This window comes from Lissotriton vulgaris, chromosome 1_1, assembly GCF_964263255.1.
Source record: "Lissotriton vulgaris chromosome 1_1, aLisVul1.2, whole genome shotgun sequence".
Lineage (NCBI taxonomy): Eukaryota > Metazoa > Chordata > Amphibia > Caudata > Salamandridae > Lissotriton > Lissotriton vulgaris.
In genome coordinates, this window is record NC_141685.1 from 2,007,466,716 (window position 1) to 2,007,538,804 (window position 72,089).

Consider the following 72,089-nt stretch of genomic DNA (forward strand, 5'->3'; position numbering starts at 1 on the left):
GCGACCGCCCCAGCGTCCACGGAGCTCCGGGACATGCTGGCTGCCATGGAAAAGGGCATCCAGGACAGCATTGCGTCAGTGGGCACTAAGATAGACGCTCTGTCTTACCGCATGGACCACATGGCGGAGCGAGTGGATAAACACGCGGAGCGCCTGGACATGGCGGAACGTCGACTCACCGAAGCCGAAGAAGCCCAGACGGAGTGGGACAAAGATAGAAAACAGTTTGATCGTCTTTTGCAAGTTATTCGTGATAAAACGGAGGACTTGGAGGCGCGCTCACGCAGATCCAACATCCGTATTACAGGTGTGGCGGAAACAGCGCAAACTGGGAAGATGGAACTCTTCATTGAAAAATTGCTGAAGCTGCTACTCGGGGAGGAGGCTTTTTCCCCCATGTTCATAGTGGAACGGGCCCATCCTACGTTGGGACCAAGACCGCAGCTGGGCGCTCCGCCTCGCCCCATTATCGCGAAGCTCCTCAATTACCGCGACAGGGACACTGCTTTGCGCTTGGCTAGGGAGAAGGGCAAGCTTCAACATGAGGGTATGGACATCTCCCTCTACCCAGACTTTACGGCCAAAGTGCAGGAGGAGAGACGGCAGTTTGCGCAGTATAAAAAACAACTGCGTACTCTGGGCCTTGACTACACGATGCTGTACCCTGCCAAGCTTCGCATTAACACAGGAGGGCATTCGTATTTCTTTACGGATCCGAAAGAACTCCAGAAATCCCTAAAGACATGGACACGGGAGCGAAAGGAAGCTAGGCATAGTCAGGAGGACGACGCTGGCTCAGCATCGAACCTGGATGAACAGGACTAGAGGGCTCTGCCGAGATATTTGTAACTTTCCAGCGTGTGTGGGACACTGCTACCTGGTGCCGCCGCACCACCCCAAGGGGGGCGGTAAGTCTGGTATACATGAGCGCTGCCGGTGCTATCTGGAGGGGCGGCGGCCACACTGTTTGGACTTAAGACTTATGGATTGCTGGTGAGGATGTCGTTTACCACTGTGGGGGGGGGGGGGGTGGGATCTGAACACTGCTGAATCGTTGGGGGAGCTGGTAGGGTTGTGGGGGGGCCGTTATACTTGCTATTAGACGGGCACTGGCACACAAGTGGGGCAGGATCAAGGTGCCGATTTGAACTTTTCATTGGGACAGTTTGCGCTGTTGTACTATTTTGGCGCGCTTCGCCCCGGTGCCTTTGGTTGTGCGACTCTCTAGGGAGTTGGTATCGAACTGACGAATACTCTGCCACTTGAGGGTTGATGGGGGGGATTTCTGGGGCCTGTCTGACCTGGTTGGGGGTGGTCGGCTGTGGGTGGGCGGGGGATTGGGGGGTGGAGACGGGGGACTGGACAGTTGGGGGGGGTTGTTGCCTTGGGTTGTTTGGGGGGTTTGTGTGTTTTGAGTGTAGTCTGCTTTGTGGGACAATAACTGTTTGGAAATGCCGTCTGGCGAATATGGGGTCAGGTGTACTGCTGTGTCCTGTTTTGCTCATCCCTGCTGCTAATACAACTCATGAGCTCATGCAATGTCTAATGCTACTCTGAATGTACCCACATGCATCCCGAATAAGCTGAAATTGACGACCTGGAATGTTCAGGGCCTGAACGACTTTCGTAAGCTGAGGAAGGTCCTCGGCTATCTCCATAGACATCATGTCGATCTGGCCTTGTTGCAGGAAACCCACTTGCCACTCACCAGCAGGATGTTGCAATCTAGGGGGTTGGCCGGGAATATAGTCGCTGCAGGCTTCACGACACATGCCCGGGGGGTGTTAATCTGGGCCAATCCTACATCGCAACTGAAATTGATCCCGTACACGCGGACACGGAGGGCAGGTATGTCCTGGCTAGGTGTGTGGGTAAGGGTCTTGATCTGCTGGTAGTAAATGTTCATGGCCCCAATTATGATTACCCTGAATTCTATGCAACTCTGTCTGCCCTTTGCAGGTCTCACGCTCAGCCTGGGATGTTGTGGGGGGGAGATTTCAACTTTGTGTTCGACCCATCCAGGGACCGCTCTGCGGGCCCTGCTCGGCGCCCGGTGGCTTCGGCCACACATATGAAAGCCGAGATGACTAAATTAGACCTAGTGGATGTCTGGAGAGACAAACACCCCACGAAGGGCGGCTTCACGCACTATTCGGCCTATCACAATGTGCACACTAGGATAGATAACTGGTTAGCATCTCCCTCGGTCCTGGGTGGTATCAGCGCATGTGAGGTTCTCCCACGCACACTCTCGGACCACTCCCCCATTCTATTACACCTTTCCAATGCCAGAAAGGGGATACCAGCCTTCACTTGGAGGTTCCCTCCTTTCGCTCTGCTTGATGATGCCTTCCGGGGGGAGTTAGCGGAAGATATAGAACAATACTTTGCTACTAACCAAGGCTCGGTCGAAGACTTTTTTACAGTTTGGGATGCTTTTAAGGCTTACATCAGGGGTATGGCCATGTCTAAGCACTCCAGTGTGCTACGTTCCATCAGGCGGGAACTCACTGCTCTGGAGACTAGGATTGCGGAGCTGGAGGCTCGACAATTGTCGACACCTGGTACTGCAGAGGACCCGGGGCTCACCCAACTCCTGTCCGAGTTTCAATCTCTGGCGGATAGAGAGATTCTTTATATGGGCAAGTACGCCACAGCCCGAGTGTATGGTGAGGGGGATAGGCCAGGTGCCTTGCTGGCACGCATGGTTAGGGGCTCTTGACGGCCTTTGGTTGTTGTGGAGCTGCGGACCCCGGAGGGTGACACAGTTTCAGATGAGGAGCAGATACTAGGGACCTTTAGACGATATTATGCTGAACTATATCAGTCCAAGACGCAGGGCGTGGAGAGCGAAATGGATGATTATTTGGACCACATTGCCATGCCGTTCCTCAAGAACTCGGACAGGGAATTTTTGATGGCCCCCTTTCACCAGGACGAAATACTCGAGGCTCTTGCAAGCATGAAATCGGGGAGTGCGCCGGGTTCCGACGGACTCATGTTGGCTTTTATAAAGCCTTCAAAGATATTCTGCTCCCACACTTGGTGGCCCTCTTTGATGCTATCTGCAAGGATGGCGAAATGCCGCCCACCATGCGTGAGGCGTTGCTGATCACTATACCTAAGCCAGGGAAACCACCGGACCTTTGCGGCTCGTACAGACCACTTAGCCTGCTGAACGTAGACGCAAAGATCTATGCTAAAGTCCTGGCCAATAGGCTGGCCTTGTTGGTCCCAGAGCTTGTCGCCCCGGAGCAGTCCGGATTTGTTCCATGCAGGAATTTAACTTACAACATGCGCACGGTGCTGGGCACAATGCAGCATGTCAAGCAGGAGAACAGCGCGCTGGCAATCTTCCTTGACATGGAAAAGGCGTTCGACTCTGTTGAGTGGCCTTTCATGGTTCGAGTACTGCGAAAGCTGGGCCTAGGCGAACCGTTCCTGCAGAGGATTGGGGCGCTGTACCATCGGCCTTCTGCCAGGCTACGATTGGGAGACAGAGTGTCGGAGCCGGTATATATCGGTAGGGGCACTCGGCAGGGCTGCCCCGTCGCCGTTGCTCTATGCACTGGTCGCTGAACCCCTCGCTTGCGCTATACGGGAGTACCACAGTCTGGAGGGTATAAGTTTTCCCACTTCCAAAATAGGGATTTCGACGTACGCTGATGACACTCTACTGTATGTCCGGAACCCGGAGTCTAACCTGTCCGCGGTTCTTCGGGAGGTGGTCCGCTTTGGAGCACTCTCGGGCTTGAGGGTGAACTGGGACAAGTCCATCGCTTTTCCTCTCACCCCGGTGACACACCCCTTTGCTATGGAGTACCCACTACAGTGGTCCACTGACTCAGTTCGTTATTTGGGTATCCGCCTGCATACTGACCCTGAGGTCCTGGTTAGGGACAACTACGGAGTTGCCTACAATAAATTGGTTGATGATGTCGATGCCTGGGTCAGACTTCCGCTCTCCCTTCTGGGCAGGATCGCTATTATGAAAATGATAGTGCTTCCCCGATTCCTATTCCTTTTCCTTAACATACCTGTGGTCCTGTCGAGAGCATTTTTTAAACAACTAACCCAAGTCATGATCCGGCTGGCCTGGGGCGACAAACAACCAAGAGTACCGTGGTCTATCCTCACTCTCCCCTGTGCGATGGGGGGCTTGGGAGCTCCGGATCTAGAGCGCTACTACCGGTTTGCGCAGGCTTCGCACCTCCACTCGTGGATTCATGGTGACGCGCGCACGCCGCACCTCATACTGGAGCGGTTGTTTGCGGACCCACTCCCCCTGCCTGCCACTATTTGCCTACCCACAGATCGATCGATCGGCCGGACGGACTCCCTTAAAGCGACCAATCACGCCTGGAACTCCCTGATGCTCTCCCGCGGCTGTGCCCTTTTGTACTCCCCATTGATGCCGGTGGAATGGGCCCTCTGGCTGGACCCGTTGGGCGAGCGAGGAGTGGTCGAGGCCTTGCGTGCCCTCGGCATAGCGAGGATGGAGGATTTGTTCTCCGAGGGCACTTTGAAAACCTGGGATCAACTTACTACCACGGAGTCGGGCCCTTCCTTGCTACAGAAATTTCAATTTCACAGACTTCGCTCAGAGTTCCGTGAGGTCCTGGGCTCTACCATGGAGGAACCTGAAGAGATCCCAGAACTGACCTATATTATCAAATCCACATAACCTGCAAAGCTAATTTCACAAGTCAACAGGTTGGGAGTGACACATCAGCGCCCACAACCCTCTAAAGCTAGAGCGGCCTGGTAGGTCGATTTGCAAACCCCCATAGACGACGTCATGTGGCGATACTGCTGCTCCAGCACGCGCAAGATTTCCCTGAATGGCAGACACAGGCTGGTGCACTTCAAATTCCTCCAGCGGGTGTACTATACCCCCAAACGACTGCACCGCTATGGCCTTCGCCCCACTGCGGAGTGTGAGCATTGCCATACATTGGTGGCAGACTTCTTCCATTTAGCGTGGCTTTGTCCCGGGGTACGAGCATTCTGGGGGGAGGTATTTGCGGAACTTGACCAGATTCTGGGGGAGACCCTGCTGCGCACTCCGGCGCTTGCGCTCCTTGGTTACTCTAAGCCGTTGGCCCCTTCTCTGCGCCAGCTGGTTGATATGGCCCTGCTGTTAGCCAGGAGGGTGGTTGCAACCTGTTGGATGCGTGGGCCCCTACCTGTCAAAACAAGATGGTTGCGGGACCTACAGTACTGCTGCACTCAAACAGAACTGTACAGCGACCTGTTACCGCCCAGGAGTAGGCCTAAGAATTTCTGGGATCTTTATAAAGAACACCTACATAAGGGGGACGATGGCGACTCTGACACTTCTGAAGTAGCTGACCTCCAAGACCGAGTGGTGGAATAGTGGTTTGAACGCATGCATTTCTTTCCCAGAGGGGAGTGGGTTGGGGTGAGGTTCGGGATGGGAGAGGGCTACACTGAGGTTCCTGATTCTGGGGCACGAGAGGGGTCGCTCTGGGGGGACATTCACTTACGGTGGGACGGCACGGGGCACATGACAGGTACACCTTGAGATACACATGACTGGATGGGGTTAGCAGTTCCACAGCCACACTCTGGGGGGAGGGGTGGGGGTTTAGTTGGGGTAGTTCTATTGACCTTAATTCAATACTAGACCTTATTGCCGCGATCGCATTTGGGGATTGCCAGTTGACATACTGCTCAAATAAGTTGCCTATGGAGAGACATTGCACTTGGTTATACTTGAATAACGACACTTCACCACGCCGCCGGGCCTCCGGGATGCCGGCATAAAGGCTGTGTACGGTTCTTCACGATCATCGCTCGCATGTCTGTTGTGGTGTACGATACAGTGCAATGTGGAAATGTAAAAGACTGGGTGATGTCAATGGCTTTGCTTTCAATAAAGGTCTTTCAAAAAAAAAAAAAAAGGCGTTGGAGGAAACTCTATTGCCCCATAGCCAAGCAAACCTATAAGGATGCCCTTACAATATATAAAAAGGGGATTACGGCTCGAAAAAGTGCCTTTTTCTCTGCCCAAATAGAGAATGCCAAGAACTCCGCGAGAGAATTGTTCTCAGTTGTCACCACGCTGTCCACTCCTTCCACTGGTCCCGGGGTTGAACCTTCTCAGACTTTCTGTAATGCTCTGTCCACCTTTTTTACTACCAAGGTGGCAGACATATACTCATCTTTTGAGGGGGACATAAGGACCAGACCTAGAGTCTGCACTGGGGAAGAATTAACCTCTGATCACGATCACGATTTCCTTCCCTCTTTTGCCCCCATCACGCAAGACCACATCAGTAGTCTCATTTCTGCTATTAAGTCTGGCTCCCCCTTGGACCCTTGCCCTCCCTCTGTGATGGCTAACCTAAGCGAAGTGATCTCGCAACCACTTATGGAAATTTGCAACACTGCATTTCAAACTGGTCATTATCCAACCTCATGGAAGAAGGCGGTGATTAAACCCCTTTCGAAAAAACCCTCCCTGGATCCCACAGCAGTGGCCAGCTATAGACCTATTGCGTGTCTCCCCTTTCCTGCCAAAATATGCGAATCTTTGATGAACAAACAACTCTCGGAGTTCGTCGACACTCACCAACTTCTCGACGAAACGCAGTTTGGTTTCAGGAAAGGGCATGGAACCGAGTCCGCCTTAATAAAGGCCTCAGATGAGATCAGAACCATCATGGATCAGGGAGGTGTGGCCGTCCTGATTCTCTTGGATCAGTCTGCGGCCTCTGACACGGTCGACCATGCTATTTTGGTCGACCGTGTCGCAGCCCTGGGGATAAACGGTATGGCCAGGGATCTCATTTCATCTTTCCTGGCCAACCGTACCCGGACAGTAAAGTTGGGTGATTTCTACTCTCCTGTCTCTGCACTCCCTTGTGGAGTGCCACAGGGCTCCTCGCTAAGGCCAACGCTATTTAATATCTATGTAGCGAACTTAGCGAGGGTAATAAAGGCCCATGGACTGCGACTTACATCTTACGCAGATGACACCCAATTGGTCCTGGCAATCCACAAGGACGGCCCAGTGGTGGCAGCTAACTTCCAAAAGGCCATGCTTGCTGTCAGCACTTGGATGGCCTCCAATTGTCTGAGACTTAACTCGGACAAAACCGAGATCATGACTTTTGGTAAGCTTTCCCCGGAATGGCCCTCTATCTGGTGGCCTGTCCAGCTGGGCTCTCCACCCGTCCCGGTAGAAAAGGTTAGAAACCTAGGGGTCATTTTTGATAGCAAGTTGTCTTTCAGCCTTCACGTCAACAAGGTTGTGTCACCTGCGTTCTTTATCTTAAAGAAAATCAAAAAATTACTTCCTTACCTCCCCACCTCAGCTGGGAAGACCCTGGTCTCCACCCTAGTCTTTTCAAAAATTGACTACGGGAACGCCCTCTTTCTAGACACTCAGAAACATGTCCTAGCGAAGCTGCAGTCCATACAGAATGCGGCTGCAAGGTTTCTTCTTGACATCCCCCGTCGCCAGTCCACTACTCCCGCCATTCGTCATCTGCATTGGCTAAAAGTAGAGAGCCGAATCAAATTTAAGGCCATCTGCATTGCCTATAAGGCAGTACATGGCGTCGGACCTAGGTTTCTGACAGAAGCGTTTCAGCTGTACACCCCCAAGAGGCAGCTTAGATCCGCCAACTCCTGCCTCCTTCCAGTACCTCGCACAAGAACTGCTACATGGGGAGATAGGCGCTTTCTGGTGGCTACACCCAAATTATGGAATCTATTGCCATTGGCGATTAAAACTGCCCCCAATCTGTTGAGCTTCCGTAGGCTCTTAAAAACATGGCTGTTTAACCAGTAAGTTGCTGTCTGATCGTTCTTAGCCCCCATATGCGCCGAGACACCTCCGGGTATTTGTATGCGCAATAAAAATCTTGAAAATAAATAAATAAATTAAATAAATGAGAGTCAGGAAGACAGAGGATGCACACAGAATGTGTGTCAGATCTGGCTGTCTTCTTGCCACAAGAGGGGCAATGGTCAAAAAGAGATGACATTGAGAGAGAAAGGGGGCGTGGCTAGCGAGCCGCGATGGCTGACGGAGAAGGCTAGAGCTCCGGAGCCGCCAGGGGAATAAAATCCTGCCGAGGGCTTCTGGCGAGCCTCAAACCAGCAGCAAAGACCAGATCCCGAGTCGGTGGGTCCCCCGGAGGCTCCTGACTGATTTAGAAATCGCGGCAAGCCGCGGCTGGCAGCGGACGGACCCGGAGCTGGCGCGGCCTTCCCCCTCGGTAGCAGCCGGGGACTAAAGTTGGAGGCGCATTCGAAATGCCCGGGGCACCTGGCACCGGAAGTGCCGGAGCCCGATCCCGGAAAGCCACTGAGGGACCCTGATACCGGATCGCCTTCTGGGGGCGACAAGAGCGTGGATGTGCCCTGCAGACCATCTGGCCCACGCACAGAGGGAACCGGGGAAACACGAGCCCAAAAGCCGGCGAGACACACGGCCGGCAGGCCCCGAGGAGTGACGTGATCTGGAGGCCCCATGCGCTGGAGCGCGACCCGGAGATGCGGACCGGAAGGTAGGGGGGCGAGGCTGGTGACACCTGGGGTGATATTTGGAGGTCTTATCCCTCGCCCTCCCCCCCTCCCTTCCCTCCTGCCTTGATGGTCATAACCAGCTGGGGAGCACCGAGACCAGCAGCCACTATTACAATCGAATTTGACCCCGACGGTGGCGGACCATACTACCTCTGTTCAACAATTACAGCAACAGGTGGCGTCTCTGATGGACCGCGTGGAATATGCGGAAGGCCGCAACCAGCGCAACAACATCTGCGTCATTGGCCTTCCGGAACGCAGTGAGGGGACACACGCAACAGACTTTATGGAGCAGTGGTTCCGAGATCACGTGACAGCGGAAGGCCTGTCGCGACTCTTCTGTGTGGAAAGAGCACACCGCATCCCCACTGGACGGCCTAGACCTGGCCAGCCACCGCACCCATTGATCGTACGGATACTTAACTACCGGGATAGAGATATCCTACTACAGAAGGCCCGGGAAAAATCCCTCATAGAATATGAAAACCGGCGAATCTCTCTGTACCCGGACTATACCAATGTGGTACAAAAACAACAATCCTCTTATTTTGAAGGCAAGGAGAGACTCCAGAAGGCCAAGCTCCGCTACGCTTTATTATTCCCAGCCCGCCTCAAGATAGTGTACGACAAAAAAACACACTTCTTTGAAAGCCCTACAGACGTGGAGGAGTGGCTGGAGGTGATGAGCATTGACGGAAGCCAAGAGACAACCCCGGGTCTGTCGACCAGCGGTTCCCCGAAAGGCAGGGAACATACCGATGGAGCACCTTTCGCCTCGGCGACTGGGCCGGGACGGCGAAGACCCTCCCGAGAACAACAGAAGGTCAGTCAACTAGGAGCCGTCGCCTTGGTGGGCAATTTTAGAGAGGATCGGGAAACGATTAATACGGACACAGGCGACAGCACGGTCCATTCGGACTCGGACCACAGGGTGGTCTTATTCCCGACTGTAATGCCCAGAGCAGCAGACGAAATGTTGGACGATGGACAAGAGTGACCTCCCAATGCGATGTGAACTACATATTCTAAAGGACTACTGATATCCTTTTCTATTACTTGATTGTTGCTAGTACCTACACAGCGTGGGAGGGCAATATGGTGGTTGGGAGGCTCTCATTATATTGTAATGCTGTGATAGACTCAAGAATAGAATAAACGTACTTCCATAAATAGTATCTTCAGAGGGTAGACCTAATAGGATTATAGGATCCCACTGGATTCTGACATCCCTTGATTGAGCTCCCTCAGAAGCTAACTAGAACTAACCTCCTGATAATGACACCCCTGGTGGCAACGTTGAGCCGGCAGTGCAGGATCGAACAGTTAAGATGATTAGAACAGTGCTAGGCCACCCCCCCAATAGCGCATGCACCGATGCATCAATATAGTTCTGTTTTTGGGTGGGAAGAAGTACGTCTCCTGGCTGTTGACACTGTATGCCGTGAAGGGCAGGGCACTATTTTGCGCTTCATCTTGGACCGATTATGGCTGACACCATAGAAAAGTATAGACTGGCTACCCGGAATGTGCGGGGGCTTGGGGCCATACAGAAAAGACATAGGATAGGATCCACGCATTCTTACTGCGCAATCATGCCCAAATAACATTCATACAGGAATCCCACTTAACAGTGTCCGAAACACACACTTTGCGGAAGAGATGGAGGGGTCCCATATTTTCTACTTCTTACTCCGCCTTCTCCAGAGGGGCTACCATTTGGGTGCAGCATGGAACTCCCTTCGTAGAACTGGAGAAGAGGGTAGACGACCATGGCAGATATGTCCTGGTGAAGGGCACACTTGATGGTACACTGCTTGTTCTGGGAAGCATTTATGCCCCGAATTTTGAGCAAGAGGCATTCCTGGCCAATGTGGGATGGGCCTTGGCTGACTGGGTAGATATCCCCTGGATCCAGGGTGGGGATTGGAACATGGTATTAGATGTAGACCTGGATAGATCGCACCCTCCCCTTCAAGTGACCGGAGTGCATAGACTGACAGAATCATTCCAGACTTGGCTTACGGGATGGGGGATGGTGGATGCGTTGCGTGCATTAAACCCGACCCATTAAGAATACTCTTACTACTCCCCGGTACACAACTTACACACACGACTTGACAGGTTTTTGTGCTCTAGTTCTCTATTGTCCAAGTGTACCTTATCAGAATACTTAGCTAAAACCTTCTCCCACCATAGGCCACTGACACTTGACCTGCACTGGGGTAGGGTGCCGTCCCCGGTGCCCACCTGGAGACTTGACCCACAGTTGCTAGAAGATGGTCCCTTTCGCACTTCACCGTCGGATACCCTAGACAACTACTTCCGGGAGAATTGGGGCACGGCAACGTCCAATTTAATGGTTTGGGACGCCATGAAGGCTGTGATACGGGGACCGCCATAGGACAGTTAGTAGGTGCATAGGGAATGGGAATGGGAGCCTGGGCATGTTCTCCACTCAGACTGTAAAGCAGCCTGGGTGGAGATAATGAAAAGTGAGCATAAGGGTTTGGCTGGCCCAAGACGACCGGCAAAAGCGTCATGTTCACTTGGAGTGGGCAAACCACCCCTACCGCTACCCAGCTGAGCAAGGAGAGAAAAATTCAATGATAATAACAATGAGTTATTATCATTTTATTTTTTCCGTTTTGACCTGCTGAGTGGGGCGACGCTCCTTCGCCATAGCGGAGGAGCCGCCCTGTTCATTGGATTTTTGAAGCGTATGAAAACGTCTATTTTTTAACATGGGTGCCTTTTGGGACATTTGATGAGTGGTACGAACATGATATACCTTTTAAACCTATAGTGTTCAATTGTGCAGTCCCTGAGCAAAAGGTCTCTTTCTGTTTTTTATCATGCAGAGCTGGTACAAAGCTTGTGAAAGCATACGCAGGTGTTAATATTCCAAGTGTTTTGTAATACATTTAAATTCTGTTTGACGTGATTTGATGAGAAACCACATCTCATACTGTGCCAACTAACAGAACAGCTGATTTGTGTCAGGGTCTGCCGCTCTAATCATTGAGCCACACTTCTCCACAGGTTAATAAAGATATTGTGAAAGTGCAGGTATTACAATAATAGATGGCATAACATAGGTAGCTGCTTATTCAGTATAACCACATAGCTTGATGCATTCTGTCCTATTATGCTCAGGTGCTGAATTCAGACTATAAGACTTTCATGGAAATCTCAGGTCTAAGAGTAGAAGAAGTTGCACAAGGGCTGTGACCACAGCGTTTTCCCAGGACTCGGCCGGCGTGCTTGCAGCTTTCTATCGGTGAGAACTGCAGACTCTTGGATTCGATAAGTGACGGAGGTCAACCGGGGGGTTGTTTTTGCGCTGGTCGGTTGTTTTCAGTGCTTATCGTTAAAATGGTGACAGAGAGGGATAGCATCATATCTGTGTTTCATGTGAATGCTTACTGGGCACACTGCTGCTTGCTGAGCTGTGTCAGGTCGCCGAAGATAGTGGATGGACGGGCCCGGGGAGAAGAGAGGGCCTGATCCACCACCACCATGCTGCACAGCAAAATACGATGCGGCCTGCGGCCACAGCCCGGTACTGTCTACAGGCCCGAGCTTCCGCCTCCCACCCCGGCGCGCGCCTCTTCCGCACAGAGGCAGCCACGCGCCTGGCTCTTTTCTGAATTAAAAGTGACGGAGTCATCTGTGGAGAAGCTGTGACCGTGTCAAGACTATTCAAGGAATGCTCCCTCTCTGGGTGCGCATGCCTCATACCACGATACTCTGCTTCACTCTGCCAATCTCAATCTATAGACAGAAAATGTAGTTTTGTTTTTGTAAACCATATTATTTTCTGTTGAAAGTTTTTATCCAGGGTCCTAACGTGCCATTCCAAAGTAACTCTTAGGCCTTTAGATCTCTGGCACATCTAAGTGATGAATAGGACATCTGTAGGAGAGAGGGCGCCCAGAGAAATAAACTGGCAGTGATTTCAGAGGAACAGCAACGTTGCCTCAGGGCTGAGGAAACAATCATAAAGGCACAGAAAAGACACACGACTAATATCCCTCAGTGTGCTGTAACAAGGGAATTTCCATAACCCTTTGCACTGCCAGAAGGTGCTTTACTAGAGACCTCCCCCAACAAGAATTTACATAATAAAAATCCCAACTCACTTTACTTTAGCTGCTGCATAAGAAACCGTGTGTAAAAAAAGTCTTTTTTTTCTCACTTTAAAGATCGGTTGTCATGGCAATTCCTATTTTTCGTCCAATAATGTTTTTTTCTCTGGCAGTTCAAGATCAAACAAGCGACTGACCGCAAAACACGCATAATATTTCTAACACTAGCATTTCACTAGTCCGCCCCTAATAATACTCCTCATACACAGTGCATCTCTACGCAGGATTAAAATACTGCAAATGTATTTTTTCTGTATAATCGAGTAATGCAAACACACTAGTCACTTCAGACGGCTCCACGTTAGCAGGACACAATTTTACCAAACAGGATGATCGCATTTTGTAAACCACTGCCATCAGGTATGCGAGTCCAACATATTTAATTGGCGTTCCCAGTTCATACAATACACTGCTTTGGTAAATGCAATCCCAGGTCTGGAAACATGTGGGCGGGTGTGTCATGAGGAGAGACAGGAGACACTGCCGCGGTTACTAATCTAGAACCCGGCCTGCCCCCAAGCGCGACCTGGCTGCACCGTCTGATCTACTTACTTTTTTTAAAAATATTCGAAGTCAGTCCTCAGTCGGCGACTCGATGGATTGATGTCTCTCTCTCTCTCTCTCTCTACGAACAGCTACGAATCTCACGTGGCGATGAGACAGAGAGCCCCCGCCCCCACTTGCAACTGAAGTACAGCAGCAAACGTCACGGCTCGCACCGCGCACGTCCCCGAATCGGAATGGCCAATCACTCAATGACTTCACATGCTGAAGTCACAGTGATTGGCCATGATAGTGCTGAGCGGCCTGAGCCAGTGTGCCCCTGCCCACGACGCGCGACATCCAATAGTGGATTGCCTGTCCTTTGGCGCGGTGGACCAGCCAATCCTGGCGCTGCATAAGCACCAGGATTTGCTAGGGGGGCACACAGACTACTCGCCCTGGCGCCTTTTCAATCAACGGGGCCCGGCTAAAGACGCACCCCCTGGCCTCTTCGGTAAGTGTCAGTGAAATTGACGCTAACGCACATGCGCGGGCAAGTTTCTGCCCGGGATTCCTCATGCGCAGCAGAGTCCAACTCGCAGACACTGACACTGTTTGTTATTGTATGTAACCCAGGTTACACAGCCCCACCCCCTGTGCACTCCCTATTACATCGGGTCTGTCCCGGAACCCCCGATTGAAGCGCTGTGCTGCGCTTCATTTTATGTGCTCTCAGTCTCTCAGTGATGACTCTGTGACCGCAGCCGCAGGTGCGTCCACCAAGCTTAGTGGGGCTACGCCCCAATGGACGCACCGCTGCTGGTCTCAGATATGTCTCTACTTGTACATGTAGTCTGACATGTGTGCTGCAACTGAGGACACTACCTTAAAATCTATACAGTCTATCTTACCCCTGAACAAATCTTGTCAAAGCTACTTTAGCACTGAGTCCCAGAAGCACAGATCTCTTAACTAGGCAGGAATCCAGGAAGCACTTGAACACACAGCTGCAGACACAGCTGCCTTGTATAATGACCATAAAGTGACCATGCAGCTTCTTCTACACATATTTAGAGATCATGTGCCGGGGAACCCTTTGTGGGTAGCTGCGCGCCTTACAAATGCTATAAAATAAATAAATAAAATAAATGTGGTGCAAAACAGAGGTAGTTAACCTTTTTGGGCTTCTTTATATGTGTCATCTTTCGTCTAAAAATACACTGACAAACTCATTGAAATCTCTAGAAAGATGCTGACACTCAGAAGGGTGGCATGACAGAAGTCGGCCTTTCATTTTAGCTTAGGCCTGACGTTGCAAGCTCTGCTTCTGTAATAAAACTAGTAGAGAAAAGCGAGGATTGAAACATGTTGCCAGATTTATTAACCTCTATTCAAGTCCATATAAGTCTCTGCAAAGGTACAATGCAGGAAGGCCGTAGATAATGAGGTGTGTGTTTTAAACTGAACATGTCAAGTTTGAATGTCTGACTGCTACAATGTCTCAGATATGTCTCTACCTTCTACATGTAGTCTGACACGTGTGCTGTAGCTGATGACACTAAAAACTATGCAGTCTATCATAGGCCTGCACAAACTTGTCATATCTACTTCAACATTCAGTCCCAGAAGCACAGATCTCTTAGCTAGGCAGACCTCAAGCAAGCACTTGAACACACAGCTTCATACCCGGCTGCCCTGTATAATGAGCAGAAAGTGACACATGCTGTTTCTTCTGCACACATTTAGAGAGCATGAGGTATGAAACAGAGTCAGTATAGTACCTATAGGATTCTATTGATGTGTCATCTTGCCCCTTAAAAGGCACTGACACATTCATTGAGGTTTCTAGGAAGATGCTGGCACTCAGAAGAGTGGCATGACAGGAGTGAGCCTTTCATTGTGATTAGACCTTGCATTGAGAGCTCTGCCTCTCTAATGAAACTGTGAGAGAAAAGTGAGGTTTCAAACACTTTGTCAGATGTATTAACCTCGATCTGAGTCCATATGAGTCTCTGCAAAGGTACAGTGCAAGAAGGCCATAGATAGAGAGGTGTCTGCTTTAAACTGAAAGTGTATTCTATCAACTTTGAATTTCTGACTGCTACCATGTCTCAGATATGTTTCTACTTATCAGGACTTGTAGTCTGACACATGTCCTGCAACTGATGACACTGACTTGAAAACTATATAGTCTATTAATCCCCGGAACAAATATTGTCAGAGCTATTTCAGCATTCAGTCCCAGTAGCACAGATCTGTTTGCTAGGTAGACCTCAAGGAAGCACTTGAACACACAGTTCCATACACAGCTGCCATGTATAATGAGCAGAAAGTAACCCATGCAGTTTCTTTTAGACACATTTAGAGAGCATGTGGTGTGAAACAGAGGTAGTCTAGTACCTTTAGGCTTAGGAAGAGTGGCATGACGGAAGTCACTTTCATTTTGGCTTAGGCCTGACATTGAGAGCTCTGCCTCTGTAATGAAACTGGTAGAAAATATGAGGTTTAAAACATGTTTACAAATGTATTCCCCTCTATCCTATTCCATATATCTCTACGCAAAGGTACACTGCAAGTAGGCCATAGTGATGTGTGTGCTTCAAACTAAAAACATATTATATCAAGTTAAAATATGTGACTACCACCATGTTTAACTATGTCTCTATTTCTCTATGAAGTGTGACGTGTGGTACAGCTGATAACCCTAACTTAAATATACTATGGTCTATCATACTCCTGGAAAAATATTGTCACAGCTACTTCACCTTTCAGTCCCACAAGCCCAGATCTGTTTATTAGGCAGGCCTCGTGGAAGCACTTGAACAGAGAGCTTCATACCCAGCTGCCCTGTTTAATAAGCAGAAACTGAAACATTCAGCTTCTTCTACACAGATTTACAGAGCATGTGGTGTGAAAAAAGATAGTCTAGTACCTGTACCCTAATGTTCATGTGTTATATTACCCATAAAAGAAAAGGCACAGACACTCTCATTGACATCTCCAGGAAGATGCTGATAGTAATATGAGTGACATGACAGGACTTGCCCTTTCATTTTACATTAGTCCTGGCACAGTAACAGCTCTCTTTAAAGAAAGTAGTAAAGCAATGTGAGATTCAAAATATGGTGCCAAGTGTATTAACCTCTATCCTAGTCCATATAACTCTCTGCAAAGGTACACTGCAAATAGGCTGTAGATAGTGATGTGTGTGCTTGAAAATGAAAGCGTATTTCAGGTACATCTGTAGATCTAGATGCAGTCTGACATGTGTGGTGCAGCTGATGACTAACTTTAAAACTATACATTCCATCATACCCATGGATAAATATTGTAAGAGGTATTTTACCTTTTAGCCTTAGAAACACAGGTCTGTTTGCTATGCAGGCCTCATGGAAGCGCTTGATGTAGCTTCTTTTACACATATTTACAGCGCATACGGTCTAAAACTGAGGTAGTCTACAACCTAGAGGCTACTTTACTTGTGCCATCTTATCTCTGCATTTCCCTAGCGCTGGTACTAAATGTAGTTGCCTAGCGAGAATACAGACTCGTTTGCAACATAGTACAAGGGTGCATGCGTTGCAGGGAATGACTGCTCATGTCCAGGAAAGAATGCCATTCTGCATATGAACAAACACTAATGGCAATTAGCTGTTTCTTTGTATACTGCAAATAGCAGCACACATAGAAACAGCAAAAACAAGAAGACATGAATCATTTCTCCTGCAACTATTTAACACCAAAGGTCTCATATATGAGATGTTTATATAGGGCCGTGCCGCAAAATAAAAAAGAGCAGGAATACACAATATCTATGAGACACAGTGCATTCCTGTTGTTTATTCCTGCACTGGCACACAATGGCTTGCCATGTGAGAATGCAGGCATCCTTGCACATAGAGCAAGAGTGTGTGCATGGCAGGGCTAATTGATTTTGTGCAAGAAAGGTCACCTTCCAGCACAAAATCAATAAAATCAGGCGATTTCCTTTTTCTATGTGTATTGCGCAAAGCAGTATACAAAGAAAAAGGAGAAAGCAAGGAGAAATTAAAACACTTCTCCTCATTGTGCCTCCCTAATGCCACCCCTGGGGTGGCATTAATGCATTCGCAGGTTTAAATTTCTCGAAAATCTGTGAATGCTTCAGATTCCATTGGTGTTATGTGACAACACCCAGAGCAACACTCATGGAACGTCCCTTTTACACACTGTCTGTGTGAAAGGGGCACCTTTTTACAAAGGCCATGAAAAGCCACATAAAGTGGCTTTTTGTGGCCTTGTAAATATGTAGTAGCACATTGAGCCACTTGAACGTAAAAAAAAAAATGACGTTATGGCGGTGCAGAAGTGCTCATAAATGAGGCCCAAGGTTTTTCCTGATTTTATTTTTGGCATTGCCCCATATTTACACCACCCTTGTAATAGGTGGGCAATATCAAAAAGCAATTGGTGTTGCAGTACAACAGCAACACCCACTGCCTGCCCCTTTGCCACAGCTGCAGTAAAATTCATATTTACAAGGTGGTATTAAACCACATTAAGTGGCTTAAAGCTACTTAAAATATGGATCAGGATATTGCACCATCAGAACATCATTAAAATTGATGTTTCTGTGGTGCAATGCCCTTGTAAATGTGCTTCTCACTCATATATGTACTTAGTCACATACACACATCTTTAACAAAAACATATCCACATTGTTACAAACATATATATAACATATTTTCTCTTTCTTTTACCAGATTAGGCGGTTTTTGCAAGAAGACTTTTTAGTTTATATTTCTTTTGTATTTTTTTTCCATTTTTAAGTTTTTGGATGTTTTTTCAATTTTTGCTCAAAATGAATAGAAAACAGGCACAATCAATCAATCAATCAATCAATCAATCAATCAATCAAGGGTTCCTAAAGCGCAACTACTCACCCGCAAGGGTCCCAGGCGTGGGGGGAGGCTCCATTCATGCGGGGGAAGGCTCCGTTCATTGCTGGCCTTGGCCTTGTAGATGCATGGGGCGGTGGCCAGAGAGACGTCGGCTGATCGGAGGTGTCTTTTGGGTGCATTGGAAAAGAGGCCGTTGTTCAGGTATATTGGTCTGGTGTTGTCACGGCCTTGTATGAGTTGGTGAGAAGTTTATAGGTTATTATTCTTTCTACTGGGAGCCAGTGGAGATCGCTGAGGTGTTGGGTGATGTGGCAGCCGCGGGAGATGTTGAGGATCAGTCTGGCTGAGACGGTCTGGAATCTGCAAAGGAGTTTCTTGTTGAATTTGGGGTAGAGAGTGTAGCCGAAGTCCAGTCTGCTACTGATGAGAGCATGTGTGACAGTTTTTCTGGACTCGGATGGGATCCTTCTGAATGTCGTTCGAAGCATGTAGAGGGTGTTGAAGCAGGTCGATTATATGGCGTTGTTCTGGCGGTTCATTTTTAGCAATGAGTCTAGTATGATTCTAAGGTTTCGTGCATGGTCCGTTGGGGTGGGGGGATTTCAGAGGGCTGGAGGGCCACTAGGAGTCGTCCCATGTGGAGGGGGTGGAGCCAAGGATGAGGACTTTTGTTTTGCTTCGTGTGTGCTACAACAGGAACAAAAAATTAACAATGATTTTTTTATTGTCTCAGCATCGTAGAAACTACTTGCTCTCCGACACTAAGCACAGTTGAGGACTTAGGGCAGAAAAGTCCAGTATTGGTGAATTCAGAAAAAGTTAATGGTAAAGTTAAAACTTGGCCTGGTGCAGATGATGGTCTAGCCAGAGCATTTCCGGCACGTTGCTCTGCATGCTGCTCTTTCAAATGCCGTAGTTCTGCTCCAGCTAGTCGATCACTGTGCATGGCCTTGAGATGCCTATATATGGAGGAAGTACCACAAGAGTACTTCCTCTCAGATCTACAAGACAGATATTGCAAGTTAGCTTGTGAACATTCACCTTTTTCTCCCCTTCAGGAAATGTAAAAACTTCCCACACTGCATTTTCTTTCCATTTCTTTGGTGGATCCTCTTCTTCTTCCTCCATGTTGTCTTCCTCCTCCTGCCGCAAATCAGAAGAGTCTGCCATCTTCTCTTAAACACAATAAAAAAAACACCAAAGAGCGTGGCCAAGATGGCGGCGGAGTAGGACGTGCTTTTGAGTCCCTCTGGCACCGGGCCTACTATAGCCTTGTACAGCACCCGGCCCCGGGCTCGTTTACGGCTCTCCGGACACCTCTGCATCTCCTGGGGCCGTGTCCAACTATTGGCCCCGTACTGGCTGCCGAGGTGCCCCGGGAACGGCGTCAGGACTGGAGCGGGCGTACCGCGCAGACGAGCGGTAGCGCTGTGCGGCCTCTGAGGGTTACGGCCTGATCGGAGGAGGTTGTGGACCGAGGCGGCCCTGGGGGTGTCGATCGAGGTTGCCAGGAGAGACAAGAAATCTCCAGGTCACATCTACGGATCCTGGGCGAAGTGCGGCGACGGGGCCCAAGCGAGAGGGGGACTGCGCCTTCCGGCATGTTGCTTACGCGACCCCGAGGCTTGCGGCCTGGACACAGCGGCGGCACGGAACGTGCCGTGGGGCGTGCAGGAGGTGATTTCAACTGCCCGGAGTAGCAGCGACTTGCCCGGGATATCTCGACGGCTCCTGGCGGGAGCGAAGGGGCACGGCCCAGAGTGGTGGGGACTGCGCCACCCGGCCTCACGAACTACGAGAGTCTGAGGACTGCGGCCTGGCTGCCGTGACGGAAAGGAGCGTGCGTTGCGGCCCACCCTGCTGCTGGATCCCTTGCACCAACGGAGAGTTTGGGTGTGGTGAATGAGCACGGTGCTCCACTGAGCGCAGTGCGGTGAGACGGCCCAGAGACGCGAGTGCTCACCGAAGAACCCCTGGGCCACGTGGCGGACTGCCGACGGGCCGGTCGGCCCTCTTGGAGTGACCCTCGTCCCCCCCGCTGTGGAAGGAGAGACGGCTCGGTGCCCTGGGGGTACTGCGCTTTGGACATTGCGGCCACTGCCGGGCTGAAGCTCGTTGCGGGAGAAGACTACTCAAGCTTCGGAACTGGGGCCTACGGACCTACGGCAGCAAGGGACCGAGTTGGTGGCGCCGCGTGGCGTGGAGGGCCCCTGGACATTGTGCTTTTCCCTGCACCGAAGTACTATTGGCATATGAGCAACTGAGCAACTGAGGCCTTGGGATTGCGACTGTAGGCCCGGGACCGCCTTTTCCAGGGTCCTGCTCGGCCGATCGCAGAGGGTGCGAGTTGGTGACGCCATATACCGCCTGGGTCTTCCGAACCTGCCGAAGGGCCATTGGGATAGACTGTGAGCGCTAGGACAGTGACCTAGACTGGGAAAGTTTGCGGTCGCCTCGACAGAGCTGCGTACTGTTGAAAGGCGATCTCCCGCCCTGAATACTCGACAGAACAGGGGTGCCGTGAGGTCTTCCACACTGTGCAAAGGGAAGCCCGGCAGGGATGGCCCACCCAAAGGATCCCAACAACCGGCATCCCCTGGTCCTAGCGCATCGCCCGGGCGGAAAGATGATGAAGCGCCTGCGACCAAGGCCTTTATGACGGAACTTTTCGCCTCTATTAAGGAGGACATTTCTGAGCTCCGCTCTCAACTGGCGTCAGATCTCCGCGAGGTGCGAAGGGACGTGGATGGCATCGGAGAGCGAGTGGCTACCCTGGAGGATCACGATTTAAGCATGGCGAACAATGTCCACCAATTGCAGCAGGATGTGATTTGGCTCAGGGGGCAGAACTTAGACCTCCAGGCCCACGCGGAGGATCTGGAGAACCGTTCCCGCCGGAACAACATCCGCATACGTGCGGTGCCGTGGGACGGCGAAGCAGGTGACCTACGAGGCTATGTACAGGCACTTTTCTTGCAGATACTGGGCAAGGAGGACATACATGATATCAAGATGGACAGAGTCCACAGGGTCGGTCTGCCTAAACGGGGAGGAGGGCCGCCCCCTGACATTTTAGTCTGTGTGCATGACTTCCAGTTAAAGGAGCGTATCCTGCGGAAAGCGCGGGACATTCCGTCCTTGCAGTTCCGAGAGCACCGTCCTCAACTTTACCAGGACTTAGCAGCATCAACGCTCCAAAAGAGACGCAAGTTCTGCCCGGTGACCACCTTTCTGCGAGAACGTAACATTTCCTACTCGTGGGGTCACCCCTTTCGCATCATCTTTAGGTGGCAAAATAGACTGGCGCAAATCTGTTCTCTCCAGGTGGCGAAAGAACTTCTGGGCCTTGATGACTCGACTCCTTCACCAGAGGCTGGCAGTTCACCATCGCGGAGGCGACGTCGGTCCTCCTCATGGCACAGAGTGGGTCCGGAGACGGATCGTAGAAGGCCTGACCGCACAACTAGCCTGCAGGAGAGGGGAGAGGCGGTGGCATCTGTGGCCTCAGCGACGTTGGCGTCTTCCCAGCAGAGCTCCGGAGCGGCCTGATCCTTGAGCTGATGGCCGTATGGTGCCGGAGGGGCACGTGAACTCAGGTACCGTGGGTATATTTGTACTTTTTGAGATACACCCCGGACCGTGGCCCTGGGGGACCCATCAGTGGTGTCCCGACCCCAGCCCAGGGAGAACTCTACGAACTACTATCCACTGGGACTGCTGAGTACATTGTTCTTGTTTGTTTGCTTGTTGGGGGGGGGGACTGGAGGGCTTTGGGGGAGGACTGGGTGGCGGGGATAGTTGGGGACTGGGTTGGGGTGGGCAGGGTGGTGGTGGCTACCGATGTGTGCTTGCTATGATTCTTATCCCCTCTGGAGGAGTGTCACATGGGCCTTTGGATACCGGGTTATTAAGCGCAAGCAACTACTGGTTTTGTGCTATGGCTGAAAATACTTTCTTGCTGCTGTGGGACCGGGATTTGAGGGTCTGTGGGGCTTGGTGCCGGGAGTGGGGGTGTGGAGGGGAGGGGCTGGATGGGGACGTGCGGAGAGGGAATGGGGATCGAGGGGATGCCTGGTTGCCTTTGGCGGGGAGGGGGCAAGGGCATGTTATGAGAACGAGTGCAAAGCAATGGGATCTAATGTTTCCTCATGCCTCTTAGTATCGGTACTTGGAATGTAAAGGGTCTCAACTCCCCACAGAAATGCCAAAAACTTTGGAAATACTTGTCTGACCATCACTTAGATGTAGTGGGTCTCCAGGAGACCCACCTGGCGCGAAGAGATGAGCTCCGGCTCCGACACAAACACTTCCCCCTCATCTACAGGTCTTCTGCCGCCACCAAACCCAGGGGGGTGGCTCTTCTCTTCTGGGCATCCCTTCACTTCCAGCCTATGGGGGTATGTTGTGATAAAGAAGGTTGCTGGTTGATGGTTAAGGGGTTGCTGTACGGCCGATTGTGCACTTTTGTGGTGGTGTATGTTCCCAATGCTAGGCAGAATAGCTTTCTCCAGGACTTGTTGGATAAAGTGGGGAATTTTGCGGAGGGGCATCTGTTCTTAATGGGTGATTTCAACATGGTCTGGGACAAGGACCTAGACAGCTCCCGAGCCCAGAGGGCAGACACCGGTGTCTTTTCCTCTGAAACGCAACGCCTGGTGGGTGATTTGGGGTTGATTGACGGGTGGCGCTCCTTGCACCCCCAGGCCCGAGATTATACCTTCTTTTCCCACGTCCACCATTCCTACTCTCGCCTAGATCATATCTTTTTAAGCCAGGCCCTCAGGGGAGATGTCCGTGATTCCAGCGTTTTTCCGCTCTCCGTGTCAGATCATAGCCTGCTGGTCCTTGGGCTGCATTGGTCGGTGAGGGGGGACGGTTTGCGAAAATGGTACTTCCCAGCTGCGCTGGTCCGGACGATACATCCTGTAAGGAGCTACGGAAAGCCATCAGGGAGTTCCTGGCTCTTAACCCGGCATCGGACACATTAGTGTTCAACACGTGGGAGGCATGCAAAGCATCGCTGAGGGGCACTTGCTTAGGTCTCAATGCAAACCTCAATAAATTGAGGACGAATGAGCGGGAGGGCTTAGAGGCCGAACTTGCTATCTTGGAGCAGGCTCACAAATCGACCCCATCTATGGCGACCCTCTGGCCTCTAACGGCTGTGAGGGGAAAACTAAAGGCCCACTACAATAATCGAGCTGAATTCACCCTCCTGAAGCTTGGGCGTGTTTCATACTCACATGGGAACAAGGTAGGAAGGCACTTGGCCCGTCAGCTCCGGGACAAGAGAGAGAAGGAATACATCTGAGGGATCCAGGACCCGGCGGGGTCCCTGCAGCATTGGGATGAGGACAAGGCGGACATCTTTGGCCGCTTCTATGCTGCACTCTACGAGGGCGACTCTTGGGATCAGGAAGTTCAAGGCAGGTTCCTGGCTGACCTCCCCATACTGCAGGTCTGTAAAGAGTGGAATGACCTTTTGGCTGCCCCCATCTCCAGAACGGAGGTGCTGGACGCTATTAAGGCCCTGAAGCTCCATAAGGCGCCGGGCCCGGACGGCTACACTGCCCTTTTATATAAATCATTTGCGACGGAACTGTGCGACTATCTGGTCTCCCTCTTCAATGAAATGGCTGTCACTGGGAGGACCTCTGGGACTATGGCCGAAGCCATGATAACCGTGCTCCCGAAGCCGGAGAAGGATCTCTCTATATGCTCATCGTATCCCCCGATAGCTCTTCTCAATATCGATGCTAAATTATACTCTTCTATCATCGCTCGCAGGCTCCAGGACTTGATGCCGGCCCTCATTCACCTGGACCAATCCGGGTTCATTAAGGGACGACAGACACATGACAACTTAAGGCGGGTGATACACCTGATAGAGAAGGCCACCAGGTTCCGCATCCCGGCGATACTGGTGGGGCTTGACGCGGAAAAAGCTTTTGATCACCTTGATTGGGAATTCCTGTTCCGCACCCTGGACGCCTTCGGCTTTTCGCACCAGTTCATAACAATGATCCGTGCAAATTACAGCAGCCCCAGCTCTAGGGTAGGGATTAACGGGCATCGTTCTGCCTGTTTCCCTCACTCACGGGGAACGAGGCAGGGATGTCCCCTTTCCCCTCTCCTCTTTGCCCTGAGTATCGAGCCTCTAGCTCTTGCGGTGTGGGAGAGGGAACAGATCAAGGGCCTTCCCTTTACGGGTGAGCAGCACAAAATCTCCCTCTTTGCGGATGATGTGCTGTTATCGGTGGGGGATCCAGCTCATTCATTGCCACATATTCAAGCGGTGCTATCCGAATTTGAAGCAGTGGCCGGGTTCAAGGTCAACTTTGACAAATCATACATACTGAACCTGACTCTCCCTCCAGCGGAAGTGGAGCGAGTGCGCTTGCTCACGCCTTTGTCATAGGCGTCTACCTCTCTGTTATACCTGGGAGTTCGGCTGACCCCTACCATAAGCTCATTGTTCTCAGCTAACTTCCCCCCAATGCTAGCAGCAGTACGAGCGGACCTAGATCGGTTTAAACCGAAGTATATATCATGGCTTGGCAGGATCCATGCTCTCAAGATGGTCCTCCTCCCTAAATTCCTGTATCTTTTCCAGGCCCTTCCCATCCCAATATAGGTGGATTTCTTCCGGCGCCCTAAAACTTTGATGCTGAGATTTGTTTGGCAGGGTGGGCGAGCGCGCTTCTCCTTCACGGCGCTGCGACGTCCGCAGAAGGAGGGAGGAGTGGGACTCCCTGACATGCACCTGTACTATAAAGCTGCGCAGCTACGAGTACTGGTGGAATGGTCCCAGCAGGTCTCAGAGAAACACTGGCTGCATATGGATAGGAGTGTGGCTGGGAGATCGATCTGGGATCTGGCCTCGAAACCCAAGGTGGACAGGCCCAAGAATGCCTACATCAGCACACCCACTAGCACAGTCTTGAAGGTGTGGGATACGGTCACCGGTGATGACCGCTGGACCACGTTTCCGTCCCCTTTTACCCACATACACTTCAACCCGGCCTTCCCGCTGGCGATGCAGGAGGGACCCTTCCGACTATGGAGAGGGAGGATGTAGAGCTCTCACGCATTTGTTCCACGGATCGGCACCTCTCACATTCCATAACTGCATGCGAGACTATGGGATCCCGGCCACCGAACGCTTCCGCCACATCCAGCTCCTACACTGGGCGACCTCAGCGGGAATAGGAGATGCCGCTACAAGACCACTTTCACCATTTGAGGCCTTTATTCTACGCACCTCCACTATGAAGGGGACGATTTCCTTCTTGTACGGGCTGCTGCTTGCCACAGCAGTATCTCCCCGTCCCTGCTACATGGAACACTGGGAGGTCCTTCTGGGCCGAGACGTTACAGACGAAGAATGGAAAGGTCTCTGGCGAGATATCGCGGCGCACAATCATTCGGTGGATCTCAGAGAGGCTCACCTAAAAACCATGCTAGATTGGTACCTCTACCCGTCCAAGCAACATCAAATATTTCCAACCTCCTCGGACAGGTGTTGGAGGGGCTGTGGTCTGCTGTGGGACTTCCGCCACATTTGGTGGGACTGCCCGATCATCCGTCCGTTCTGGGCTGAAATTCTGTCCCACATCAAGGACATCCTACGTTTTCCGATCCCGAAATCGATGGCTCATGTCCTATTGGGGCTCCGCGACCCGATGTTAGAACATCAAACAAAATCGGATAAACATATCCTATGGCTCTGCCTTGGAGCCGCCAAACTTACGCTAGCTGCAGCCTGGAAGAAACCGAATGCCCCAACTATATCACTATGGCACCCGAGACTATGGAGACTACGGAGCATGGAGAGAATGGCGGACATCTTCCTGGGCAACTTTAAGAATTTCCTGTTCCGATGGGGTCCCCTAGTCCGCTTCCTATCACACGGCCTGCCCTCTGCAGTCTGCCCATCCGCGTATCGCGCTCTTCACCTTTTCCAGATTTAATCAGATTGTATGACTGAGGGGTTTAAAATGAATGTGTGTGCTGTCGCCACCACCGGGGTTGGGGGGGAGGAGGGGGGAGTGGGGGGGGGCTCAGTTGGGTATGTTAGTTTGTTACCTGTTGCGGCACCGCATAGCCTGTGGAGGTTGACAGATTTTTGAGCCTTATGCAGCACTATTTACCCATGTGGGCTTCGCCACCCCTTTTTGCAAGACTGTTACCAGTCGGTTGACCGAGAAGGGGTTTGAGCTTGTTTTCCTTTCTGCTCTTCGGCATGCACTGACTCTGAGAACTGCACTTTATTGACATACTATGATGCCTCCCTTTGCCTCCTTTTTAAGCCTACTATAGCACCCCCTGTGTGGGGAATATTGCGGGACTGTCGCTTGTATAATTTCTTTGCTTTCCTTTTTTTTTCTCTGCAAAATACCAAATAAAAATTTTATTAAAAAAACAAAACACCAAAGAACCTTCAAAATGGTTGCTTTTTTTATGGACGATACTGTTCAGTACGACAACAAAATGAAAAAATGGGTAGGATTTCTCTCTCTTTATGACAGAAAGCTGTTTGACCAATGAAATCCTTTTACTTTCATGTCACATGGGAGGCAAGACCCCCACGAGACCCCTTCGCTCCCCGAACACGAATCTGTAAAACAGTATTACATTTTATTTTGTATGTACTTTTCTTTAAAAATCTACCATTTTAAATTCTTATAAGTATACTGCCTTGTTTAATGTAAACGAAAATCATTAAATACATATTTTAATACTTTTGAAAATTGCTCAAGTCACGCACCCAACGCGACACTGGACATACACGACGTGTCAGCGCGCCATGGTATCGCGGTTCCACAAAATAATTTCAAGAAAATAAAGCCTACTAAAATTTAAATCTTTTTTTGTGCGTAACTAAAACTATTATCTAAAAATTAAGAACATAAATACATATATATCTGTATCAATAGTGCCAACCCTGCATTGGAATCGTGAACCCAACTCAATTCCCGAAAATGGTTCGAGACACCATTGCGACTTTTCTAAATCAGTGATAAACATCCAATCTTTTATATTTGTTGCATCCTATGTTTTAATATTTACTATATTAATAATTGTCTCACTTCAGACCAATTAGAAAACGTTACTATACATATATAACTTTAATAGCTACACTGCGCCGGTGTTGAGTACAATACGTGGGGATTCGTGCCCGGTACGCTAACCGTATTTAAAAAAACTATGTTCCTTTAAAACATATAAACTTATCATTGAAACACTTAAACTAATCTCATTAACATATACAATCAAATACTTGCACATCTATACATACATTCTGTTATACAATAATGCATTCCACTGTAAGATCACTGTCACACTTTTACCGAAGTTTAAAAAGAAAAATCGTTTAGTTACTTTTTATAAAATTCCTAAAACATTTCTATTTAGTTTTAAATCTACGGTACCATTTTTTTCAGTTTCAAAATAATATGCAATATGATATACTTTCAGAATATATTTAAGAAAAAAAATACATTATAAATATTTACTAAGAAATAATTGGTTAGAAGAAGGTTCTAGTTAGAAAACATAATAAAAAAATTCTATTTGAAAACTAAAGCTTAGAGCTATCTTATAATTAGAACCTAGCATTTGAAAAACCTTAGAAATGTACAACAAAAAAAACCAAAGGTTGCAGGGACGGTTTCGTTTTTTAGAGATCAGGGGTAGGAGGTCGTGATCCCTTACTCGCTGTTCAATGAGCAAAAGATTTGCTTTTTTGATTCTTGCCCTTGACAAGTGCGTGATTAGAATTTTTTCCACAGAAAAACTCATGAAACTATTTTTGCCCTGACAGTCCGGTTGAACCATGCAGGGGCGGTTTATTTAGGAATAGAAATTTGCCTAGCCTACGAGAAGTTAAGTTTCAATTCTATGAACCCCTTCGCAGCTGGGGTAATTCCACCGCGTTGCGGGGAGGGGCCACGCGCGGCGGTGCTCATGACGAGTCCAGCTGGTCATGCTGCCCAGTGGAGCTGGGCTCATAACGAGCTGGACTCGCCATGACTCTGCTCACTCCAATAGAACGCCCACACAGGCGTGGAATTCGCCGCACGGGGGATTGCCGCAGCCGTTATGACGAGCCCAGCTCGTCATGAGCACAGCTCCACTGTGCCTCATGACGTGCTGGGCTCGTCATAAGCATGGATAGGATTAAGGACGTGGAGGCGAGGATTATGCTCATTCTTCCTTCGCTTTATTAACAATTGAAATTGAAAAGCAGCTTATCACCATCATGTATAATAAACTACATTTCCCACAGGACTAGGGAAAGAAAAACAGTCTCTGGGCAGTCCTTCCACAATGTCTATGGTCCTTATCCAATAAATCGTTGTGTCACTTCATGCACTTCCTCTTTTTTCGCTGGAGGAGCTCTCCCATGTTTACACATTCTGTTTCGCACCATCGTTCCCTGAAAGAAACAACACCAATCAATCACGGAATTATCACCATTCAAAGGCATAGTCAAGCAAAAGTTGCAACCTAAACCAGGCATGTAAAACACAAATGCTGCAAAAGCATAAGGCAACAGTTAGCCAATCATAAAGAGACCACCCAGTCCTATCCCATGACCCCTTTATAACAGGTAAAAGGATTACTTACATCCATACGGGCGGGACAGCAACCAATGAGCTTACATGGAGGGATAATCCTTGCCTCCGCGTCCTTATTAGAATTGAAACTTACCTTTTCGTAGGCTAGGCAAATTCCTATTCTATGTCAGGACCTGAGGCGAGGAATATGCTCCTGTAAAGCATGTCTATGACCACTTGACCCACATTCAGCAGCGCTTTAAAATAGAAACTTCAAAGGTAGAATTCAATAACCAATCCGCTGCCCTCATAAGGTCCTCTAAACGAACACCAAGGCTGAAAGCTTTCAAAGCCATCGCTCCTCCTGCTGAATGCGCACCAAAAGCTCTCGTATTAATGCCCGCCTTTTGCATGATCCACCGCACCCAATGGGCTATAGTGGGGGATAAAACCGCCTTAAACGGCTTCTTAAGGGCTATCAGGAGTTGTCGTTTGCCCGGAGGTCGGACTTCCTCCATAGCCTAGGCATTGAACCACACAGAGCTTTGGGCAGGATAAGAGATTGTACGGGTATTGGACTTAAGTGCGTCTACTCACTGTGAAGGTAACACCCTCAGGGGAGAAAACTCTTGCTGTAATATCCAAAGCTCGGATATCTGATACTCTTCTGCACGACACCAGACATAGCAACATTGCTAATTTAGCCGACAATTCTTTCCTGGAAAGGAAACGGTTCTGTTGCCAAGATAACAACCGTGTTCACTGACCTATACGCCAAGCCTTTCTTTGCCAAATCCGGCAGATAATTAAGAACATGCGTCAAATATGCGACCACAGGATCCACTTCCCGTTGCATACACCAACATACCCATCGCATCCAAGCCGATTTGTATCGTTTTGGACGTGCAGTCCGCCCAAGCTCTGGAAAGTAGGAGCTCAGTGTGCTCCGAAAGGCCCGGTAGTCTCCAGCGTTGCCTGTAATACGCCAGGCCATGAGCTGAAGTGAACCGTCTTCCACCAACCGGTGAGGAACTCCCTCCGAACTCCACAGAAGAGGGGGAGTTTGGAGGAGTCAGATTGGAAAATCCCAAGAAAGTTCCAGTAGAACCGGAAACCATACTTGCGACCTCCAAAACGGCGTTATCAGAACCACAGAGGCTCCCTGCCTGCGAGCCTGGGCCGCCGCACGAGTGATCATAGAGAATGGGGGAAACGCATACCTGCTATCCTGACTCCAATCCTGAGTGAACGCATCGATCGCCACCGCCAGCAGATTCGGCCTCCAACTGAAGAGCCGGGAAAGTTGCCGGTTGAGGCGACACGCAAATTGGTCGATGGAAAAAGGCCCCCAGCCTTCCTGCAGGTAACGAAAAATCTCCGGGTCCAGCTTCCAAACACTGGTGTCTTGGAGGTAACGGGAGTGCCAATCCACCACCAAGTTCTCCCACCCTGGGAGGTACTCCGCCGTGACCGAGATCTGATTGGAGTGGCAAAACTCCCAAAACTGTTTCGCCAAGGCTTTGGATCAGGTGCCGCCCAGATGATTGATATACCTGACCGCCGACACATTGTCCATTTTTAGGAGTACTGAAGCCTGGACACGGTCCTTGGTCCAGCAACGGACTAGAAAGGAACCCGCCAGAAGCTCCAGACAATTGATATGAAGTTGTTGTTCTTGAGGAGACCAACTTCCGCCGGTGGAGAACTCCCCACACCGCGCTCACCAGCCTGCCCGGCTGGCGTCCGACTCTATCACCAAATCCGGAAAAGAACCGAAGATGGCTCTTCCGTTCCAGGCCTCCATGTGGGATAGCCACCACTCTAACTCTTCGTGTACCTCGTACGTCAAAGGGACCACCTGAGAATACGTCAGTCCTCTCCGCAGATGGTGCGCCTTCAAGCGCTGAAGGGCCCGGTAGTGCAACGGGCCCAGAAAAATCACCTGAATAGAGGCCGAAAAGAGACCCACCAGACAGGCTATCTGATGCAGAGAAGTCCCCTGTTTGGCCAGGGTTTGACGGATCTCGTGACGAATCTTCGTCACCTTCCTGGAGGGTAGACTGAGCAAAATTGAGATGGAGTCTATCAAGAATCCCAGAAAGATCGCCTTCTGAGTCGGTACTAGAAAGGACGTCTATTCGTTGATCACGAACCCCAAATCCTGAAGCAAAGACACTGCCATCCGCAGGTGACCCCACAGCTGTAAAGGGCATTGGGATAAGAGAAGAATATTGTCCAAGTAGACAATGAAGCGGACCCCGTGTGCTCTCAATTATTCCACCGCCTGTTCGAGGACCTTGGTGGAACACCACGGGGCCGAGGAAAGTCCGAATGGGAGACACCGGAACTCGTAAGCTTGTCCTTGCCAAAGAAATTGAAGGAACCGTCTGTGTGGTGGAAAAATCGTGACCACTAGGTACGCATCCTTCAGGTCCAGGCGCACCATCCAATCGAGTGGCAGGAGGACGTCCCTGAGCAGATGAATGCCCTCCATTTAGAAATGCCTGTTCACCAACCACTCGTTGAATTCCCGAAGGTTGATAACCGGCCTCCACCAAAAATATGTTGCTGAGAAAACCTCCGGGGTAGACCTCTGTAAGGCACACTGCCCCCTTGTGGAGCAGGTCGACTACTTCCTCGTTTACCATAGCTGCTTCTGCCGCACAGAAAACTATTGGGCGTGGACGGACGACTTGGCGGGGGGAACCGTAAAACTCTATTTGGAACCCCCTCACCGTTTGAAGCACCCAAGCGTTCCCAGGAAGAGCTTCCCAAGCGGGGAAGAACTGCACCAGCCTGCCCCCAACTAGCAACTGCGCAGCGGGCAAAACACTCACCATTGGCGTTCCGTTGTTGCCCTTGTAACCTCCTCGGCCTCTGAAGCGTTGCTCTCTTGTCGGGTAGAAGTTGTTAAAATACTGATCCGTTTGGTACTGTCCACGTCCGGAGCCTTGCCCCCTGCCCTGGGGGTTTTGGTTCTGAGCACGGCCGGATGGGTGGCTCCTGCCCCGACCGGCCTGCAGAAAACCCGAGGACTAGGACTAGGACTAGGACTAGGTCTAGGCCTGGGCCTTGTCTAAGGAAGTAAACGTGGCGACGAACTTGCCCAGTGCTGTTGCCCCCGCCTCAGAACAGGCTAAGTCACCAAGTTTGGGATCAACTTGTATCAAAAGGGACCTACGCCTCTCCGTCGAGAGGGCAGAATTCATATTGCCCATAAAGCAGATAGCTCTCTGCGCCCAAGCTGACTGGACCTCTAGGTCAATCAAGGAACCCGAACTAGGGGCCTCCTCCGCCATGTCCAGGATTTTCGTCATCGGAACAATGGCGTCCAATAGCTTGTCCTGGCATGCACGAATGGAAAGGTCTATCCCTTTCTTGGGGTCCTAAATGAACTTAGCTAGGAAAGTAGCCTTTTTTCCTTCAATCTCGGGGGTAAGCGCCACCCTACCTGGCGATCTCTCCCCTGAGGGGGAAGCCGGGGCCTCAGTCCTGTTTTAAAGAGCGTGTTTCTGATTTATTTTGTGGCAATCGTTTTTATTTTATTTTTGCTAATTTTAAATTTAGAGCCTCTGCTACAGTCACTAACCCGCACTCACGCTGTTACCAGCGCAGCAGAATACTTGCTGACGCTGGAAAACAGAGGTGAGCAGCCGCCATATTGGGTGTAAGAAAGGGTGCCGTGCCAGTAGATGGCCGCCTACCGCCCTCCTCAAACACTAGATAAAAGACGAACGTCTCTCCGTCCGCGCAGCGGGCGCGCCGAAGGCGCGCCAAAGGCAAGCCCGTCTGCGCCCGTCCGCACCAGGACCGGGCCCAGGGCCACCCCCCTTGGCTCGATTGAACTGGACGATAGATTGGTATATTCTAGATCACATTTGTTAGAGCTGCGCCCACCCTCCATCTATTGTACCAAACATGACCCGAAGTTCGATGTAACTTCCGCAGTACCCAGCTGCCCCCATTGTCATTTTGCCGTTCCCCTTATTAACAGTAAGGTGAAATCGAATCTTAAAAATATTTGTAAATCCATTATGATTTGCATAGCACTTATTAATGCGCGATCTATGGGAAAGCACAGACAGGAGATAGCGGACCTAATCTCAGATAGGAAATTAGACATCCTTTTAATCACTGAAACCTGGATGGACGACACGTCTGACCCGGATCTTATGATTGCGGTTCCGCCTGGATACAAGGCATACCATCAAGATAGAAATCTCAAACGAGGAGGTGGGTTGGCGATAATTGCCAGGTACAGCTATATAGTAAGGACGTCTCCTATCCCCTCCTCGTGTTGTGAGGCTTTATATTTTAACATCAAGCTAACTGCCTCCTTTAATCTTAAAGGAGTGTTACTATATCGACCTCCAGGAGCACGGGCAGGTTTCCTCTCCAACCTAGGTTTGATATTAGAGTCTCTGGTGGCCGAAGACTCTTATATAGTCATGGGTAACTGGAACTTCCACCTAGATCAGATCGATCATAAAGACACACAATCCCTATTAACTGATATGGAAATGTTGGGGCTTGACCAACTGGTTACCTCCCCCACTCATGAGGCCAGCCATATATTGGATGGCGTTTTTTCTAATTTGAAGGGCCTTTGTATAACAGGCATTCTCCCTTTGCCATGGTCAGACCATCACGCCATCTTAAGTAGACTAGCTGTTACGGAGAGCATAACTCAAAGGGCCACTATTACCAAACCTGCATCATTTAAGGTCTGGAAATATTTAAATAAAGCAGACCTAAAAGAGTTATTGGACACCACCCGCCCTAATCTATCCACGGATACTAATATTGCCACTCTTCAATTGCATGAATGGTTAGGGCATGCCACCCATTCACTAGTACCCACAAAAATCTTGTCCAGAAACAGAGCCACCCCCTCAGCAACGTGGTTTACTGATGATTTCAGGAAACAAAAACAACTCTGCAGGAATAGGGAAAGGCTTTGGCGAAAATCCTATTCCCAAGAGAGCAAAATCAGTTATATGGAAATGCTCTCTCTATAAATCTATGATTACCGAGGCAAAGAAGAAGTTCTTCATTGAACAAATAGATAAGGCAAAAAACTCCAGCAGGCAACTTTATGAGATTACAAAACAGCTTGCGGGAAGCACTCCTGATCTAGTTCCAACACCCTCTCAATCAATTTGTGATGCGCTTGCACACTTCTTTTTTATGAAAGTAAATGACATATATTTGGCTTTCCGCTCTAAAATGGATATCCCCCTGAATCCTATCTGCAACACTGTTCCTCAATCTCCACAACTGCAATTTACTGAACCGACGGATGATCAGACAAAGGACATCATCTCATCCATTAAAACGGGATCAGCCCTTGACCCGTGTCCCTTCAAAGTCCTGCCTCCAGTAATGGATTCGCTGGTTATGGTGGTTACACAAGTATGTAATTCCATGTTTAGATCAGGGATCTATCCTGACATACCGAAAAAGACCTTTTAAAACCTTTGTTAAAAAAATCAAATTTGGATAGGGACGAGCTAAAAAACTACCGAACCATAGCCAGCCTCCCTTTTCTAGCAAAGGTAGCTGAAAAAGCTATGAACCAACAGCTTTCACACTTTATTGAGGAACATCATCAGCTGGATAGTACCCAATTTGGCTTCCGTAAATATCATGGGACGGAAACTGCCCTAATCAAAGCAGCGGATGACATTAGAGTCATCCGAGACCAGGGAGGTACAGCTGTCCTGGTGCTGCTCGATTTATCTGCAGCCTTCGACACGTTCGATCACAAGATCTTGATCGACCGTGTCGGAAAAATGGGCATCCAACTGATGGCTAAAGATTTGTTGGCCTCATTTCTGGACGGCAGGACCCAGATGGGTACTCTGGGATCTCTTCAATCAGCTCATCTGTCTCTGCCGTGTGGGGTTCCTCAAGGCTCATCCCTAAGTCCGACACTCTTTAACATCTATGTGTCGAACCTGGCTAAACTCATTAAAGCCCACAGGATGAGCCTAACCTCATACGCAGATGACACGCAGCTGGTTCTGGCTATAAACAGTGATGTAGATAAGGTGGCAAAACGTTTTCAAGGAGGTATGCTAGCAATTGCAGAGTGGATGGCCTCTAATTGTCTAAAGCTAAACTCTGAGAAAACGGAGGTGGTCATTTTTGGACCGCTCTCGCCGCTCTCGCCTGGTGGCCTGCATCTTTTGTAGTTCCGCCTAAGCCAGTTTCCAAGGTGAGGAACTTGGGAGTGACATTTGATGATGGCCTTAATTTTATGGCCCACGCCAAGAAAACAGCAGCTACAGCTTGTCATAAACTAAAATTGATAAGGAAAATTACTCCTTTTCTACCTGACACGGCGGGAAAAACTTTGGCTGTTGCCTTAGTTTTATCTTCCCTGGATTACTGTATCGGCCTATTTGCAAATGCACAGATTCGGGTGATTAATAAAATGCAGACCATTCAGAACGTGGTGGGCCAGACTTCTCTCTGGAACACCCAGATTCAAACCGGTCTCAGATACGATAAGGAACTACCACTGGCTGCCGATTCGTAACCGAATCAAGTTCAAGACTTTATGTCTAGTCTATAAAGCACTACATAACCAAGGCCCGCAGTTTCTCAGGGACCAGTTAATTCCATACATTCCCTCTAGACAACTTTGTTCCACCACCTTGAACCAACTAGTGGTGCCACCCACGGACAAAAACTGTTACTTGGGGTGATCGTCCATTTGTGGTTTCGGCCCCCAAGTTGTGGAATACTCTGCCACAACCTATCAGGACCAGCCCCACACTCTTGCTCTTCCGGAAGCGGTTAAAGACCTGGATTTTTAGCCAATAAATTTACAGTGACACTATTTGAAGATGGCAGTTAGTCTAGCGCCGAGACGCCTACGGGTATTTGTTCGCGCTTAATAAATAGCAATAATAAATAATAAATAAATAAATACTTTCTAGAGGGGGCATTCTGCTCGCAGTCTACTCCGGTACAAAAAGGGGTGGTGATGGACGGAGCATCTGAATCAATCAAACACTCACACCCAGTCAAAAGATCTGGGTCTAATCCATCACCGTTCTTTAGCCCACTATGCCACCCCAATTCAGACATGACTGTATGCAAATCAGTCTGACCCTGTGCCTCATGGGAACAGTCCAGCCCGAACTGCCAAGCCATGTCTTCCCTGGACCGGAAACAAGCTTCCGAGGACCGGTTTCTGGCATTCCAGCCGTCTTCAGCCCGGCTTGCTTGAATCCAGTGGCAAAGTGAGCAAGGGACTCACGTCTGAGCATACCCTGCCACACTTATGGCGGCAAAAAGCGGTACAAAAGGGTGTGGTGATGGATGGAGCATCAGAATCAATCAAACACTCACACCCAGTCAAAAGATCTGGGTCTAATCCATCACCGTTCTTTAGCCCACTATGCCACCCCAGTTCAGACATGGCTCTATGCAAATCAGTCTGACCCTGTGCCTCATGGGAACAGTCCAGCCCGAACTTCCAAGCCATGTCTTCCCTGGACCGGAAACAAGCTTCCGAGGACCGGTTTCTGGCATTCCAGCCAAGTTCAGCCCGGCTTGCTTGAATCCAGTGGCAAAGTGAGCAAGGGACTCACGTCTGAGCATACCCTGCCACACTTATGGCGGCCAAAAGCGGTACAAAAGGGTCTACTCCGAGCCTCATTCTCTAAGGGCTTCCTGAGGCTGGACACTACGTATAAGGCCACCTTTTCGTCAGGAACCCACTCCACCGACCTAGGTTGCACAATATCATCCGGGTCTAACATGTCAGCTATGCCCGTCTTTGGTGGTTCGGTAGAACCCGACGGACGCCAAGCCCTCGAGGAACCTGTCTCATCATAAGACTCTTCCGGAGTGTTCCCTTGCTGAGTCTGAGGCAAAACCGGTTGGGGGTCCGAACTCGGAGGAGTAGACTACTGGGGAAGCACTATGGGCGCAGTGTGCTCCAAGAAAGCCTGCTCAAGACTTTCAAAAGCATTCTTATCAACCCCCCGTTGCACTTTTTCTTGGGGGGAGGGGGACCCTCACCGCCTGGCTGAACCGGCTCTGGCTCCCCAGGTGGTACCACCGGGGTAGCAGGGGGAGGCTGCCCTACTTTTACACACAACTGCTCTATCTTATCGGCCAGCTGCTGGTCCATCAGCTTGTGACTCCTCTATAAATGGAGTTTTCCACCTTTTCATAAAAGTCATCATCCCACTGTATATAGGATAGGGAATCCTCCTCCTCATAGTACTCGTGCTCCATGTCAAAATGAGAATTAGAAAACACTGGGCCCAATACTAGTGAGCACACCCACGCAGAGCGCGAGAAATTAGGGGCGGAGGGTCTCTCAGGAAATTTAAAGGCAAAAGGCACAGATTTTACAGGGCAGTCAACCCCAAGACGCCACAACGCTCACAAGGTACAAAGGGGAAGCTGCCTGTAACGGGTGTCCGTGTTGTAGAAATGCCTGAGACCCAACACACCTTTACCGACCCCGCAGTAACAGGGCGTAGGGAGTAAACACTCGAGATGCACCGCACCACTCCCTACCGGCTTATAAAACGGCTGTACAATGAAATGGGCAATGATACTGTAACCAGCCTCGCTGGGCTCTTCAGGCAGCACACGGAACGCAGACAGAACGGCTGACCGGATCGCGTTTCAACTTATCCTGACTGAAACGTCCTCTGAGGTCACCGAGTCGTGACGTCCCCACAGCGCCCTCTAGCGGGTGGCGGACCGCACCGCGGTCCTCGCTAAGAGGGAATCATGCCGCGTTAGGAGCGAGGAGCGTTCCTGCATCGAATAGGGAATCTGGGGAAAAAACACAAAAGAAAACCGCAAGGCAATAGATACACCAGCAAATAAACACTGCCCAAAACGAGGGGAATGTAAAATCACTTATCTCCAGCTGCTGAGCAGCGAAGAAAGAGGAAGTGCAGTAAGTGACATGACCATTTATTGGATAAGGGCCATAGACATTGTGGAATCACTGCCCAGAGACTGTTTTTCTTTCCCTAGTCCTGTGGGAAATGTAGTTTGTTATACATGATGGTGATAAGCTGCTGTTTGAAATTTGTTAATAAAGCGAAGGAAGAATGAGCATAATCCTCGTCTCCGGTCCCGACATAGGATTAGCATATAAAAAAACCTTGGAAATTAACTGAAAAAAACAAAGGTTACACGGATATTATAGTTAGGAATTAGCATTTAAAAACTGTTCGAAATTCACTGAAAAAGACAAAGGTTACAGGGACGTTATAGTTTGGCTGACTTTTTACTCGTACAAAACCAGATAAATTCAGTCGTTATAGATAGTGAGCCAACAGGAACTCTGGCCCCCGCAATCCACTGCTTATTACCTCCCATATAACATCACTCATGACATGGTCAGTGGCATCACTAACATCATCATGACATCTCAAATGACATCACTGATGACATTATCCACGGAATCTCTGACACACCCTCTCACACTCCATGTAACCTTTCATACACCCACTCCTACTTCCACACTACCATTCTCAAACCCATTCACATATCCGTACCAGTACTTACACAGCCACTCATTGAGTCATAGATCAACACACATATCAACTCACTTACCCATACAGCCACTCACTCACTCACTCATACAGCCACTGACATATACAATCATAAACCCATACAGCCTCTCACACATTGACTCATTCACCGATAGAGCAAGGGCATGGCTACACCAAAAGAAAATACAGTGGCATAAATTAGACAAAAGTAAAGAAGAAAAAGGTGTGCACTTTGTCAATTTTACAGAGCATTGTTTGAAAATGTTCAGCCCGTTGGACAAGGAGCACCCATTGTAAATAACTTTGACAAAATTGGAGAAAAATACAAAACGTCACAAGAGGGACAATTGTTTAAACACATATTGATAAAATGTTCATAAGATTTGTATTGTATGCAATATATATGGAGGATGGCATATGTTTTAATGTCTAAAAACAAAATTCGAACAAAAAATGTTGGAGTTGCAGAAATAGTTTGATCTAGATATGATGCTTTGAAGATCGTAGCATGTGTATATTAAATTATCACCGTTAGATTTTAACATCTACGGGAGGGCGGGGCATTAATAGATGGGTATTGAGTTAGACGAGGAAGATTAAACATCGAGTGGGGTTACGGAAGGAAATATGGTGCCTCACACCGGAGAACCAGTTTCACACACGGATTGCATTGTGGGTTTTAGAGGCGGTGGTCAAGTGGGGGAGGGGTAATGAAGTGAGGAGATTGTTTGGAAACAGGTATATTTGAGGGGCGGAGAGAACTGTGGTATGAGAAGCCCGGTTTAGAGGGTGCAACACACTAGGCTGAGATCGGTTTGGTGAGAGAGCAGCGAATACGAACTTGAACATTTTGGAAGGTATGGATAAGTTATTACCATGAAGGAGTTGGGAAGAGTTTACAATGTTTAAAAATACACAGCTGAACGAAAGATAGGGCAGTGTAGTAAAGAAAAGAGGTAGGATCGATTGAGAGAGGACATGGGAGAGTCGAAAAGCATGAGAAAGGTGAGAGTTATGCAACGCTGCTGGGAGGTTGTAATATGAGGGGCACGAAGAGTGAAAGGGTGAAAGGCACTGAGGAGAGCAGGGATACTCATCAGAAAGAGTAGCACTATGCTACGTTTTTTAGAGGGAAAAACGTTGATTTGGGAGAGTGGGATGGGCTGTTATGTGCACCCAGGATTGTGTAAGATTGGGCAATAGCATAGTCTAATAGAATGTATTTTGCATTTTAGAATACCCCTGACGAAGGGCCGGACAGAAGGCCCGAAATGCATTGGGTAAACAAGTTTTATGGATGTGTATAAAACTTACAAACACTTTTCATGGTGCAGAATAAGGCTTGGATTAGCATGTCTGCTTCAGTAAGAATCGAGTGAAGATGTAAGCATTCTCTCTTGTGATTTGTGTAAAAGTAAGAAGAAATGAGGAAGTTTTGACTTAGAAGATGAATAAAAAGGATTTGGACAAAAGGATCAATGTGATGGTATTTTTTGGAATGCAATGGACACTTAAGCTGTGCACCCAACATGGGGTGGAATCCACTCCCGTTCCAGTGCGTTACACCAGGTGTCTCCCATGAGCTGCAGCATGTATTATGCCACCGATGAGAGACCACTCAAACTGTGACTACAGGCCTTCCATTGCAGCCTGTAGGCGTTGGTGCTAACCCCACTTACAGCAGATATAAGTTTCCTTACATCTGAGGTCACTTGCATTTAAAAACTATAAGTCACCCCTAAGGCAACCCTTTTAATACTGAAGGCAGGGTGCTAGTCTATAAGTGTGAGGGTGTCCTGCATGAGGAGGACACTCTCTTCAAACCCCGGAGTCGATTCTCCAGGCTCTGTAAGTGCAGTCAACCTTTTAATACATTTAGTGGACATCAAGTTAATTATTTATCATACAAGTTGGAATCCTACCCCAACATCAATTCCAGTGTTGGATGTAGGATCCCATCTACTGGGGGACTCCCAAGGGAGCCGCCCTGTATGCCCTGTACCAGCATTTCAGGGTCTAACAGCAATCTAGTGCTGCTGCCGACCACAGACGCGATTCTGCCCTCCTGTTGCTGAGCTGAGCTCGAGCAAAGGTAGAAAGAACAATAGGTTTCCTGTCACAGGAAGGTGTAACCACCTCCCAGACAGGACTTGGTGTATTGGGCTGGGGCGGGGGCGCTTACCATTGCCACCAGACAGCTTTGAAGGGCACATTTGGTGCCCTCCTTGCATACTCCAGTTGGAACGAGTTCAGGGAGCCATTAGCTCCTGCTCTGGCATAAAAATGGACAAGGGACATGGGAGTATCCTCCCCTCTGTCCAGCCCATCCTCTGGGAGGGACCCCTGAATCGTCCCAATACTTTCCATAGGGTAATTAAGAGCTTATCTGTAGGTGGCTCCTCAGATTCATCATGGGAAAAGATTCAGATCCGAAACTACTTCAACTTCTACCTCTGGGCACTTTGGACTTCATTGGACTTCGCCTAGGAACCAAGACTGCACCAAGGAAGACTCCTGCTGCTACTGGTCTCGTCGTCCTGCCAATCTTCTGTGTTGCCTGTGCTTGTTTTTCTTCCAGGTTCTTCTCAAGGCCTGTGGGCATCAAAGACATCTGAAGGAATCTCCCTTGAAGGGAAGGAGTCACTGGTGGGACGCTAGGTGGCACGCGACGAAGATGGCAGCGCACTTGGGAGGCTCTTGCCAGTCCGGGCGAAATAAACTTCATAAGTCCCATCCTGCCATGAAACAAAGTCCTGAAAACTAACAATCACAGGGGGGAACCTCCTAGACGACATTGTGGCGGTGTTTCGGAGGAGCTGGCAGTCCTTACGGCCTTCAGTGACTGCTCTCACGCCGAGGAGGGGTGACGGAGTCCGGTGCCCTCAGGCGGCAACAAAAACTGCGGCAGCCTGGGGCTGCACATGCAGGCTTAGGCCCTATCGCAAGCCGAGGAGTGAGCGGGGCAGTAGGGGTGCGAGACGGAGGCGTTTGCGGAGACCCGCAAGAGCCCCCTCCCCAGCTGTCCATGAGAGGTGAGCAGTAACAGCGGGAAGGCATGAGGTGCGAGATGCCTCCCCTGGCCAGTGAATAGCCCCAGTGCTGAGCAAATGTGAAGGGCCCTGAGCGGGAGCGCTCGAGAGGAGCTCAGTGAGGCCCGGTGTGGCTGCGCAAAGGGGGAGTACTGCCATCGGCCCCTCCAGGTGCGAGTGGGTGGAAGCAGAGGGACACGGGCATTGAGGCAGGGAGCATCATTGCAGTTCCTGTGCTGTCCCGGGTGGCCGCTGTATCTGCATAAATCGGGGAGATTCTCCGCCATCTTGTGCACCCGGCAGGCGGTCCTGTGATTTGTGATGGGCGCAACTGATCCTAGTTAAGGAGGCTTGGGGAACCCTGATGGCCACTGCCTCGCTGTTGCTCGCAGATTGCTTCTCAATGGTGCACCACAGCTGAATGCCTGATGTCTGGATGCCGGTGCTGTGCTCAAACTTCAGACAGACAGACGCCATTTTAAAACACCAGGCTTGGAGGAACTTGCTGGCTATGATCATCCCTTCTGTGGAAACGGTAGTACCCCTTGTAACCACAGGAGCTAGCGAATTTTAAGAGAGACATATAGAACACTGCAATCCTGTGCCACCATGGGAAGATCCGCTCTTGAATTCAATACTGCCTGTACTACTGCCATACTGCTCGCCCACAGTGAGTAATACACGTTTGGCCTTGGCCCCCTCTGTGAAGCTGCAAGACACGATGGGGCGGACGGACACAAAACAAACGAAAATCTGTTTCGAGGCACGGAGACCACCCAGGAATGGTGCAACCGAACAAATGGACATGGGGATGGCAGAACATCAAGAGGAAGACTGGAAGCCCTGCTCCTCAGCATGAAGCAGAGCCTGAAGTCCCTTGATGCCAAAATGGACACCATGAACTCCAGGCTAGACTCTGTGGTGCACAAATTGGAACAACATGACGGGAGACTGAAATAGGCAGAGACTAGAATTTCAGGCCTGGAGGACGGAGCTAACACTGCCAAGGACCTTGTCTCTCAAATGGACCAGTTGCTGAAATTAATAGCGGACAAAAAAGAAGATTTAGAGGCTTTCCCACGCAGGAACAATGTAAGAATCCTTGCCCTGGTGGGAGTCAACCAACACAGGGCGTATGGAGGATTTCATAGAAAAGCTCATCATTGACCTGTTTGACAAAGAAGCGTTCTCCGCACACCTGACGGTGAAGAGACCCCATTTATTTATTTATTTATTTATTGACATTTGTAGAGCGCGGCGAATACCCGTGGGCGTCTCGGCGCTAGTTAAGGGATGGATCAGCAACTGGGGTAAAGAAGATATACAAGGCTATTGGTCAAATAACCACGTCTTTAGCTGTTTGCGGAATGTGATATCATAGATCTCTTGCAGCACGCCCAACCCCGGGAGCATCTCTGAGGCCGGTGATTGTTAGGTTCCTTAACTATTGGGACCGGGACACTGTTCTGCGCCTGGCCAGAGAGAAACAGCGGGTTCCGTACGAAAACACCACCCTGGCATTTTTTCCAGACTTTACACAAAATGTGCAAGAGGCCAGACGTAAGTACATGGCAGTCAAAAAGAAACTACAGATGCTAAAAATGCTGTATGCAATGCTATACCCGGCAAAGTTGAGAATCACACACTTGGGGAAGCAACACGTCTTTCAGACCCCCCAGCAGGTGGAGAATTTCCTCAGACGTCACCGAAGAGCGACATCCAGGGAGGAAGAAGCCCGACAATGCTCCAGATCTCTATCTCCCCTCTCCAACCCGGAATGATGGCAGACATGAACTTTACGTATAGTCCAGCCCGAACACGCCATTCTGATGCTTTGGAACTTCTAATCTCTAGAAGATGACTGCACAGGACATCATGGTCATTATGGACTCGATCGGACCCTCCCCTCAATCCCACGGACTCTGTTTACCTGCCGTTGGCAGGGGACAGTTGAGTGGAAAAGACGGGGGTGAGAAGGCACGAAGCGTGCCCCTAGCGCATCTCCAAGAGGGTGAGCCCCTTATAGTATTTTCACTCAGGGTTACATGTTGTGGTTTTTGGTAATGTACCTACACCTTAAGAGTTCGGGGGGGGGGTGCAATGCTTGACATGTTGGGTTTGTCGGTGTGGGAGGGGGGGATCAAAGCCCGGCAAAATGGCACCAAATGTACTGTAGACTCACAAACAACCTAACTCTATCTTGTGAATTACACGAGGGGGGGACATGGCAAACTTGACCCAGCAGGCACAGGATCTGAATTTATTAACCTGGAATGTCCGCGGATTGAATAATCCTAGGGGAAAAAAGGCAGATACTGGGGTATTTAAATAGGCACCACATCAGTATTGCCCTGCTGCAAGAGACACAACTTCACCCAGGGTCCAATTCCCTATTTGTCACAAGATTGGCGTCACACCGATGCTTCGTGTCATGCTCGGGATATTCACGGGGGGTTGCCATTCTTGTTAGGAGAGGGGTGAGATTCGAACTGGGTGGGTCAGAAGCTGATTCAGAAGGCCGATACTGCCTCATATGGGGCAGGCTATCGAATAAAGATGTAACGATTGCAAACTATTATGGCCCCAACATTGATGATCCACACACTCTTTTCTAGCTCTGGGCAAAGATACAAACAATAGGTTCCACGTATGTAGTCTGGGGAGGGGATTTTAACACAGCAATATGCCCTCAGAAAGATAGGTCGCAGGCCTCTCCTCAGCACAATAACAACACACAGAGAATGCTAAACGATTTGTTAGACACAAACCATTGATTAGACTCTTGGAGATACAGACACCCTACACTGCGAGAGGGCACACACTTATCGGCGGTACTCTCCTCGTGGTCCCGTCTGGACTACTTGATCGTTTCTAAGGGTATGGCACACTGGCTGGCCAGCGTCGAACGCTTGGCACGCACACTCTCTGACCATTCCCCAGTGAAGGGTACTTTACCGATCCTGATAGACCAGAACCCCTACATTAGCTGGCACCTGAACCCCTTGCATTTGCTTGATTCAGTTTTTAATGAGGAGATTGGTCAGGAGATTCAGAGTTTTTTTGATAAGAACATCGCAGAGGTCAGTCTCACCACAGTATGGTAAGCCTTCAAGGTCACAGTGCGGGGGCGATGTATCTCCAAAGGGGGAGGCATTCTCAGGGACATCAGACGAGAGTTGGGGAAGCTTGAGCGAGACATCAAAACACCAGAGAGGGATCTTGCGAACGATACGGGGGCACATAGGACCAAAGCCATGCTCAGAGATAAAATGACGGAATATGAAAATGCCGCTGACCACGAGAGCAAATTCAGGGGGAAATATTCACAGGGCTAGAATATATGCGGAGGGGGACCGCCCAGGTAAGGTTCTGGCGAATGCCGTGCGCCAACCCAAGTTCTCCAATTATTTTGCAGAGATCCACGATTCACAGGGTAGGCCACACAGGAATTTGCCTGGCCAACTACAGACCTTTGTTGAGTACTATTAGTCCCTTGATACCTCCCAGAGACAGCTCCCCTTAGATCTCCCACAGTATTACGAAGACACAGCTTTGGCCTGGTCAGGGGACACGCAGAGGAAATTCCTGAACCTACAACTGGAAATAGATAAGATAAAAGAGGCAATAATTGGGATGAAATCGGGACATGCGCCGGGGTCAGATGGCCTGTCCATCGAATTCTACAAAACGTATATAACACTCCTGGCCCCAATATTGAAGGGTGTCTTTTATGAAGCACTGGAAGAAGGGTGCCTTCCCAGAACTATGAGAGAAGTACAAATAGTGTCTCTGCTCAAACTGAATAAATCTTCTGTACATTTTGAATCATACCGCCCTCTCTCGTTATTAAACTGCAACACTAAAATTCTCGCAAAGGTCCTTTCCAATAGACTGAGTCTACTGATGGAGCGCTTGGTGCTACCAGATCAAGCGGGCTTTATTCCAAACAGAGCCACTGCGCATAACCTGCGTACGCTCATGGCGGTTATGCAGGATATAGACCCAAATAGCTCCGCAGTGGAGGTATTCCTAGACGCTACCAAACCGTTTGATTCTGTGGAGTGGGACTTCCTTCTTGGCACGCTGAGCTACATGGGAATGCACTCTTATACACGAGCCCAATGGCCACGGTGCTGCTAAATGGTGCTCGGTCCCACAGTTTCAGCATCTCCGGGGCACCAGACAAGGCTGCCCTCTTTCCCCCATTCTATTTGCCTTAGCAGTTAAACCCCTGGCGGCAAAAATACGGCAACACCACCAGGAACGGACACTAGTATACCACTCCCTCCAGCTACTCATATCCTTCTATGGGAACAATCTGACTCTATATATTAAAAAAACCCAGGATAATTTAAACCTGGTTCTTTGTGAAATTACCAAATTTGGAGCCATCTAAGGTATCCAAATAAACTGGGCTAAGTCAGCGATTTTTCTGCTAACTAACTTAAAATGGAAATCTGAGGATATTAAATATTTAGGCATACATATTTTCCGAAGATAAGGAGGTGCTAATGCGCACTAATTATGTAATAGCTATAGAAACAATCACTGACAATATACATAAATGGATATGCCTTCCCCTATCGATGGTGGGATGAATCTCCCTAATAAAAATGGTCATCTTGCAAAAATTATTATACCTCTTTACGAATATACCCTACCACCATGGAAGGTTTTTTTTCAGCACACTAAACACACAACTTATACGCTTGATATTGGGAAGCAGACAAGCGAGGCTGTGACTGAGCACGCTAATGCTACCATATAACCGGGGAGGGTTCGAAGTGCCTAACTTCGAGTACTACTATTATTGTGCCCAAGCACATTTTGCCTCTTACTGGTTTCATCACCCCCCTTTATGCCGCACCTAGCTGTAGAGGACGGTTATATGGCCCCCGGTTCCATCCACTGGCTACATGTTTGTAGAGGTAAAAGAGTGAGGCAAAGACCCATCTATGGTGGACTGCACCAGTATCGCCTGGCGTAAAATCACCCACAAATTACAAGCTCCAATGATTTACTCCCCCAGACTTTCACTACTCTGCGGCCCACTGCTGCAAGTCACTAGTGAAGGGATATGCAAACGGATGTTGGGAACACTGCAATATACCACATGGCGTGACCTATATGTGGGAGGGAACTTCCGATCTAGGGAACTATTCTTCAGGGTAAACCCCCCTTCCACCATGGACTTTTTTCTGTACATAAGAATTCGGCAAAATGTCAAAGCCCCCACTCCGGATTTCCCTGCAGAACCTCCTATTCTAGGCCCTTTACATTCTCTGCTACAATTAGAAGCCACCAAACATGTTACTTCCCTATTTTACAGACACACACAGGAGGTGACCCTTACACATCCGCTGCCAGCCCGTGCTGACTGGGACAAGGACTTGGAGACCCCTCTGACAGATGATCAGTGGGAACTTAGCTGCAATCATACAGAGGTGGCATTGTCTAACAGTCGACTATCACTTATACCTTACAAATTTCTACTTCGTCTATACCGCACCCCTGTCAAACTCCATAGGTTCCACCTGAGGGAAGATGATAGATGTACTAGATGTGGTGGGGAGGGAGCAGACTTCTTACATCTAGCGTGGCCGTGCCCGCAGGTAAGGGAATATTGGGAACAAGTGTTTACGGGCCTGTCTGAAATGTTGACGATACTAATACAACCATCTCCACAGGTAGGTCTGCTGGGCTGTATTCAAGGAATGTATTCATGACTCAAAAAAATTCCTAGCCATAAGCCTTCTCTTGGCGAAGCAACAGGTGGCCTGTCGATGGGGCAGGGGTCAGGCCCCTAAATTTAAAGATTGGCTACAGGACTTATCTACCTGGCAAGGACAATTGCAGTGCTGTGCTGAACTTCTGGCACTGAAATCGAGACCAAAAGATATTTGGAGCCCACTGACTGCATATCTTGGAGCGGGCTACAGAGGGGGACCAGGATGAAACGACAGGGGAAGCTGAGGTGCCCACGGAGGCGGTAACAGTTGGCACTTCTGCTCAATCCCGGGGGTGAATTCATACTCTTCATTTATATGAGGGGGGGCAATGATGTGAAGTGATGAACTATTCATAAAATGATAGCATGGTGGGCTACCCTTGCATGTGCATAGAGCATATATCCTGGTTGTTGAGGTGGCAATTGTACGGACTATCTCGAAGACTTTTTTCCGGGACTCCTTCTATTGGGACGAAAGATGCCAATGTCAGCTCCACATGATGCAAGTGTGAGTTTCTGCATACGATGACAGTTACTAATCGGGCTTTGAGGGGGGTTGTTGTTCTTGTTTTTGCTTTGAACTCTGATACTTCTGATAAACTTAATAGAGATTTACGTAATAACCCAAAATGCTCAAGTATTACATGTAAGGCTAGCTATGACTTGTAATGTACCAAGTTGAATGCAATAAAAGTTTTTTAAATCAAAAAAAAAAAAAGAAGAGGAGTCACTCCCCTGCATCTGCAGACACCGCAACTAAGCTTACCAGTCTACTGCTCCTGACTTCCCACCGACTTCGAAAGTTCAGCAACAAAGGTTGTGGTTCTGCAACACCCTTGAAGTCTTTAGTGTCTTCTCAGCAAGCTTGAGTCCAGTATCCCTTGTCTGAACCATTAGAATAGAACCGCTGTGCACCGTTTAGACTTGCTGTTGCCAAGGCGTGATGACTCTGTGAGCCAGAGATCTTCGGGCAACAAGAAGCTCCAGCCTCCAACCATCTCTTCCTACCAAGGTTCTTGTGAGCCTGCATCTTTGTTGAGCTGCTTGAGGTGCTCTGGCGACTCCTGTGTCTTCGGCTTGTGGGTCTTCTTGAAGGTCTTCTTTGGTTTCAGTGGGCTCCCCTGCTTGCTCAGGCCTGCTCTGACTCTCCTGCACTTGGCGAGTCCTTGGAACTTGCTGGTCCCAAGGTCACACCCTTTTCATTTGCCACACCTGTTGCTCCTGCTAAGGTTTGTTGGTGCTACGCCGGACACTGACCCCCTGGTTCTCAACTTCTGACGTTAGACAGCTAATAAGCTGCTCCTAGTCTTCCACAGCATTGCCTGGTCCCCACAGCTGCAGCAACAAGGTCACCGTCAACTCTCCCGCAGCTTCCATCATCCGTGGTCATTGGTCTTCTGTGCCTCCTGGTCACTCCTGAGTGGTATAGACATTGTCCCCTCTGCTTTCAAGTACTTCTCTTCAAGAATCCATCCTTTGATTCCACCAGACTCTTTTGCCTTCTTTACCAGCTACATCTTATCTGAAGTCCTCGTTTGTGATCGACGACGGTTTCTAACGTCAGTTCACACCTATGCACCGGGCTTCCCTGATTTATGCCTTCTGGTTCAGGATGTATCCACGGGTGGGGTGACTCTCCAACCTTCTGTCTTCCACAGGGTTTCTTCAGGGTCCACTGGCAAGGGTCCTTCTTCCTAAAAACTGAAATCACAACTTTCCCATCGGCTTGCACTGAATACCGGCTGGGTTACCACTCTGAACACAGCCTCCGTGGGGTTCCTGAGTACTTACTTTGGGTGGTTCCTCGTTTCCCCAGCTCTTCTGAGTCTTCTGGTCCAAGTGCCGATTTTGGTCGCAGTTCGCATTTCACTTCTTTAGTATATGGTTTGGTCTCCCCTTGATGACCTCTGTGTATTTGTGCTTTCTTGCCTGTTACAACTGAAATATTGGGTGCATTGTGTTGATATACTAATGTGTTAGTGAGTGTGTATAAGACATATGTTTATTTTCATAACTACACTGTGTGGTTCTTTTTCATTTAACCTACACTACATGATTTGTTCCGGTAAAACATGTTGCTTAATAATCCTTCTGGACTAAACCAGGACTACCACTTAGCGAGCTTTCTAGGGTTGTCTAACACCACTAAAATCACCATAAGGGTTGTCCGGATTAGTACAAGGTGCTTCACTTGAATAATTGTGCACCATATACTAAGACAGCCTCTTACATTGCTGTGCAGAGTTTGAGATTTAAGCCTGCACTCTTTTACCAGCTAATCTATGTTTGGATTAAATTAAAAACCATCACTAGCATTAGGCACATATAAAAATATTTTAGTAAACAAGTTCTGCTGCATTTTTAGACTGTTTGTTAAGGGCCTAGAACAACCCTTTCTGTAATCTTTGGAAGTTTAGTTTTCACTAGGGTAGGTAGGTGTAACACTGCACTACCCCTAGTCACCATGTTTTCAGTTATGGAGCCCAGTGCGTCCCAACCCTCTAGATCACAGCTTTCCAAACTATGTCGCGACCCATATGTAGGTGTGTCGCATCGGCAGAGTCGAGCTGCAGGGGCTCTTAGTAGGGGCGAAGCAACAACAAAGCCCTATTAACATGCACAAGGTCTTTAAAGACCTGTGAAGTGCTCAGGTGCGGCTGTGACCGGTCGCGGGCTGCCACACACGACAGTCGGGGGGGTCTGAAGTAGAGAAATGTCTGAGTTTTACAACAGCGTCCGGGTAAAACATCCAAATGTCCCGGTTTTAGTATGCTGTTTAGATCACCCCTGTGGGCCTTCCAGCAACAGGCAGAGTGGCGCTGCAGGGGCTCTAACAACAAAGCCGTATTAGCACGTTAAATGGTCTTTTAAAGACCTGTGCAGTGCTCGGATGCGGCTGTGTGTGTGCCCCCGGTAGCTGTCTCAACCCGGTCCGACACACACGACGGAGGGGGGCAGGGGGGCGGGGGATTCATTTGTGGATAATCCATTTGGCAAAGGGCCTTCAATGGGCCCTTTGCCCATTTGTTGGTCGGGGGAGAGGGAGGGAGTGAGACAGAGAGGGAGGGAGTGATTGAGACAGAGAGGGAGGGAGTGAGACAGAGAGGGAGGAAGACAGAGAGAGAGAGTGAGACAGACAGGGAGGGAGACAGAGTGAAACAGAGAGAGTGAGAGAGGGAGATGGAGGGAGAGAGAGAGTGAGACGGAGGGAGACAGAGGGAGACAGTCAGAGGGAAAGGGAGTGAGACCGAGAGGGAGGGAGACAGAGGGAGGGAGACAGAGGGAGGGAGACAGTCGGAGGGAGAGGGAGTGAGACAGAGATGGAGTAAGACAGAGAGGGAGGGAGACAGAGGGAGGGAGACAGTCGGGGGAAGAGGGAGTGAGACAGAGGGAGGGAGACAGAGAGGGAGTGAGACAGAGAGGGAGTGATACAGAGAATGAGGGAGGGAGGGAGACAGATGGAGGGAGACAGTCGGAGGGAGAGGGAGTGAAACAGAGGGAGGAAGACAGAGAGGGAGGGAGACAGAGGGAGTGAGACAGAGAGGGATTGAGACAGAGGGAGGGAGGGAGACAGTCGGACGGAGACAGATGGAAGGAGTCAGATGGAGGGAAAGGCCACCTCCACCACTGATTCCCTCACTAGTACTCTTTAACAGTGCCCCTCAAGTCTCTGTGTGTGGGGTGTGTGTGTGGGATGTGTGTGGGGGGGGGTGTGTGGGGGGGGGTGTGAGGGGTGTGCGTGGGGGTGTGTGTGTTGGGTGTGTGGGGTTGTGTGTGTGGGGGGTTGTGTGTGTGTGGGGGGTTGTGTGTGTGCGGGGGTGTGTGGGGTGGTGTGTCTGTGGGGCGGTGTGTGTGGGGTTGTGTGTGGGGTGGGGTGTGTGTGTGTGTGGGGTGTGGGGTCCGAACCCACCATAGGTGGTTCGGGCTCGCTCGCTGCGCTTCCTCTCGTTACCATGTCCCTGAAATTGTTTTCACAAATGGGTATGTCACCAACATGAAGTTTGGAAAGCTGTGCTCTAGATACACTCTTAAGTTCCAGGAACTGAGAACCCTGTGTACCTTTACAAAGTTAACGACAGGTAGTAACCCCAACATTAAGCAACTCTCAGAGCTGCATATGCTTGCTGACCTCCAGAATTCTGATAGGTCAGAAGGGCAGGACAAAGTGGGTAGGGACGCTCAAAAAGATAGGTCAAAAGGGGTTGTACCTAGTGACCTTAATTCTGATCATGACTAGGTGGAGTCTGATGACTCCAGCCTGGTGAACACTGATCCCCTAAGGTATAGATCACTTTAGTACAGAGGGTGTCCCTAGAGGTAGATCCACCTTTGTTCCTCCTGGGAGGGTGCAGAGAATGCAGGGAATGTGTGGACCCGTCTCCTTTAATTCCAATGCTTCTGTCAATTCCATAGGGAACTCCATCTCTAGAAAGAGGATGAAGTCCTTAGAAATAGAATACAACCAGTACAATCTTAAGAGAGTTAGACTCTAGCTCAAGCAAGAGCAGTTGGCCCTTTATAAGGAGACCCTGGAACTCCATAGGCCTAGGAAGAATTTGGGAAAAGAGGCCCATGGTGGCAGCACTAGTGCACCTACAGTGAGGGAAACTTCATTTGATACGAGGAACCTGAGCAGTATAGTCCTTAGTAGGAGGAGGCATGACATCCATAAATTGATCACTGCGATAGGGCCTGTAAAGTACAGAAGGTCCCTTAAGGGCAGTGAGCAGCTTTCCTGTGGCTCTCCTTTGCTAACAAAGGTAGAGAAAAACTCCTCACTGTTAGAGAAGAGCATGCTGATAAGAACTCAGGTTTGAAGAATGCACTCAGAGATGGGTTTGGTTTAACTACTGAACAGTACAGAGTTCAGTTCAGGGAAACACCTAAGGCACACACCCAAGACTGGGTTGATATCATAGGCAATGCTATTAAGGCTCTGGAAGGCTGGCTTCATGGGAGCAAGGTACAGGACTATGAGGGATTGTACAATTTGTTGATGAGTTAATACATCCTTAATAATTGTCAGAATCAGCAACAAATGGGTCCGGTCAAGGGTTAAGCAGAAACATAATGGTGGTGGAGGTGACCAGAAGAAGTCCCAAGAGAAAGGTGGGGAGAAGGGTGAAGATAAAATGAAGGGGGTGCTAGAGAGCCCACAGCAAGATGGCTGCACTCTAGTGTAGCTCTGTCAGTCCTGAGCCCAGAATCTGACTACATCCTGACAGCAGCCGTATGAACAGGCTGAAAACGATGTGTGAAGCAAGAGGAGGATGCGGTGACTTGAAATAGCGGCAAATCTGCTGAACATACGATGGCCTGATGCCTGGACCTAGAAGCTTTTAGCTACCGCGGGCCGTGTCAGACAACATGTAGGTGTCAGCCTGCTAGAGCCTGGAGGAAGTAACATGCAGGGGCCATAGGAAGCCCACCACTGGAACCATAGGTGAGCATGGGAGACTGGGGCCCTGGGTGGGCAGTTGCGGCTTTAGAGACCTTGGATGGCCGCCAGTGAAGCGAGCACCTTCTCCCAAGCAGGACGCAACCGGATTGTGAGTCTGGCGGACTCCCTGAGACGGCCTGAGACACCAGCCCAAAAGCGGGCGTTCGCAGCATCTGAGGTGCTTCGTGGACCCCGGTGATACGGGTGTAGACAGGGGCTGACCTGGCATTGGCCGATACTGCCAATTCGCCACCTGCAAAGCGAAGCAACCCAAAAGCAGCACATGCGGTGAAGAGACAAAGCGAGGAAGGGAACCCACTGCTGTGCATGCAGCTGAGCCTCATCTAGGTTCATTGACAAGATTCAGGCTCAGATGAAGAGGGCTCCAGTACTAAAAGTGGAGAGACTACAATAACAAACAAACCCCGGAAAAGAAACCTGGGTAAATACATTGCATGCTCCACAACAGAGAGGGGCAGATAGGAGAACGAGGTACCACAGGAACTTAAGCCGCCTGTGCCAAAAATGCAGATCAAGTAAATTAAGCTTTCTATAGCTCACTAGGCAAGAGAGAGGGTGAGCGTGGCATAAATAAGGCACTGCAGTGGGAATACAAGACCCAGAAACGATATAGACTAGTACCAGAAATTTTAGAGGGCGAGCCTGCTATAGATTCCTGGTCCAAATGGGCAAAGCTGACAAAACACACCCCAAGCTCACATTTGGACCAAACTAGAGCAACGGGTGAAGCCGCAGCAGATCAAGACATGGAAGGACACAGCAAACTCACAAGAGCCCTGGAAGCCATACTGGCGGCTATGCAGAAGAGTCTACAATCTAAAGATGGCAAAATTGATCGATTGAATCTGAGAATGGATAATCTGACAGCCAAGATGGACCAGCAAACGATCAGACTGAACAAAGTGGAACAAAGGGTCCCGCTGCTGAAGATACTACAAAGATATTAAACACAAAAAGCCTGAATATGGAAAAAGTGATCACCCTTATCCAAAAACAAAGAATTAGAGGCAAGGCCAAGGTGAAATAATATATGCATAACAGGGCTCCTCTAATCGAGGAACACTGGGAAGATAGAGACATATGTGGAAAATATTCTTAAAAAGATCTTTAGAGCAGAATCCTTATTGCAAATGTTAATAGTAGATTGAACACATCACTTCCTCTCTCCAAGACCCCCACCTGGAGCACCGCTGTGCCCAATTATAGCGAGACTCTTAAACTATAGTGACAGAGACACAGTGCTGCAGCTGGCTTGGTGAAACAAGGATTGGCATAGCCAATAGGTCTCGCCTTTGGAACCTTATAAGTTTTTAGTTATGCAGTACAATATCCTTGGTGCAACAACATCAACTGTTGCATGTCTTATAAGGTCCCAAAGGCAAGACGTGGTTCCCTTGCTCACGGTGTCACTGGATTAAAGCTAGCATAGCGACCTCTGACACTGCTCGCAGGCAGGTTGCTCCCCACGCTGCTGCACGGATCTGCCTGCATTGTTTTTGCCTAATCTTGTTTTTTTTCCCCTGTGCCTAACTTGCTTTCTTGCCCAGACTAGTTTTTCCCCTGTGCCTGTACTTGCTTTCTTACCAAGACTTATTTTTATTCCCCTGTGCCTGTGTTTGCTTTCTTGCCCAGACTTGTTTTTATTCCCCTGTGCCTGTACTTGCTTTCTTGCCCAGACTTGTTTTTAATCCCCTGAGCCGGTACTTGCTTTCTTGCCCAGACTTGTTTTTATTCCCCTGTGCCTGTACTTGCTTTCTTGCCCAGACTTATTTTTATTTCCCTGTGCCTGTACTTGCTTTCTTGCCCAGATTTGTTTTTATTCCTCTGTGCCTGTACCTGTTTTCTTGCCTAAACTTGTTTTTCCTTCCTGTGCCCAGTTCTCCCACGGCCCCTGCCTGTTTTTCCTGCCGCTGCGCCCCTGCGGCCCCGCCCCCCTGCAATCCCATTCGCCGCCCAACTGCCGCCTCCCAGCTGCTCCTCCCTCCCAAATCCCCTCATACGGAGGCTGTGTAGCGTGAGCGCACAGTGGGTGTGCTGCTGGCGCGCCAAAGGGGCGCCCAAGGCAAGCCCTTCTGTGCCAGACCGCGCCAGGACCCCGCGAACGCCATGACGCCCGACACCGCTACGATGCAAGAACCCTCCGCGCACTCAACACCGGCGATCACACACCTGCTTCTTGGCCGCCCTGAAGCGCACCCACGGAGCTTTCACCTGCCTGAACTGTAGCTTCACAAGCATCCGTCCCACCATGCTGCCAACCAAGAAAGAACCCAACCACCTCAGATGCATCCTTCTCAACACCTGCTCCGCCCGCTAACACGCCGCTGAACTCTGGGACCTACTTGACTCAACCTCCCCAGACGTCGCCTTCCTGATTGAGACCTGGCTGAACCCCGCCTTGGCACCCGACATAGCCATAGCCATCCCGGAAGGCTACAAGATCACCCGCAGGAACTGCACCAAAAGAGCAGGAGGAGGAATCGCCATCATCCACAGGAACACTCTCAGAGTCTCAACCAGCACCGACGACACCCTCAGCACCGCTGAACACCTGAACTTCCAGATCCACACTAACCCCAACACCACCCTCAAAGGAACCCTCATCTACAGATCCCCGGACCCTGACGACAGTTCAGCAACTCCATAGCCGACTTCGTCAGTACACACGCCCTCGCCTCCATGGACTAAATCCTTATTGGTGACCTGAACTTCCACCTCGAGAACAACAACGACACCAACTCCATCACACTGATAGACAACCTAGCCTACCTGGGACTCAGACAACTCGTCACAACACCCACCCACTCCGCCGGTCCCACGCTTGACCCCATCTTCTCCACAAGCCCCCAAGGCTCCTTCAACCACACCACAAACTCCACTGGACCGACAACCCATGCATCCACTTCACCTTCAAGAAACCCACCACGCACCACCGCACCCAACAGATGCCTCGTCGCTGCTGGAGCAGAGTCACCAAAGACCAGCCAACCACCACCCCCGCTCAGAGCCCACCCGCCGACCCCACTGACCCAGACACCGCCGCCTGCAACCTCAGGCAGTGGATCAACGACTGCATCAACACCCTCGCCCGGATCAAGGAACTCTCCAACAGTCACACCTACAAGAAAGCCAGCTGGTTCACTGAAGACCTTCAGGCCGCTAATCAAACCTGCCGAAAGCTGGAGAAGATCTGGCTCCGTGAACGAACACCAGACAGCCAGGCAGCCCACAAGAATGCCACCCGCAGACACCATCACCTCATCAGATCCGCCAAATGGGCCTCCTTCAAAAATCGCCTAGACAACAACGCGCACAACAGCAAAGAGCTCTTCCACATGAGCTCCAACACCAATGACGTCCCACCCTCGCCAGACCTGTGCGACTCGCTGGCCACCTAATTCCACTGCAAGATCACAGACATCCATGACAGAGAAGACTGTCAATGAACAACCGACCCGCTACCTCGAGGAAACCAACATCCTGGACCCTTCCCAGTCTGGGTTCCGCAGCAACCACAGCACCGAGACTGCCCTCATCCCTACCAAAGATGACATCAAGTCCCTGCTGGACAACGGAGAAACCGGGTCCCTCATCCTCCTGGACCTGTCAGCCGCATTCAACGCGGTCTGCCACCACATACTACGTACACGCCTCCACAACGCCGGGATCCAACAGAAGGCCCTGGACTGGATCACCTCCTTCCTCTCTGGCAGAATACAGAGCGTCCGCCTTCCCTCCTTCCGCTCCGGCGCCACCAAGATCATCTGCGGCGTACCCCAGGACTCATCCCTCAGCCCAACTCTGTTTAACATCTACATGGCACCGCTCGCCCACGTCGCCCGTCGGCACGACCTCAACATCATCTTCTACGCCGATGACACCCAGCGGATCCTCTCCCTCACCTAGGACCCCCACACTGCCAAAACCAACCTTCACGAAGGAATGAAGGCCGTCGCTGAATGGATGAGGAATGCCGTCTGAAGCTGAACTCGGACAAGAATGAGATCCTCATCCTCGGGTCCACCCTTTCGGCCTGGGACGACTCATGGTGGCCGACCGCACTGGGAACCGCTCCAACATTCACCGACCACACACGCAACCTAGGGGTCATCCTCGACTCCACCCTCTCCATGACTAAACAGGTCAACGCCGTCTCCTCCTCCTGCTTCAACACCCTCTGCATGCTCCGCAGGATCTACAAGTGGATTCCCAGTGAAACGAGAGGAACAGTCACCCAGGCCCTCGGCAGCAGCAGGTTGGACTAGGAAAACGCCCTCTATGCAGGAACCTTTACCAAACTCCTGAGACGGCTCCAACTCATCCAGAACGCCACTGCATTCCTGATCCTCGACATCCCTCGCTGCAGCCACATCACACCCCACCTGAGAGACCTGCACTTGCTCCCGGTCAACAAGAGGATAACCTTCAAGCTCCTCACCCACGCACACAAGGCACTCCACAACACCAGACAAACGTACCTCAACAGACGACTCAGCTTTTACACCTCCACCCGCCAGCTCCGCTCTGCCGACCTCGCCCTCACCACAGTCCCCCACTTCCGAAGAGCGACCTCTGGGAGCAGATCGTTCTCCCACCTCGCCGCAAAGACCTGGAACATCCGCCCCATCCACCTACGGCAGACCCAAGACCTGCTGACCTTCAGAAAACTCCTCAAGATCTAGCTTTTCGAGCAGTAGCAGCATTCTCCACCCCAGTGCATTGAGACCTTCACTGGTGAGTAGTGCGCTTTACAAATGATATGATTGATTGATTGATTGATTGATTGATTGATTGATAGATAAGAGGCGAAACACCAACCGGTCCCAAGATGCTTGTTTATCGTCCAATAAGGACCTGGATTGGCAGTCTGGGCTGGACTGTTCCCATGAGGATGTGGCCGGGTGAGGACAACAGACGAGGAAGGCAACAATAATTTGGACTGAGGAACTACAAATTCTCCTTTTTCCCCTCTTCTTTTTTCCCAACAGGACGAGTGGAGTTCACTGTTCCCACCACTACAGAATACCTACGGGAGTATCCAAGAAGGTCCCTTTAACTTGGGGGCATCAGAACACAGGACTTCACCCCCTGATGACATCAAGGAGTTCTCAGAGTTCATGAGCAGGGAAACCCGGAAGCCGGTGTGTTCAAACACCGGAGAAAAGAAAACCGGGTTGAACTCGGCTGCGGCGTTCTGCAGAGTGGCGTCCCTTGGAGAAAAGAAGATACCAGGGGAAGGGCTGGCCTGAACAGCAGGAGTCCCTGGAAACCCGAAGGCGGCCGAAGGAGTAGTCCACCACGATACAACCCGCCACGCTCCAGGAGGAGCGTGGCTAAACAAGGTATGGAGGCAGTTTGCAGATTGGATGGGAGGGAGGGATAGACAAATCATGTAACAGCCGGGTCTCTCTCTTTTTCTCCCACCTTCACCCTTTCCCTTGAGCACTTTTTTCTGTGCTCCTTCACTCCCGTCCCTTAAATCGCGCTTATATTCCCGCCCTCATACTGGCTGTCCTGTTCTCTTTCTCACACACCACCACAGAGTTCCCCGGGAACAGACATGAACAGAGAAAGAAAGAAGATCGATCTGGATACGGAAGAGGACTAACTCGGGAAGAGAAGACAGCTCAAGACCCGGTTAACAAAAGTTCACTTGAGTAGAGAAGGAAACCGTTACTAAGAAAAATAAAACCTTCACTAAGTCACCAAAGTCTACGTCCCGTTCTTCCCACCCTGCATTATTTGGTGTCAGAAGTGGGATTGGAAGGACAATCCATCAGTAATCCCATGGTGGACGCGCTTATCCAGCATTTAGTGAAGGGTCAAGAACGTTTGAAATGGGCGGTAGAAAGGCAGATGTTGTCTGCCCAGGCCCACCACGACACCAGTAAAGACTCCATATCTGCCCAAATCGAAGGGTTACAAAAGGCCATTACAGATCCCTCTGCCCCTTCTCAAAGAGGGAGCATACCTACGTTGCATGGTCCCGCATGAATCTCTTTACAAAAGTATGTAGCGGGTGAAGATCCTGACGCGTTCTTATCAAATTTTGAATGTGCCGCCAGAACCTGTGGTTGGGCTTAAGAACAATGGCCTTTCTTTTTGGCCCCCTTGCTGACTGGGTAAGCCCAGTCAGCTTATCAAGTCGCAAATCCAAACGGGAACACTCCCTATCAGGACATTAAGGATGTTATCCTAGTCTACCTCGGTCTAGATGTGGAAGCATACAGGTTACGCTTCAGAAAAGAAAGGAGTCGGCCGGGAGAAAACCCGAAGATTTTGTTCTTCCATCTTAAGACAGCTGCTGATAAATGGCTAAGACTGGTCACAAGTACAAAAGAAGAAATTATGAATCGGTGTACTTGGAGCAGTTCATCAAGACTCTTCCTTACAGTACACAGAGGTGGTTGAAACAACAACCCCACCTCACCCTGGAACTGGCCATTGAAATGGCAGCAACTTATGCCAGAGCTCAACCACGCGTACTGGAGGGATTCGTGGAGAAAAACCCCAGGCCCAACCCAACAAAAACAGAGAAAAAGCCACGGGCCCTGGACCTTCCGCGCCCCAGACCCAATCGATCAGATAACCAACATCTCCAAGGGCCACAGTGTTTCGAGTGTGGTGAATGGGGCCACAAAGCCAGACTATGTCCCAAACATAAACCCACTGAAGAACACATGGAAATCGGCTATCTGCCAAAATCCATCCTTTATACGGCTGAGATGGGGACATTTTCAAAAGGGTGGACAGATGTATGGGAGAAAGATAAAAGCGCTTTTAGTTTCAGGGTGTAGACAGAAACACCTCATTACTCCTTCTCAAATTGTTCCTGACGCCATGGTGCACATTAGGTGCGTGCATGGCGACGTAAACCCTTACTCTCTAGCCTCAGTGGTACTGTTAACACCCACTCTGTAGAGTCTGTTGGGAACAGACAACCCTGAATTCTTGCGGTTATTCCAACATAGCTTGATGACGAGGGGTGCCTCACAAATAAGTCAGGAAATATCCCAACAATCATGCCCTGCACTCACTTCCCCGAACCTTGGGTAATGGACAGATGTTTCCGGTTCACCCAGGCGAATGATGCCACTTTATTTACCGCCTGGGAATCCGCACACTACAACGAAGAAAACCCATCCTCCTCCTATCCTTATTTCCCGATCAAGGATGGTCTACTGTACTGCAAAGGTAGCAGAGAGGACCCCTAGCAACTACAAGTCCCAATGACTTTCAGGGAACAAATACTATTTTTCTCCCACTCTCACCTCACAGCAGGACATACAGGAGCAGAGAAAACGACACAAAACGTGTTAAGATATTTCTTGGCCAGGAGTGTATAAACATCAATACAATAGGAGCTACAGGGGGAGAAAAAGGACAGACCGCCCCACACTCAATAGACTATAAACCACAACAAGGACTGATCAAACGGGCCTACAACTAATTCTATAATTCCAACACCGGAGGGGTCTCATAGACTTTTATAACTCCCTCTCATACATTTTTGTGGTGTGTCTCAATTAGAACAACCTACCATCATAGACCCACCCATAAACTAAAAAAATTATGGGAAAAAGGAGAAAGCACCTCACGGTCGTAACACCAAGGGGGCCGCTGGCTGGTACTCACCAGCAAGCCCACTTATCATCATCGGTTACTTTCTCTTCAAAGGAACCAAATATGTGTGTTGTCAAGGAAATCTCAAACTCATGAAATTAAGAAGGGAAGACAGAAAAGCCTAAATGTGAATGAACTATCTGTGCATACTATTATAGTAAGTACCCATTGGACCCCCGTGAGAATATAAACAAATAATTCTCACTATTAAAAATTGGTAAAGCTTACTAGCTCAGAGTAACTTTATTAAGTGCTGTAAGTTTTCCCAAATTAAAATTGGTTCTAATAAAACCATAGTCAATCTTCGTAAGCCCACATGTTTCGTTGCCAAAGACAATTCAAGCAACTTCCAAATTAAACTTCATGGGAGGTTCCACATCAAACCTATGATGGTATGGTATTAAAAAAGAAAGGAAGAGCCACCTGTAAAAACCACTTTAAACCAATGAACTAATCAAACTTCACTCAAAGGAATATACTTCCCGTACCAGTTGGTTGCGTCTACACTGCATATCGGCAACCATCTCTAAAAGAAACAAGCATCAGATGATCGCGTGCCCACTCAGTGACCGCCCAAAAGTCCTGTCACCTGCAAGAGTTAATAAAACAATAGTGCCTCAATTTCTTGCACCTTCTAACTTTACCAACATCATGCAGTAACCTCTATTCTCTCTCCGCATCACGTTTCATCATTAGTAGGCATAAAATGATCTAGATACATTTTCTCTTGTCTTTCAAAGTGGGGGCTCGTTCTTAAGTAAGTATAAGTTAATCAATACATTCTGCAAGTTCATATCGTTCCTGTAATCAGTCTAACCCGAGCACCCCCGCTCGGCATTCTGGAATGGTGGCATGCTCATACCACAACGAGAGTCAGTCCCAATCTCCCCACACGCACACGACCCGCTTACCGCTACCGAGTCCCTCCGGCGTCTGGAATTATCCAGCTCGGAGTCCTCCTGCGGGAGTCTGATGTAAGTAGAACGTCATAACCCTGATCACGAGAGCGACGTGATTCTCACACGTCAAAGCTCACAACGGCGGTCATCTTAAAACGGGTCCAAAACTCAGAGTTGTCACTGAAACACACCATACAACTTATCATATACAGAAGAAGTCACTGTAGATCACAGTCTAATTGTAATGCCCTCCATAAAGACCAAATTGGGGTGCAATCAGGTAATTTTCACCGAAAACTGCATCATGTATATGGGGTCAAGATTTAAATGCTCCCCCTAGGGCACATTAATACAATGCCTTGTGAAATTACCGGAAGACTCTCTGAAAGTAAGTTGACGCTTCAATAGATCTATCCGGATGCCAACCATTACTATTGTGCAGCAGGTCCAACCCCCGAAAAAAATGATTTTAAATATACTTAGATGAAATTCAGTGTATTAACCAATACACGGAGGCAGAGAAAGGTGGAAAGACGCGGGAAACTCTGCTGAAGGTCTAAAATCTCCTGATTTTGTTCCACTCAATTGAATCATTCAGTCCCACCTTATCTGCTTTCTCAGAAAAGATCCATTTTGCTTCCTTTCTTGCCAGAATTGATTTGATGTTATGAGTATCACCCATTACCCTTTCAAGGACAGTCTACCTCAGATCCCTACGGTCGTACTGTTTTTCTTGAAAGTTCTGGACCAGCCGTGTAGTTAATTTTTTTGCTTTAAGGTTACTTAGATGTTCTTGTATCCGAATTTTAACCTTCCTTGAAGTCAAACCAATATAGTGTAACCCACAGTTGCTGGTGCCGTTCGAAGTGCTCCGGGACCAGTTCGGGCTGCCTGATGGGGGCTTCCTCCTACACGCGGCAGTAGTGGCTGCCATACAAAAGCACTGGAAAGGGGGGCTCATGGAACCCACGACGACTATGGCGTGCCAATATGTGGTGATGGCGGCTGGTACTTTCAAAGCTGTGACGTGCCTCCATAATAGGATGCTGAACGAGGGGCTGGAACCACTCCAAGGGCTCAAGGCTAAATGGGAGGTGAGCGTAGGCCGGCCCATACCGGACACGGCATGGGGGCACATCCTGCGGCGCACGTGGAAGGGTACTAGAAACGCGCGCTTTCAGCAGGTACATTTCTATGTGCTTCATAGGGCTTATTTAACTCCTGAGAAATTACAGCGGTACTTTCAGGTACCGGATGCCTGTTGCCCATGGTGTTCGTCCTCGGGAGCGGACATGGACCACTTGTTTTGGGGGTGCCCACAACTGGGGACCTATTGGGCGGAGGTAGGGGACCTTCTGAATGAAGTGACTGACAGGGAGGTGGAATTCGACATGGCGGCGTGCCTACTGCTCTGGTTCCCGCACACTAAACGCACCAAGGTGACAAGCAAATTCATAGACCTGGGCCTGATATTGGCACAGAGGGAAATATCGTGGCATTGGAAGTCCAGGGGGGGACCCTCACTGCGTAGATGGAAGAATGAGCTGCTGCGGTGGTCTGACTGCGAGAGTGTGCTCCGGATGAAGCAAGCTGTAAAGTTGGCGAGTGAGAGGGCATTGGATGCGGCGCGTGCATGGGAGTTAGTGGTACAGGCTTTGCGTGATTCTTTGGTAGAGGATGAGGATGGCGAGAACTAAGCCGCTGGACACCGCGGGGCGAACACAGAAGTATGGAACCACGTACTGTAGTGGACCCATCCAATTCGACAGGACGAGGCACACACCTTAGCAGTTGCCAGGGGAGGGGGGGCTTGGGGGGGCTGGTTGAAGGGTGTTTGGGGAGGGCCGGAAGCCATTAGACGGTCGCTTGTTAGGGCCTTGGATCTACTGGGACGGTGGGTACTATGTGGAGTGTGGAATGGCTGGGTAGAGCGGCCAGGTGTGACGACCCAGAGCGCCTAGGGCAGGTCCCGACAAGGGCGATATCACTGATTATCACTGGGATGGCTGACGGGAGTGTTGTTGTGGGTGGGGGGGTAAAAGCAGATACACAAAACGATCTTTCAACCAGGGTCCCTATGGGACGTGCACTGTGATGTGTTCCTCTTGAACGACGTATTATGCCGCCCGGCCTCCGGGATGCGGGCTGAATGGCTGTGTACGACTGGGAATTCTTATTGGACGGGGGGATCTCACAAGTGTACTGGCTGATTACTTGTATCCTGTGGTTTATAATTCTGCAATAAAAATATATTTAAAAAAAAAAGTGTAACCCACAGTTGCACATAAGTCTGTAGGTGACATTGGTGGTATTACAGTTATTGAAACTATTCAGGAACCACTCTATCCCGCCCTCCAAGATCACACTTTTAGTCGCCTTGGTCAGCCCACATACTGTGCACCCCCCACACGGGTAATGACCCGAGGGGAGATTGGAAAACAATGGTGCTGTTAATGTACAGGTGCGTACCAGCTTATCTTTAAGACTTGGAGCCCTCTTGAAGGCAAACAGGGGTGGAGGCATTTTGTTGGTAGCAGTGTCTAAGATGGACCAGTGTTTCCTCATTATCTGTCTAACTTTAGTAGATAGGGGATCAAATGTAGTGACAACTGGAAGGCATTCAGTTTTTAATTTCATATTCCTCTCCAGGAGGGCATCACGGGGAGTGGTCAATGTCCGTTTGCGTGTCTGTTCGATGATTTTAAAAAGATACCCTCTTTCTTTCAGCATATTCACCAATTCCTCTGACTGTTCCACAAATTTATCAGTAGTGGAGCAATTGCGTCGATAATGCAAAAACTGGCCTACCTGGAGATAGTCCCGGAGGGATCTTCGGTGGAAAGAACAATAGTGTAGTAGAGAGTTCCTATCACTAGGCTTTTGATGAACATTGGTTGCCAGGCTATGGTCAATAGCTGTAATATCTACATCCAGATATACAGCAGAAATATTGCTGTAAGACCAGGTGAACCGTAGACAATCATCAGCCTGGTTTAGCTACACAAAAAATGTATTCAGGAGGTCCTCTGATCCAGTCTAGATACAGAGGACATCATCAATATACCTCCTCCAAAGAGAAATATTCTATTTGAAGGGGTTGGAGGTATGATGTATAACATTTTCCTCGAACTGGCCACATAAATGCAGGCCAGACTTGGAGCAAATGTAGCCCTTATTGAAGACCCAGATACCTGGAGATACAGTTGATTCTTGTATTCAAAAAAGTTTTCTGTCAGGGCTAACTCAATACATTGCAAGACAGAAGACCGAGGGGTGTCATAAAACCATTCCAATACCCCAAGTGCCCACGCTGCTGCCACCAGCGTGGCGTCTTGGGGTATACTGGTGTATAGGGATTCAATATCAATCGGTACCAAAAACTGGTTAGTTGGGTCGAATTCCACTGTTTTCAAGATGTTCAATATATCAGTAGTGTCTTGCACAAATGAGGGCTGTGTAATAACTTATTCCCTCAAAAAGAAATCAGAAAATTGAGACAGAGGCTTTAATACTGACTGGATGCCCGAAACGATCGGGCGGCTTGGTGGTGGGCGTTGGGGCTTATGTATCTTCGGCAGAATGTAAAATGTCGGTATTCTAGGTTTCTGATTGATTAGGGAATCCGCCTCCATATGCTTAATCTATTTTTTCTCCAACGCATACACCACCAGAGCCTTGATGGTACATTGTAGTTCTGGTGTAGGATCCCACATCAATGGATGGTAGTTAGTGTGGGACCCCAACAACCTGAGCACTTCTGCCTCGTAGTCACTGGTCTAAAGTACTACTACAGCACCGCCCTTGTCGGCTTGCTTGATTGTAATTAATTTATTGTCTTAAATGGATTTTACAGCTGTCCAGTCACTTTTACTCATGTTATTTAGAAGTGTCCGATTATGAGACTGTTCCAAGGCCTCTATGTCACGTAATACCCGCTGTTCAAATACAGCTACCTCTGGTCCCATTGAGGAGGTCGGGGGGCAAAAACTAGATGGTCGGCGTAAATTGGTGGCAAAAATAGATTAAGGTTTCCTTTCCTTACCACTGAAGAATTTGTGAATTTTGATCTCTCATCATTTCAAGGATCTCTGTCAGGCAATTAAACGTGTCATGACGCGGGATGGGAACAAAGCCCAGGCCTTTGTTCAGGACTTTGGATTCATCTTGAGACAATATATGGCTGGACAAATTAACCACAATATCATTTTTATAGGGCTGGACCTGTCGTATATAAAGACATCAAGATCCATTGACAAACCTGCGAAGAGTGCCAGAAGAAAAACACTCAAAGGCAACCAGCAGTACCCTTACAACCCATTCCCGTAATGGGGAATCCATTTGAGAGAATCGGAATGGATCTGATCGGTTCCTTACCCCAGACCCAGAAAGGGGATCAAAACGCCCTAGTGGTAGTAGATTATGCCACAAGGTTTCCAGAAGCTTTTTCGCTAAAAGCTCCAACTTCCCGAAACATCGCAGACAAGCTACTGGAACTCTTTTCAAGAGTAGGATTTCCGAGAGAGATCCTTACCAATCAGGGGACACCGCTTGTATCTCGCCTGATAAGAGAGATCTGTCGTACTCTAGATCTACACCACCTACGAACTTCTGTTTATCACCCTCAGACGGATGGTTTCGTAGAGAGATACAATCGAACACTCAATACCACTCTAAAGAAAATGTTATCTGTTGAAGGCAGAGAATGGGACCGCTTGTTACCCTAGGCGCTATATGTGATCAGAGCCCAGGTCCAGAGCAGTCTTGGTTGCTCATCGTTCGAACTGCTGTACAGAAAACAACCCAGGTCCTTGCTGGAAATGACTAAAGAAGCATGAGAACGAGAACGAGAAGAAGAGAATAAAGGGGCATTAGAGTACACCCAACAACTTATATCCAAGATTTGGAATTTGAGAGATCTAGCACATACTCAACTGGATCAAATAAAGAGAAACAAAAAACCTCCTATGACCGAGGAAAGAGATGGACAAGACTATCTGTAGGGGACTGGGTCCTGGTGTTACTCCCCTCTTCAACAAACACATTTCTCTCAGAGTGGATGGGCCCCTACAAGGTCGTGGGGGTCATTGGAAATACTTCCTATCGGGTCCAAGTTTCTCCAAGGCATGAGCAAAATTACCATGTAAAGTTATTTAAAAAATGGTTGGGGCCCTTACCAAAGGCAGCCCATCTAACTCTTCCTACTACCGACACAAAAGACTCCACTCTTGCACACCTCCTAATCACCCATGAAAAACTGCTTCCTTTTTCACATCTTTTTTCCGACATTCCTGGTAGAACAACTCTTAAAACAACGACCATATCGGATACCTGCAGCAAAAAAGAGCGGAGGTGAAGAAAGAGGTGCAAGACATGTTACGTCTAGGAGTCATACGACCCTCGGTGAGCGACTAGTCTTCGCCTATTGTGATGGTACCGAAGCCGTACGGCTCAACTCGATTTTGTATGGACTTTAGGGCCCTAAATGCCTCTCCGCTTTCGATGACTACCCAATTCCTCGAATAGATGAGCTTATCAAGAAGTTAGGGGACGCCACATTTATAACAACTTTAGACCTAACCAAAGGTTACTGGAAAGTGCCCCTGAGGGAGGAAGCCCGTAAGAAGACAGCATTTTTCATGGATGAGGGGCTTTACGAATTCAATGTCCAACCCTTTGGGCTACACAGAGCTCCTGCTACTTTCCAAAGGCTAATGAACACAGTCCTTCAGAACCATCAAACCTTCTGCTCCACATACTTAGATGACAAAGTGATTTTCAGTAGAACTTAAGAGGAACAGTTCAGTTCAGTTCAACTTTATTCGGGTACAATAGTACCCATAAAAGCACAAAAACAGATACATCTTAAGAAATTTGCACATAAGATTTAAGGTAAATTACAAATGTCCAATATACAATCTAAAAGTGGCTTTGTATAAAAACTATACATCAAGACAGTACATAAAAATGTTAAAATAGAAAATCAATAAGGAAACAGTAAGGAAACAATTTATAGCAGTGTCAGACATTGATCATGGTTCTGCACACCCTTACTGCCGTTTTAAAAAAAGTGCTGGTTTGAAAGATAAGATCCACATTTTCTAATGCTAACACAGATCGAAATGCTGCCTCCAAACTAATAGATCTTCTTTTGTTAAAATAAGGGCTTAAAAACTGTTTAACATATTTAGTGTAGTATTTTCAGATGAATATAAAGTGCTTAATAGTTTGCTCGCTCCTCCCGTCACAGGGGCACAAATTTGAATTTAAGTAAGGACTATAGCCAAGTGGGAAGCAGAGTAATAAACGAATTGTGCCAGCTCTTAAACAGAATAATAAACTCATTTCCCATCGGCTCATTGATAAGGACAGACACAAGTGGAGTGGGCGACTATACCGGTCGATATCCATGTAGTTGCGCACAGTTATTTTCTTTGCCTCTGCCTCCTCCCGCTCAGTCTTATAAAGGGAGTACAGAGCACTCTGTATTTCTTTTTTTACGACTGAGGCAACTAGTGTTATATCCCAGATGATACTTTCCATATTTATACTACGTAAACTGTTCAGCACACCACTCAGCCATGGGATTTCTGAGCTTCTAGCACAACCTAGACAGTCCTTAATTTAATATCATCTGTGTCAGGGACGCTGCTTCATTCTTCCAAACTGCAATCCACATGAGTGCCGGGCGAGCCCTAATAAAATCTGTGATGGCATATGTAATAGGAGGTCGAGATTGAGACATTCAATAATTTCCTGCAAACCCTGTTCTCCTCCTTCTGTATAACTGAGCAGTTGACCGCCCCCATATCTCGGCGCCATATGTGGCTACCGGGGTACACTGGAGTCTGTAAATCTTTTGAACAGCTAATACTGCGTCCATAATCTTAGGACATGGTAGACTTAATATCGAGTTGGTGGCCTTTGAGAACTTGCTCCTGGCGTGGGCCAAATGTTCACTCCAGGAGCCGTTCGCAGCAAAGGCCAATCCCAAGTATACAAAAGATTTTACCACGGTCATCTTATGGCCATCTATTATAATAGGGTGTATATCATGCTTGCCTGGGCCGCTGCTCATTAAAAATGATTTTTGTAAATTGACTCGTAAGTCTAAGTTTTTCATAAAAATGTTAAAATTGTGGACAAGGAGGTGCAGGGAATTTGATGTACGACCTATTAAAACTGCATCGTCGGCATAAAGCAGCACAGGAATGGATGCTTTGTTAATATAAGGAACATCTTGGGTGGCCAATTTCAGGGAGGCATTCAGGACGTTGATGTATATAATAAAAAGCAGGGGGGCCAACACACAGCCTTTTCTGACTCCCTGCCAATATTGATGGATCCTGAAACTTCTCCCCCCGCCCCTATTCTCACTTGGGCATTAAGGTCTCTGTGCAGGTAGGCCAGAAAATTAACCAAGGCTTCATCCAAACCTCCCTCCAAAAGGATTGCCCACAGCTTTGACCTATTAACTAGGTCAAAAGCTGTGGACAAATCCATAAAGGCCATATAAACCGGAGATTTTTTAGCTACGGCATATTTGCCAATGATTAGGTTCAGATTGAGGCATTGTTCCTTGGTTCCTACTTTGCTCCTGAAACCCAATTGACAAAGGTCTAAGATGTTACTTGCTTCTGTCCAATCTATGATTTTATTATTTTCAATTTTCAATTTTAAAAAGCGTTATTCGATTTCACATGAAATTCATAAAAGCATACATTAAAAAATACTCTCACATAGATAAAAAGGCTATACAATCAGTAAAACAAAGTTTGCACAAATCCTATTAAAAAATTCACGATAAAACAGTTGCACATGTCACCTAGGCTCAGAAATTCATGTTGCAAGGGCTAGCTAATAGTATTAACACAGAAAAATTTACCGAACAATATCAAAACACATTCCTTGGCTAGTAATACCTTAATTGCTAATTCATTTCAGTTACATAGAATTTCAAAACCTAAATACACGTTTTAAAAAACATGATACTGCCTGTACAATAAAATCATTTTCTAATAACTGTAACTTAAAAAAAGCCTCACGAAAAGTGCGTACCCCCCAGGCTTTTAAAATGGGTTTCAAGAAAGCCCCCCTTGGTATCTGATAAAATTTACAAAAAAGGACACAGTGTATATTTGATTGAATTGAGATATCGTATTAGGGACATAGAAGACGTTCCCTGGACCAGTTGTTATATGTAGGAAAAGTAACAAGGCGAAAGAAGATACCCATATGGAAACGTGTCAATAGTGTACGGGAGTAACAACTTGGCTCAGATAAAAGGTACTGTTGTAGCCCTTCACAGGGTGTAATTTGCTGATACACTACCACAGTACTCCTAGTTTTTTCCCGAGCCCACCTCTTGTTAGCTAGGTGGTCCAGTACCAACATTTTCAAGGTTCTTCTGGGGACAGCTGTGAACAAACAAACTAGTGCAGTTAGAAAAAATACATTTTTAATGTAATTAAAAGTTGATAATAAAATTCAGTGCAATTTAGTCAAAATTGATAAAATAACAATATGGTGATACATGTATATTCACAAAAAAAAAAATTTTTTTTTAAAAAGGTAAGATGGTATCCAGTCGACGCGTTTCGACATTAAGAATATGCCTTCATCAGGACTTTACCATCAATTTCTAGAGTACTACTCGTATGCAAGAACTGTATTGTATTCTTGTGGTATTGATTTATTAAAGCTCCAGAGAGATGACACTTACCCCTAACGAGTTATGGGACGTTCCTCATCTGGGGTCTGTTGTTCGGTATGGCACCACGACTAATGTAGTTTTAAAAGGATAGAAACCAGAGGTTATCTAAACGTTGTTTCTTAAGGTTGCCACTCAATTATGTGTCTATTTCTTATAGGCGTAGTATCTACTGAGCCGTAAGCACCTGTGGAAACGCATTTGGCCTTGTAAATTTGAATAAGTTCCCTCACGGGCCGTCCACCACGTTTCACCGCGAAGTTTCTCAAAGCTCCTATCGCTTTAGAGAAAGCCACGTTTCTAGCCATCGCTGCTGCATACCAAGAGTTTATCCCTAAATAGGAAAACCTGTCTATACATTCAATCCTTTTTCCATCCAAGAAGATGTGACAGGGTAGCCTCTTTGTCCCTGCTCCGCAAGACATGGTATACATCTATGTGGTATTAACTTTGAGCCCCATATCTCTCATATAGTCTGTGAATTTAAGCACGGCCCTCTGCAAGCCGACCCTAGTCCGCGACACTATAGCCGCGTCGTCAGCGTACAACAATATAGGGACCGGTGTTCCCGAGATGGAAGGGTAGTCATACTGCGATTCTCTAAGGTTTTGCCCGACAGATTTGATATACAGGGTGAAGAGAAGGGGTTCAAGAATCCACCTCTGTCTAACTCCTCTCTGTATATCAAACCTGTCGGAACATTCGCCCAACCTACCGTATCTCACCCTGGCTCCTGCACCATTATATAACTCTCTAATGAATGTAAAAATTTGAGGATCAATGCCCATGGTGCTTAGGGTGGCCCAAAGTTTCACATGGTCTACACACAGACGAAAGCCGCGCTGAGGTCCACAAATGTCACAAAGATGTTACCCTTCTTGGCATGCGTATATTTCGATATTACTAATGCCAGTTTAGACCCTGCTCTATTGTTCCCTTGCCAGGTCTAAATCCATATTGTAGGTTCGATATCACGTTATTATCATCTGCCCATTCCTGCATCCTATTTAAATTTATCCGACTCGCCACCTTCATCAGAGCGTCAAGGAGCGAGATTGGCCTGTAGCAGGTAGGGTCGTTTCCATTGCCCTTTTTAAAAATGGGGACGACAATAGCATCAGACCAAGAGGGTATAAACCAATGCTGATTAACTTTGTTTAATACGTTGGTCAATAAAGGAGCCCAGAGTTCGCACTCGGCTTTATATACGTCGATTGGAACTCCGTCAGGGCCCGGAGCCTTATTAGAAGGGCTGTCCTTAATGGCCTTAGTGACCTCTTGGAGGTCAAAAATTATATTAATTGGGAAAGCTTCTTGCATATTGCTTTCATGGCCGGTACCCCTTTCCTCCGTTGTTGGGTTACCTGATACAGGGGAGATCGCTTGCTCATAGAGACCTTTAAAGTGGTTTACCCAAGAATCCCCAGTGATTGCTTGATCGATTACATTTGTCTCCTTGCATTGTAGGAAAGGTGCGTTAACCGCCTTCCAGAAGGCAGTGTTGTCTTTACATTGCGATGCTTTTTGTAAAGCCAGCCAGGCCTCCATCTTTAGTTGGCTTTTCCTAATTTTAATCGCTAGTTGGTAAGACTTTCTGGCTTGCCGTATCAACACAGGACACTTCGGTGATGTATGTAATGCTTTTTTCAGAATAGTAAGGGCCTTAGTACAGCTGCTATTAAACCAACTGTTAGTTTTACTTGGATCTGGTCTATAAACCCTTGGTAGTGATTTTTTTTCATCTCTGCTTGAATTTTAATAAACAAAATCACAGTTTGTGGTTCCGCATTATATGTAAGGCAAGTTGTAATTTCTTCATACAAATTTGATACTAGGTTATGAAGAAATGCCACTGGCTCCACCTTTTCCAATTTTAAGGTATAACCATTTCTGGTTGCGAGGACTATCCTAGATGGATAAAAAGGGATAGCACTCAAGCTCTGTTCGCGTCCTTTGATTTTTAGACCGAGGGAGATGGGATAATGGTCGCTAAACAAAACTTTAAGTGTTTCCCAAGAGGATACTAACTCAGAATGAACAGAGAAAAGGAGTGCAAAATCAATTGTCGAATTGCACCCCCTTCCGTGAAAGGTGGGCTGGAACGAGATGGATGGACTGCATAGTTCGTTAGCAAAGGACAAATTGAAATAAAAAACAATGTTATTCAACACATCGCCCAATGTAGAGTGTACAAAGTGAGTAGGGTTATCGTCTTTGCTTTCGGCTAAACCACAAATGCCGGACAAAACATGTGGACAAATGGTACAATTAAAATCTCCCACCCAAAGCATAAGCGCTTCACCTCCCCATTGTTCCTTAAGGGTGGTTACAGTATGCATGAGATTATTAGTCACCGTATCCAAAGAGTTGGAAGGCACATTATTATAAAAGTTCACCAAGATCATACATTTTACCTGTCCCCAGCTAATTGTTAGAATTAGGTAATACTCAGCGGTGATAAATTTAAGCACCTTAATCCC